The sequence below is a fragment of the Solanum stenotomum genome, chromosome 2, assembly GCF_019186545.1.
Source record: "Solanum stenotomum isolate F172 chromosome 2, ASM1918654v1, whole genome shotgun sequence".
Lineage (NCBI taxonomy): Eukaryota > Viridiplantae > Streptophyta > Magnoliopsida > Solanales > Solanaceae > Solanum > Solanum stenotomum.
Genome location: NC_064283.1, coordinates 62687574 through 62759662, shown reverse-complemented (window position 1 = coordinate 62759662; position 72089 = coordinate 62687574). Strand labels below are relative to the sequence as shown.

Here is a 72089-nt window from a genome sequence, read left to right as displayed (position 1 = left end):
ATGTAGATAGATCTTGTAACAGGGGGGTAATATCTTACAACAATCATCAGCTGAACAAAAATTGGTTTGAAAACTGAAGCGACGGACATTGTGCTTTTGTGTTGGAATAGTAGGGTGAGTTCTTTGAACATGCATAAACTTTGTCATTTCAGATTCTATCAAACATAATTCACGCAATAGATCATGCATTGCACATGCTTTTATCTCACCATTGAATATTCTCTTTCTAGCCTGTATCAAGTTCCTGCTAATAAGGTCCAAATAATCCATTGCCACTTCCTCCAAACTTTTACCATTTTCAGAAGTCCTTATGAAACCTTCTGCAATCCATAATTGGATCAATCTTCGAGTATCAACTTGAAAATCCTCTGGGAAATCACCCATAGAAAGAAAGCAAGGTTTGAGCCGATTAGGCAAGTGGTGGTAACTCAAACCGAGCACTCCTAAGTATTTATCTGGATGACTAGCAATGATTACACTTAATGTTCGGGCAACATCCTTCCAACTCTCTAATGTCCTGGCCACTTTAGAGAGATATCCCGCAATCACTAAAATCGTTAAGGGTAGTCCTTGACATTTTTCTACTAACTCCTTTCCAATTTCTTCCAATTCAGGAGGATGATCATGTTCAAACACCTTATCACAAAGTAACTTCCAACCGTTCTCTAAACTCAAATGGTTCATCTCATGAGGACAACATGTATTTGCATACATTACTACCTCGTTTTCCCTAGTAGTCAATAAGATTCGACTTCCATCGTTGTAATTAGGAAATATTCATCTTATACTATCCCAGACATCCCTACTCCAAATATCATCAACAACAACAAGGTATCTTCGACCCTTTAGGTTCTTTTGCACCAGGTCAGCTAACTCATTGTCATCCATTTTATTATAATTTTTTGAGTTCACAATATTTGTTTTCTTTGAAATGCATTGTAAAGCATCTAACAATACATTTCTACATCGAAATTCTTGAGATATTGTAACCCAAGCAAGAATGTCAAAGTGATACCTAATTGGAAGATGATCATAAGCTTTTCTAGCAAGTGTTGTTTTGCCAATGCCACTCATGCCTGATATTGTGACAATGTCTAGATCCAACGGTGGTCCTGTCAATCTTTTAACTATTATCTTCATGCCATCATCAAGTCCCTGCACAATATCATCTTCCAACTTATCTGACTACATTGGATAACTTGTAGATGAAGTGTCAATCAAGGAATCCCCAGATAATTCAAGAACTTGATCAGCATGATGTGAAACAATCTCCATCACTTGTTTCCTTGTTGTATCCATTTTTTCAACAACTGGTAGCAAATCATGGTGTTGTAAAATTCCAAATGTCCAACTTAAGCTTGTGATGATTTGAGAAATTTTCATCTCAACAACATCTTCTGCATAACTAACAGCAACTCTTATTTTTTCCTCCAAAGATTTGATCTTTTCAGTGTCAAATCTACTCTTGCTAGCATTTTCAAGAACTTTTTGGAAATATTCAGCAGTAGCACGAACAGAATCGAGCGCTTCAACAGTGTGACCATGAAAGAGTTATGGATTTCGTTGGTTAAGAGTTTGAAGAAGAGAAATTACAGCACTATAGGCTGCCATATTAAGTCAATATGGAAAGTAATTGAAACAAAATAGTTCTTCAAGGAGTAGAGAGGATGTAATTCAAGATATGAAAGTAGTACTCTTATGTATTTGTAGAAACTTGTTGTATAACATCCTACTCTCCCACTCTTTATCACTTCTCCTTTTCCTATAGTGAAAAATTAAATTCTTTAAATTTGAAAAGGTTGTACTTTAGAATTGAAATAGAAACTACCGCGCGCAAAATTGCTCCAAATTAGAAGAAATTTCAAGGAAATTAAATGGCATTGAAATAGCAACTATAGTGTAGTACCTATATCACTCTACTTATTATTGCAATAAAGATGGTTGTTGGATAGGTCAGAGTTAACAATTGCATAATGAACTTTTGAAAATATCATCCTGGCTGTTAGATGCACCGACACTATTTTTAGTGACATGACACCTTTAAATAGAAAAATCGATAATATATAAACCGAAAATATTTAAACCAAAAAGCCTTCTATTGGACCTAGGTTATCTGATCTGAACAAGTTACATAACTTTGGCTCAATTCTTATATTTATGTTAAGAAGTTTACTTAAGTTGTATAATAATGTATCCTTAATTCAATAAGCAAAACAAAGTGTGAGTCTAGAACCTTTTTTTGGGTAGTACCAACAAACGTGAATTACATGAACAACATATCATATTTAGTACTTATTATGGCAAAAAATACTTTTAACGGCAATAAATATACACGTTAACAAAGAGTGCTAAAACCTTTACCATCATTAAGTAATTGTCATTGGATTCAATGTCGCTATAGGCTTTAGGGACATTTACAAAGAGTGTTAATTGCCTCTAAAAATACATATTTAGCGGTAATTAAGCTATTGTCGTTAATTAATTGCTGCTAAAGATCATTTTTGGTGTAGTGATTGTTTCTAGCAGAGCAGTAACAAAGAGGTGAAACACTAAATTGGTTTAAATTGCAAGCAAAAACTATCATTCTTTTGTCTATTTCTTTTCAGATATGGACCTCAATTTATTTAAGATGTTAAACAAGAAAAATACAATGTAAAACAAGGAAAGGTTAAACCATGGTATTCCAGCATAATGTAGGAAACGACTTGTTACAGTGTCAATGTGCAAGCCAATTCCATCAAACCAGCTGCAACTTCTGTTGATGAAGAGACCAGCCTGTTGGTCAATTAGAACTTCTGTTGTTCTTTATGAGGGATGCCTTCTCATATTAGTTTCGAGTGAGAGATCTATTATGCATTGTCTATGGTGTGCAAGAATCCAAAGTTTCACCGGAACGTTAGATTGAGCTGATTTGTGAATCTCTTGAACTAGTTGTTGAGAAAAGCTCGAGGAACAACAAGAAGCTGTTGTGTTCTTTGTTGCTGGTAAACGTTAAAGTTTTGCTTTACTTGATTACACTGTGGGGCTGAAAGCTGTCAAAAAACAAATTAAACCTGTTGTCAAGATATGGATTCTGATTCTGCATTATATTGTTGATTAAATTCTGGTTTGAAACTCAACGTGAGATTGAATTAGTGATCAGGACAATAGTCTGGGAATACATTGAACTATACAGGATTGGTCCATTCTGTCAATTTTCTGTTGAATGCCTCTCAAAGTGAGAGTGTCTTTCCATTATATAGAGAAAATAAAGATTACGCATCCCTAAATATCCGCCATTCCTATCCCTAAAGATCAGCTATTCTATCTCTACAAATTTGCTATTCAATCCCTCTAAATCTGCCTTGCTATCCTTCCAAATCAGCTATTCTATAACAATATGTAATACTTTGATTCTACAACAAATGTATATGATCATGCTAATTTATGTCACTATATAATTACATTAATATATACAATCATTTAGTTGTCCATCATGCTAACATCGCCCCTCAAATTGATGTTGGTGGATCATGAAGCATCAATTTGCCTACTAGAAACTTATGGCGTTGCCGTGCCATGGATTTTGTAAACGCATCAGCTATTTGAAAATCATTGGACACATGTGAAAAAGTAATGACCTCCTTTATCTATAGCTTCTTGTATATAATGACAATCCACTTCGATGTGTTTGGTCCTCTCATGAAAAACTGGATTAGTATCAATCTGAATAACACTTATATTGTCAGCGTGGAGAGGAGTAGGATGAGATTGAGGAAATCCAATCTCAGCAAGTAATCCATGAAGCCATACAACCTCAGAGCAAGCAGTAGATATGGATCGATATTCAGCCTTTGTTGAATATTTTGACACACGATCTTGCTTTTTACTCTTCCAAGATATCAAAGACTCTCCTAGAAATATGCACCAACCAGAGACTGAACGATGAATATCGGGACATCCCGCCCAATCATAATCAGTAAAAGCATTAAGGCAAATAGGAGACCCACTTGGAAAGAACAATCCATGATTAGATGTTCCTAGAAGATACCGAATGATGCGACAAATAGCCACCAAGTGGAGATGACGTGGAGCTTGCATGAATTGACTAACTTGTTGAACTGCAAAAGAGATATCAGGCCGAGTAATAGTAAGGTAATTTAGACTCCTAACTAATTGTTGAAATATAGTTAGATCAGGAAGAAGATCGCCTTCCTTATGCCGATACTTCACATTCAATTCCAATGGAGTATCTACGGAGGATGAATCTTGAAGACCAACCAAAGAAATCAAATCCTGAGTATATTTGTGTTGGTTTAGAAACACACCTAAAGCAACATTATGAACTTCCAAACCCAAAAAATAAGTAAGAGTACCAAGATCTTTCATATGAAAAGAATCTTTACATTGTTGTTGGAGGCTAGTGATTAGTGAAGAATCAGTTCTTGTGATACTAATGTCATCAACATACACCAAAAAAAGAACACAACCTATAGATGTTTTTCGAAGAAACAAAGATGAGTCATATTTGCTCTACTCAAAAGAAAATTGTAGCAAAGTAGACTGGAACTTATCAAACCAGGCTCTTGGAGCTTGTTTTAATTCATACAAATACCGCTTCAACTTGCATACATCTGATGTAGGCGATGAGAACAAACTAGGTGGAGGTTTCATATAAATATCTTCTTTAAGATCACCATGGAGAAAAGCATTTTTGACATCATTTGATAAAGAGACCAGTTTTGTGAAGCAGCAATAACAATAATAGTTCTCACCGTAGTCATTTTGGCTACGGGTGCAAAAGTCTCCTCATAGTCCACCCCATACTCTTGTTTGTTACCAAGAACAACCAATCGAGCTTTGTAACGATCAAGAGTTCTATCATAATGAAGTTTGATTGAATAAACCCATTTACATCCAATAGGGCGGACATTTGAAGGACATGAAACAATGTCCCATGTGTCATTTTCTTTAAGAGCCAAAGGTTCTTCCTCCATTGCTTTCTGCCAACATTCATGCTTGGAAGCTTATGAGTAACAAGATGGAACAGATATGTTGGATAAAGTAGAGGAAAAACCATACCAATTGGGAGTACGAGATACACTGGTAGATCGCCGAGTAGGCTCAAGTGGACCAGATCTTGAAGAATTCTCAGATTCTAGTTGTGGTACAGTTTCAGGTGGCGGATCAATGTCAGAATAGGATAAAGTTGGCCGACGTCGTTCATACACAAATTCAAGTTTGAACCTCTTAAAAGAAAATGATAAATCCTCAAAAGTAGGAAGAAGAAGAGAAGCAGAAGATAAATCTACAATCGTAGGAAAGAAATACTGATTCTCAAAGAAAACAACATTTCTAGAAATACTAAATTTGTGAGAACATGGATCATAGCAAATAAAACCTTTCTATTAAGTACTATAACTCATAAAAGCACATTTAGTAGACTGTACAAAAAGTTTATTGCGCTGCGAAGGAGGCAAATGGACAAAACAAACACAACCAAATGTATGAAAATCACTATAGTTAAGATTTTGGTGATAAAGACGAAAATATGGAGACTCAAGATTTAACACTTTAGATGGCAATCTATTAATTAAATAGACATCAGTAGAAAAAGCTTCCACCCAATATTTAGATGGTACAGAGGACTCAATCAATAAAGTACTAGTGACATCTAAAAGATGGCGATTTTTTCGTTCAGCAACTCCATTTTGTTGTGGTGTATATGGGCAAGAGTGTTGTGAGACAATTCCTTTGTCAAGTAAGAATTTTTTGAATTCATAAGACATATATTCTCCACCAGAATTAGATCTTAATAATTTAATGCACGTAGAAAATTGAGTCTCAATGTAAGCCAAAAATGTTTTGAACATGGAAAATACCTTAAATTTGGATCTAAGAAAATACACCCATGTAAACCGACTATAATCATCTATGAATGCCACAAAGTATTTGAAATGAACATGAAAAATAATTGGTGATATGCCCCAAACATCACTATGAATGACATCAAAACACTTTGTAGCACGACTACCAAAACTAGGAAAAGGAAGAGTTTTACTTTTGCCTAATTTACAAGTAGAACAATCAATGGAAGCAGCTGAAAATTGATTTTTATTTCCCAGTAAACCAGAATTTGATAAATGAGACAACACAACAGAATTTGGATGGCCTAGACGTTTATGCCAAACCTCAGTCTTACTAGCAGTAGAAGTACAAGCAAAATATAGAACAGGAGGAATGGAAAAGTGTATAGGAAACAATCGTCCAACTTTAGGCCCCTGAGCGATTATCTTCCCCAACACCTGATCCTGCACAAGACAACCATTACCAGAAAAATTCACATCACAATTGTTATCTACCAATTGTCCAACTGAAATAAGACTAGTTGAGAGCTTTGGTGAAACAAAAACATACTTGAAAATTAGAGTAATGCCCCCAACCTTTGTAATGGGTAAATTACTAACATTGGCAATCTGTATTTATGATGGACCTTGATACTTACGAACATTTTTTAGAATGCTTGTTGAGTTGGTCATATGATTGGAAGCACCTGAATCAACAATCCAAAAAATTAGATGTAACATCATTACCTTGTAATCCCAATGTTGAAAAGGCTAACACGATCATTTGTTGTACCATTTCAGGAGTAAGAAATTGTCCTGAAGATGAGTTATCATTAGTGGAACCATTTATCCCATCTTGAAAAGCATTGATTCTATGATTTTGAGGGCGCGTGGGACATTTTTTGATAATGTGTCCTTGTTGTTTACAATAATTACAGAACTTCTTGCTACAATTGCTAGCAATATGACCATATTCCTTGCAACTATAGAATTGAGTTCTACTTATATCCCTACCCTTTCCTTTACCTTGAGCAGCAAATGCAACAGTGACATCATTTTCTTTCTTGAAAGCATTTTGTGTGACAAGACGCTGCTCTTCACGATGTAATTCCCTAAAGCAAACATCCAAAGAGGGAGACGAGAGACGGGTCACGTTCATCAAGTCAGAGCGAACACTCTCAAAGTCAGAGCATAATTTCATCAAAAATTGGTCTCGCTTGCTTTGCTCATGAACTACATGAATCACGATAGAGATTCAGTAGGTATTTTGGCATAAGCAATATCTATAAATTCATCCCATAAGTTCTGAAATCTAGAAAAATAATCCTGACCAGAAAGACCTCCTTGAGAGTAATTAGCAATTTCATACTCTAACTGAAAGTGTCTTGTGCTATTATTTTGGTTGTAAACCTTTTGTAAGTCATCCCACATGGACTTAGTTGTCTTGTACTGACCCTAGAATCCATGTCATCACCCGAGCATCTTTAATCTTCCATTCACCTAGCTTTGTTGCATCAGTAGGAGCAGGATCACTTCCATCTATATGGCCCCATAGTTCTTTGCCGGTGACAAACAACTGAAACTGAAACTCCCAAGAAGAATAATTTTTTCCAGTAAAACAAACACTGAAGGATTCAAAGTGATGTCAATTCATGCTTTTGAATAGCTATGAAAACTACAAAGACTCAAGAAAGCAACTAGAATGACCAAGAACAAAATTCCCAGGTGGTAGGACTGATTGTCGATGAACAGTCAACCAAAAACCAAGATTTTCAAAAAAAAATCAGAACGAACCACAGATGACTCTATGAAACAAGACAGCCAAGAGAAGGCTCTAATACCATGTCAATTTTCTGTTGAATGCCTCTCAAAGTGAGAGAGTCTTTCCAGAGAAAATAAAGATTACACATCCCTAAAGATCCGCCATTCCTATCCCTAAAGATCGGCTATTCTACAAATCTGCTATTCAATCCCTCTAAATCTGCTTTGCTATCCCTCAAATCAGCTATTCTATCACAATATTTATTCCTTTGATTCTATTGTTGACACCCAATGTTGACCTTCCCCGATAATAATTAATTTTCGAGCTTCTTAATTTTCAAACGATTTAGAATAAATATTTTTATGAAAATCCAAATATTTTTCAAGTTTATTTTAAAGCAATTTTGTCATTTTATATTTTTCAAATGATAAATGTGTTTTATATAATTTTTGTATATAATTAATATATTCTAAGTATATTCGAAGAATTGTCTCAAAAGATTTTTTTTTACTTAAATATTTTATTAAGTTAGTTTATTTTAAGTTATGATTATAATTTTGAATAAGTTATTTTATACTTAAGTTAATTATTTTATTTCGTTAAGATCAAGAAGCTCATAAATTAATTATATCTGTTGACACCCAATTTTGACCCTCCATAATATAAATTAATCATCGAACTTCTTCAATTTCAAGCGAGTTAAAATAATTAGTTTTACAAAATTTTAAGAAAAATAAATAGTTTGCAAGTTATTTTAAATAGTTTCGTCATTTTTTATAATTTTTAAATAATATATGTGTTTTATAATTAATATATTTTAAGAATATTCAAAAATCATCTCAAAAAGATTTTTGTTTTAATTAAGTATTTGTTTGATTAGTTTAAGTTATGTTTATATTTTTGAGTAAATTTGTTTACAAGTAAATTAATTGTTTTATTTCGTTAAGTTTAAGAAGCTCGTTAATTAATTTTATTTAAATTTGTGTTGATTAAGATTTGGCCGAATTTAACTAATTAGCTCAATTTGGCTACAATTTAAATTCATTTGGTCATTTGTTTAATTACCATTTTTGCCAACATCTTAAACCCATCAAAAGACTAAGTTTGGGCTCAATTTAATTTCCTCCAGCCCATTCCAACAATAGCAAATAGCAATAGGCAACCCATCCCCACATTCAGCAGTCCAGTTCCATTCCAATTCATCCAATACCCAGCCCATCAAAACAATACAGCAACAAAACGACAAGAGCAATACCAAACGACCCCTGCGTGTGCTTCTTCTTCACGCGAAAATCCCAGCAGATCAGACGAGAAGTCCGTGAAATCGTCCAGACCCTGCAACAGTCGGCCGATCCCCCTTTTCAGAAATTTTCCATCCCTTTCACTGTTGCCTTGAAAAAAAAGGGAAAGAAATTTGAATTTCAAAATTCAAAATTATACCCGTTTCCCCCTAATTTCCATCTATATATTCATCTCTTTCGATCACTATTTAAGGGAGAAGAAAAGAGAATGGGAGAAAAATAGAGTTGGAAGAAGTGGGGAAAAAGGTCTTAAGAGTAGAGAGGGATTGAAACTAAGAAAATTCATCTTAAAAATAAGAGAGAGTTTGGCCGATTCAGTACTTCTCAAGAGTGTTGGTGGAACCTCTTCGTAGCTAGCTCGTTCTCGTCTACGGACGCTGCCCGGAAAAAGGTGATTTCTTCTCCTTTCCTTCTTGTTATTTACTCGATTTATTTTGTTTTAACTTAGAATTATGTGTAAAAGTATATACTTAGTAGTCAGTAATGGAGTTTTGTTAGCTTCTCTTTATGCATATTGCAATGAAGTTTAAATATTCAGCTCATTCTTTCATCTGTTGGTACGATAGCATTTGGTTGGTTAGGCTTCAACATTTGCCATGTATATTTTATACCTTAATGTATGGTCATTTGTTCTATTAAATAGTTTTCACGCGTTTTTTTTTTGTGCTTGTATTACAGAAGGAAAAATGTTTTTCCTTATTCCTTTGAACAAATGAAAAAAAAAACTAAAATAAAATAAATAAAAAAATGGATAGCATATATATATATATATATATATATATATATATATGAATGTCTTGGCAGTAGTGTCTATCACTAAGACAATAATAATTTGGTTACTTCATCACATGAATTATTCTTTCAAGAAGGCATTTTGTTTAACTTAGATTTCAAATTACCATGTGATTTCATATTCTTTCAAGCTTCTTTAACGGGTACATGCATTGGATTGATATATATTGTTATTTGGAATCAAAACTTATGGTGCTTTTCCTCTGCATCAGTGAGCCCTTGATGACGGGAACCTTAAATAAATTTAGTTGTCTTGGATGGCTCATTTGTGGAAATTTTATCCGTTTTAACTAAGATGAATTATCTCATGTTTATCCGATTTAGACATTATGATCTATTACTTTATGACTCTTTGGTTGATTAGAATGTTTATCTTAGCATGTCACTACTCCCTTTGTTCACTAACAGTGGCCTAATCCATGTCCTAATCCTTAATCTTATTTGTCACGAAGAGTTGTTATTTCACAAATACAAGTGTTAATCTTTCATTTTGTTATCTTTGCATGTGATACCAATTCGAGTTCATTCTGGACTCCACTCTTGCATATCTTTGAGTCATTTCGAGTCATCCTCATATTTGCGGTGAAAGAGAAGCTGAAACAGGCCCCGGAAAGTCCAAAAATTGGCTGTATACCTGTCATATACAGCAGTATACACTGGTATACATGGAGAACATTGATATACAGGTCTAAAAATCAAAATACAGGTGCTGGAAGTTGAAGTGGGCTGCATACATTCGGTATACAGCCTAAGATACAGAAAATCGGCTAAAATACAGCCTGTATACATAAATATACACTCATTGTATATGCTGATTTTCAGGGGGCAGAAATGGGCCAAAGCCCATCTTTTGCATGACAGGTCCAAGAGAAAATGGGCCAGAAGGCCCACCAAATCTGGAAATTTGGGCAAAAAGGCCCACACTCTCACTTTCTTATTTTACTCTTATTATTATTTGTATTAATTTTAATCCTTTTATTTGATTTGGTTTAATTTAATTAAATTCCCCAAAAGATGAACTGTATTCTTTATGTTAATATATTTTAATATTATTCATTTTTTTATCAACTCTTTATTTTTTATTAAATATATTAAGACCGAACCTTTTACTTATTTTTCAATTAATTTAAAAATGGTTTTCTAAAATGATTCATATAATTTCTAATTAATTTAGTTAAAATCCTAATCACTTGTATTTAAATTCAGATACTTTAATTAAGGTTTCCCTTAGCAAAAAATAAAAAATGTTCATTATTTAACTATTTTCTCAAAGTTAATTGAATATTGTAAATTATTTTTATAATCATTTTTCTAAAAATATTCAAAATTTATTTAATCCAAGTCGTAGGATAACCGCATGTTAACGGACACTTCAAATACCTTAAAAACCTTCTTGAAGCGTAAATAAGAACATCTTACCCATTTTCTCTAAATTTATAAAGATTTAATCTGTTAAAATCTTTTTAAATTAATTTTTCTTAATTTATTAAAAAAATTAAGTGGCGACTCTTTTCTAAGTATTTTTTCTCAAATTGTTTTATACATAGAACATTTCAAAAGTGATTTTTCTAAAGATAGTAAAATTACGGCATAACAATATCAATCTGTCTTACTAAATTACTAGTCGAGATTATTCAATGACCGAGTTTGGCTGCATCTCTAATTCCCAATTGTCTATAATTTAAATTCATATGGCCCAAGCCTAGTTTTTGTCCTTAACCATCTTAAGGCCAAAGTTTTAGGACCCTTTGTTTGGCATTTTCAGCAGCCCAAATCCAGACCGGCCCTTTTTAATTCTAATCAGTCATTTCCTCTTCGCCAAATTTCCCGACCCAATCCAATACAACTGACCCGACCCAGTTTCCTTTTCCCCTTGACAAAAAGAACCCAGAAGCAGCAGTACAACGCCAACATCACGGCAGCAACAGCAACAACAACGCGTGAATGACACCAAGACGACCCCTACGCGCTTCATTTTTCCTCACGCGAATGCACAGAAGAAACCCAGAAACAACGTGCAGTTCCCAACGTTCACAAGCAGCAAGTAAACGTCAATATACACGGCAATCCAAGCGGCGTGAACGACGTCTTCACGGAAGCAGAAACGGCATCAATAGTACAGCTTTTGCGTCTTCCTCCTCTGTCACAGCAGCTCGCACAACTTTATATGCAACAACCGCCTGCAGCCTCGTCCTTGACTCGCGTGGATTATCGCCACGTCAAGCACAGGGACGAGTGAATCGATCCAAGCCGCCCACCTTAATCTTTTCATCCGGATTTCAAGGGATTTTGGTTGAAATCTCGTACATGCAACAACTTTTCCCCATCTTTTGGGGAAGAAAATTCAAATTGAGAGCTGAATTTCAGAATTTCGACTCTACCCTTTTCACCCTTTTTTCCCCAAAACGTGAACCCTAGAATTTCCCCTATAAATATTCGTTTCTTATTCATTGTTCAAGGTTGGAAAATTTTTAACTAAGGCAACGAAAATAGCTAAAATACATACTAAATACATTTCAAGGAAAAAACAGAGGAGATTATCGCTTTTTTTAGTGTTTGGGTTTGATATTCTTGCCCAGATTTATTGGCTATTGTTCGTGCTCGAGTTTTTCGTGGTGAAGTCATCTTCTAGCTCGCTTTGTCTCCATTTCACTGCCCAGAAAGAGGTGATAATCTCGCCCTTATCTCAGTTATAGCTTTTTCTTCTTTGTCAACCTTTGTGTGTCTGTTATGATCGTACATGAGTAGCTGTTTTTGTTAAGATTTCTATGTTGTTAGAAAATGTTCTTATTTTTTCCTTTGAATCTGACTAAGTACGAGTTGAATACCAGCATTATCTCTTTAAAATGCCAAGTCGTAGTCGTTTCTGTGATGTTTCGAATTTATTTTAATGACTTGCTTGCCATGGTTAATATCTCGAATGTTGCTCGCACTATGTTCTCGATTTGTTAGATAAATGTGGGTTGGTCTACTGTTGGCTTCGTGGTATCACTTTCGTTTTCTACAACACGATTTCGTTCTGAATGTTTTCTTTTAGCATTTGGAGGTCAGCATTTTTATTTGTTTGGCCTACATCACTGATTATTAAAGTTATCTTCAAGAAAGTGTATCTTTGTTCTAATTGAAATTTGAAGCTCCTTCTCATTTTAGTGTCATAGTTGTGGCAGTTTTTGGTTATGATTGTTTATGTATTTGATGATTAAATATTTTCGTGACTCACTTGTTCATCTTAGTTAAGAGAGCTTCTTTCTTGCATAAAGATGGCACCAGCGAACGGTGACGTTTTGTTGTATTTAGTCCAAGTGTTGTCCCATGTTTTCGATTTGAAATGGTATAGTTGTCACCTGCTTAATGGAGTATTAGTTTATCTCGAGGTCTCCTTAATATCGTATTGCTAGTTATTCTATCCTGCATCTCATAAACCGGTATTATTTGTCTTGGGTTCTTTATGGCTCTTATTTCGAATTTTTTTTGCCTTACTAGCATGCCAATCTTCATGTTTGTTGTTTGTAGCTTCTTGAGAGAATATGGAATGACTATTTTATTCTAATAAAGTGGAGTTAAAATCAGTACTCTATTTTCCAAATCTTGCTTTTGTTGGAGTCTGGTCTGCAAGATTATTTGAGACATTCTCTATTGGTGATTAATCTTTCATTATGTGACATGTCGATTCTTTAATTCCAAGGGCAATTGCCTGTGGCTCTATTTGCTGTCTACATTCTTAATAGTTTTCATTTAATATATGTCAATGAGAGTATGCATGAAACTGAAAATTGGCAGAGGCTAAAAAAATGGAATTTGTTCATAATTTATATGTCATGTGTCTACAGTGTCTAGTTTATACTTATAGTCTTAATTTCTTTGTTCCAATGACACATGTGGTATAGTTTGGTCTTTTAAAAAGTTAGTAGTATTTGTGAATGTGAATCAAAACAACTTTGGTCCATTCTTCTCATTGTAGCCAGTAACGAGTAACTGGCCAAGTCATATAGGTTATTAGATTAGTCCTTAATACTTTATTATGATTTGTCGTGCTAAGTTATTGTTCACCGTAATGTTGTTCATTTTATTTTATAGAAATGTATTAGAGTTTTCCTCATCCCGTGCTAATATGATTTTATTTGTGTTTGCATGTGAAATCTGTCCGAGTTCATCATGAACTCATCTCCTTCCCCTTGCATTTCGGGAGAGCCGTAAAGGCTCAAATCCTTTCTTTACAAGTCAGTCAGTCATTAAAATCGACGAACAGGTCCCGAAGTTGAAAGAATATGTAGCAGAACGGAGAATTGAAAAGATTGGGCCAAAGGCCCACTCTTAATACCAAAAGTTGTATTTTGTTACTTTTGGGCCTAAGCCCACTTATTTGCCATTATCTTGTTAGATTCTAGGACAGGTGGAATTGGGCCTAAAGCCCAATAAAAAATTAGATTTTCTAGGACAGGTTCCAAGTGTTTGACCAAAGGCCCAAAAACAGGATTATGCCCAAGTATTGACCTAGACAAACAGAAATCGAACTTGAGCCCACATATTAGCTCTTTTGTTATTTAATTGACTGTGCATGTTATTGTGTTTATAATTTTAAGGTTCTTCCTAATTAACTCCCCAAAAGATAACCATTTTGAATTAAATAAATATTGTTATTTATTTAATTCAAGTAGGCGTATTTTCTTAAAAAACAATTAGCCAAATATGTTAATTATCGGATAATCGCGTGTTAGCGGGATTTTCGAGTGCTTTCAAACCTTTCTCGAAATGCTAATATGAATCTCAAACCCCATTTAAATATTTTCATTAGATTTATGTTTTAATCTTTTGGAAAAAATTAGTTTTTCTTAATTTTGCTTTAAAAATTAAGTAGCGACTCTAAAATCAGTCTAATTATATTTTTTAAATAAAACATTTACAACAAATGTATATGATCATGTTAATTTATATCACTATATAATTACATTAATATATACAATCATTTAGTTGTCTATCATGCTAGCACATTCAACTAATCAACCATAGTACTTCATCAATCGAATGCAAAGAGCAATATGCAACACCATGGAGTTTTATCTTTCATACATGCCCATTATATCTATAAAGGCAACAATGATTTTAGATTACGCGTTACCGTCTATAATGCGTAACCTGCATGTAATGTGACCATCCATATTATGCTTTCTCCTTATTTATTTAGCTAAATATAAGAACCCCTTTGAAGAATAATGTGTGAAAGCACCGCCCATCAACGAAAAACACTTACATAGTTGAACAGAGGAAAACAGATTCAAAGTGTTCAAACAGCCAGTGATTCTTGTGCCCCATAGGCAATGCATAATACCTTAATCATTTCAAACTATTACACACACAAAATAGATATTACAGTACATGAATAGTTACCGTACACAAAATACGAAATCACAAGTGGGCGAGACTCATCTATTAAACATGATTATTCCTACAACATGAATTTTACAAATGATCAGAATATTAAAACGAAAGATTTTACTTTTCAAAATATAAACTAAAAGATTCTGCATTTGCAAGATAGCATTAGATGATCCCGCGAAATTAGCTTCCTGCATATGAAAGGTAAAAAGTAGAAGTCATCATCTTCATTTCAAGGAGGTAAGATTAAACAAAGCTGAGAGAATCGAAAAACTATTCAGAACTTACTGGGAATGTTATGGATGTAAACCTTAAGGAAATAATTCCCCATGTCCTCTTGTTCTTGTACAATATTTGTTGCAGAGGCCTCAGCTGTAGTGCTGCAATCGTGTAACTCAATTGATTCCAAATTACAAATCTCCCCAAAATCTGCTGGAATTTCTTGCAGGTCGCGACACTTCTACAGAACAAGGCGCTTTAGATTTGGGAAATTAGCACTGCTAGCTTCCCAATGCTCAAGACCTAAGTCACTCAGTAACAACAACTTCAAGCTTTTGAACTTGTCTTCATCACGCAATCTCCATTTATAACACAGGGCTTGGCATTGTTTAAGTTTGAGCTCTTCAAGATTTGGTAACATGATTAAAGTTGATGATATCCTTGCCCAAAGAAAATAATCACACAGAGTTAAAGACAACCTCCTAAGTGATGTTGGAAAATCAAATCTCTTGATGTTGTACCCCGATAAAAATGACCCGTAATACTTGAATGCTACGAGTTTTGTCAATCTGGACATATCCAATTGCTGACAGGAACAATCTATTTCATTATTAGGTATATAATAGAGCAATTTCTTTAGATTGGGAATGCCAGAAAAGACTTCATTTGTAAAATGACCCGAAAATTCCTGTAGATTTGGCATCCCGGTCACAGGACTATCTGCTCTAGGCCTTGGTAAATAAGTGGGTCCATCCATACGTATATACCTCAAGTTCTTCATCATCCATATCTTTACAGGTAAAGTTATATCGTAAGGATAATTACCACTAAAAATTAGAGTTTGCAAATTCTGAAGCTCTGAGATTGATTCAGGAATACCGAATATCTTCGCTGAATCGAACTTGGAGATATCTCAAATGAAACAACTTTGTAATCACAAGTGGAAATGATCTGAACTTAAAATATTTATTGTTCATGGACAACACCCTGAGAAGGTTGAAACGAGAGAAAAAATCATGTATTATTGGATCATGACAGTAGATGGGCAGACTCCTGTGAAGCTTAATACCGGGTACCTTAGTTGCGCGGACTCTTCACTTTTGATGCCGCACCCGTCTCGGATTCTTCAAAAATACACTACTTTTGGTGAATCCGACACGCACCTGTTGGCATTTTTGAAGAGTCCGAGCAACATAGCCGGGTACAATAGGTAGATTCAATCGAGAAAATAAGTAGATAGATCTTGAAACAGAAGGTAATAGCTTATAACAATCATCAACTGAATAATATTCAGTTTGAAAACTGAAGCGACGAACATTATGCATCTAAGAGTAGGGTAAGTTCTCTCAACATGCATATGCTTTGTCATTTCAGCTTCTGTCAAACAGAACTCACGTAGTAGATCATGTATTCCACATGCTTTTATATCACCGTTGAATCTCCTTTCTCTAGCCTGTATCAAGTTCCTGCTATTGCCACTTCCTCCAAACTTTTGCCATTTTCGGAACTCCTTATGAAACCTTCTGCAATCCATAATTGGATCAATATCTGAGTCTCAAACTGAAAATCCTCTGGGAAACTACTCATAGATAGAAAGCAAGTTTGAGGCGATTAGGCAAGTGGTGGTAACTCAAACCGAGCACTCCTAAGCATTTATCTGGATGACTAACAATAATTTCACTTAAGGTTCGGGCAACATCCTTCCAACCTTCGAATGTCCTGGCCACTTTAGAGAGATGTCCCGCAATCACTGAAATTGTTAAGGCTAGTCCTTGGCATTTTATTACTATTTCCTTTCCAATTCGGGAGGATGATCATGTTTTGGTCCAAACACCTTATCACAAAGTAACTTCCAACCGTTTTCTAAATCCAAAAGGTTCATCTTATGAGGGCTACAAGTACTTACATATATTGCTACCTCAGTTTCTCTAGTAGTCAATAAGATTCGACTCCCATTATTGTAATTAGGAAATATTCCTCTTATACTATCCCAAACATCCCTACTCCAAATATCATCAATAACAACAAGGTATCTTTGACCCTTAAGGTTCTTTTGCACCAGGTCAGCTAACTCATTGTCATCCATCTTATCATAATCTCTTGCATTCACAATATCTATTTTCTTTAAAATGCAATGTAAAGCTTCTAACAAAACATTTCTACATCGAAATTCTTGAGATATTGTAACCCAAGCAAGAATGTCAAAGTGATACCTGATTGTTAGATGATCATAAGCTTATCTAGCGAGTGTTGTTTTGCCAATGCCACCCATGCCTAATATTGTGACAATGTCTAGATCCGACGGTGGTCCTGTCAATCTTTTAATTATGATCTCCAAGTCATCATCAATTCCCCGTACGATACCATCTTCCAACTTATCTGACAGCATTGCATAACTTGTAGAAGAAGTGCCAATCATGGAATCCCCGGATAATTCAAGAATTTGATCAGCATCATGAGAAACAATCTCCATCACCTGTTTCTTTATTGTATCCATTTTTTCAACAAGTGGTAGCAAATCCTGGTGTTGTAAAATTCCAAACATCCAGCTTCTCCCTTTGATGATTTGACGCGTTTTCAGCTCAACAATATCTTCTGCCTCACTAGCAGCATCTCTAATTTTTTCCTCCAAAGATTTGATTTTTCCAGGTTCAAATTCATCAAGAACTTTTTGGAAATATTCAGCAATAGCACGAAGAGAATTGAGCGTTTCAGCAGTATGACCATGAAAGAGTTCATAAAAATTTCGTTCGTCAAGAGATTGAAGAAGAGAAATTANCATCTCTAATTTTTTCCTCCAAAGATTTGATTTTTCCAGGTTCAAATTCATCAAGAACTTTTTGGAAATATTCAGCAATAGCACGAAGAGAATCGAGCGTTTCAGCAGTATGACCATGAAAGAGTTCATGAAAATTTCGTTCAATTGAAGAAGAGAAATTACAGCACTATAAGCTGCCATCAAGTATTCAAGATTAATCAAAATATTGTAAATGGAATGTTTGAAGATGAACAAGCTCTGTTTGCAAGGAGAGAAATTTTTTGGTTGTAAGAAAAAACTTTGAACACAAAATTACTAATAATTGGACGGATTGAGTTATGACTCAATTTTTAACTCATTTCAGCCCAAATAACATATAAGTGGGCTGTGGGCCAATGACGCGCACATTTGTTAACTCAGCCCGTTTTGACATTCTCAAGTTTAGTCCAATCCGTACATTTGACACCCCCTAGTAATACTCTTTAATTAATTTAATTTCCAACACCATGTTAGTGTTTATGAACAAATTATTTGACTTGCTACAAAAAAAACTAAGTCAATGCCAGTTGTGTGTGTGAAATCAGATCTGTCAATTCCAGTAGGTATATAATACTAATGAATTTCCCATCCCTTTTAGAAGCACTAATTTTTTTAACTTGTTCTTGATTGAATAAAACAAGAATCTTTACAGTTGTTAATTAATGGATCAGAAAAGAAACATTAATCAAATGAACAATACTAATTGGTGCTTTTTAAATTAAGTAAAAAATAACGGTCTATAAGGCATAATACATAAACATGACACTCAAACTTGGTCTCAGGCTCCCACTTGATAAGTAAATATTCCAACTTTGAGAGTGGAAATGTAATCATCTTAACTTGATTTCAAATGCAACTAAATACTCTAACTCGTCCCTATTGTTTTTCGTGGACATATGACATATAGTTTTTGGAGGTGTCTAAATGAATTTTAATAACTGACAATATTTGATTTGAATTTGGTTCTATTAAAGAAATAACCAAAGCTAGACAAATGTATATACACTAATTTTATAAGTAATTGGATTTTAGTCTTATTATTTCACATGCATTGTAGCACTGTTAAAAATCTCCCCAATGCTTATATAACCATAACATGCTTATCTACAAGGGGCGTTATTTAGTGCACCTTCTTTTATTAAAGCTCACGCTTCAATGTTTTTTGTGATTATTAAAGCCCAAATATATTTGAAGTGTTTTTTAAAGCTTTTCGCCTTTGACAACACTGCGGATAACTCCTAATTTTGTAGCGTATGTTTTGTTTAGAGGTGTCAAAAAAGAGCTCAACTATAGGTAACCCGCTCATTTCGTCCAAAATTTTAAGAGTTGGACTCAAGATAATTTGAATTGGGTTCAATCTCAACTCATTCAAGCTTTAACTCATTTTAAGAGAACTCTCAATTGGGCCCAATTTAATCTCTAATTTCAACCCGATTTAAGACTCTTTATTTGCATTGATGTAATGTATGTTCGTATATTGAAGGTATGATTTACTATCTATTTTATATTTTTAGGATTTATCTATCCATTTGTAACTTCTTTTTTAAATTTTTCTTGAGTTGAAATTCAAATTGTGGTTATAAAAGTTAAATAACAATATGTTAAATTTTTTTAGATTAAGCAGGTCAAATTGAGCGGGTCATTGACTCAACCCGTTGTTTAGCCCATTTGAATCCAACTATTTGAGCCCAAAGTAAACTTGGGCGGGACAAGACCCAACCCAATTTCTATTTCAACTCATTTTATTATCTTCAATTTCAACTCAACCCGTCAATTTGACACCCCTAAGTTTTGTTCACTAAAATAGATCTTGATCAGTTCTTAAAAGCACAAAATGCAGTCAAGTCTCAAACTTTCACCAAGTATTTTGCTATACATGGCTTTGTTACCTTGTCAACTCATTCAAGTTAAAACTTGACCATAATAATTTGTGCAATAAGCAAATTCTCTATTAAAGAGAAGTGAAATCCATCGCTTTAGGCATACCATTATTTCGAAAAATATATAAATGAAGTTGCATCTTCGCCAAAGTTGGTTTGACTCTTTACTTTCGGTGTCACATTTGTGTCGACCTGACATGGGTGTGGGCTTGGTTGTGGAATCTGTACTGAATTTGATCAATCGATTTTGGATAATTTGACTAAAATCGATAGAGAAATTCAAGACACATATAATGATTTTTGTATAAAAACAAAAGCATAGGTGAAATCGAAGAAAATGGAATAACTTGTATATATAAATTTTTATGTCAGTCTTTTTCCCTTTATATCCTTCAAGAATTCTCCTCTTAATCAATATTTTCTCCTCAAAATACCTTGTATAATGTCTCATAATTTAGACATATAACTTTTTTTTAGATATTTGAAATATTTTTAGCCGAATCCCAACACATGTATCCTTACCTAGATTTGTACCCTTCAAACTTAAAATTTAGACCACTAAAGATCCAGCGTCTAGATTCACACTCGTATCGAGCACCTGCCGCCTATATTGACCTTAAAAACAGTCACAATTTTGATTAAGTAACTAAATAAATAAGGGATAGTCTTACAATTAGCAAAATTGTGCCTAATTAATTAGAACTTTTAGTGTAATGTGTAAATGACTAACATTTAATCCTTCTTTCTCGTCATATCTTGATATCCTATAATTGAGATGAATTTAAATGGAGTAACAGAGTCGGAGCGACCCTAACTTATTTAAGATTGAAGAGTATTAAATTGGAGTAACATGGTCAACTAAGGTTCACATAGTCAAGTCTATCTTATTTAGGATTGAAGCGTAATAATTTATTATTGTTTATGTTGTTTCAGTATATATCAATGCCTCTATTTTGATGTTGGATTCAACTCCTCTTCCCTCCCTTTTTAGCCCTTTCATGTACAATAGCTCGCAAATCATATAGGAGATCTAAATATATCGTACTAGGCAAGTCTAGTGCAATGAACTCGATTAAGAAAAAGTTGGTAGGGGAAATCAATCTCTAGCCTCCTTTATGGCATACCACCTATTACACCAACCCAGCCACCCTAATGGGTTAGTCATTTATTACTTGTTATTCTAATCTCTTACTGTAATTTGTACAATTTCCACTAGGATATGAGGCTCTTCAACAGCTTATGCTATACATATACTTTGCAGATTCTCTTTTCATTAGTTCCTCATTTAAATTATTATACCAAATATAACATATATATCTTTTCATCTGCAGAGTCGTAATATCGTATTGAATTATGCTTTTTATAATATGATATTATTTAGTAATTCATTTGTTTGTTTGCTTCTTCTTAACATTGACGTCGAATCACTTTAAAAAAAAATTGCATACGCCACTGATAAACCATGTGTTATGCGCTAGCAAAGAAACCAACTTTATCACAAGGAATGTTTAACTAAAACTATATGTCTAACTAATTTAACTAACTTGAGAATTTAATTCAAATAATTATATATGTTTAATGTTAAGAATGTTTGTTAATTTCCTATGTTTAGGTATTGGTCACTAACCTATCTAATGGGTAACTACTAATTAGGAATTTGGATCATCTCCTTGTTTCTAACCTATTTAACTTTAATTTAAAGAGCAATATTTGACCAGGCACAAATTGAAAAAAAGGGAAGAAAAAAAGACTTCTGAAAGAAAAAAAAGACTTTTGAAATATATAATTTAAAGAAGATATAGATATTCGTGTGGCTAACTATCATCATATTAAGAACAAGATAAGAAATATAAAATTATTTTTTTTCTAAATATAAAAATGAATTATTCTTTTTAATTTTTTCTCTGTTTTGTTTCATGGTATCAAAGCCAACACTGCAGGTGTATTATTGGTTCCCATGAACTCATATGTTGGTACTTTAGAACTACCTCTACGAGCATATTCCTCTTTAAGTTTGCAAATATACCTCTAAACCTTGTAAAAATGATCAAATATACTCTTGAACTTTGTAAAAATAGTCAAATATATTCTTACGTGACTTTTATTTTAATAAAAAAAATTAAAATTGATATGTTCACTTCTATTAGTCGAAAAGGGTATAACTATGTCATTTTTATAACAATAAGATATAAGTGAGTCACTTCTAATTTAACTTGGAGTATATATATCAACTCTAAATCATAAAGTTAAGAGGTATATATATATATATTAGCACCTTTCCCCTATAAGTTATGTTCGTTTGGTTTATATAATACATGAACTCGAATTTAGTTGTACCCCAATGTAATATCATAAAAATAAAAAAATATATATACAAAGATATATTCTGATACAACGATTCTTATAATATATAAGTAAGGTGAATATATAGAAATATATAGAGTGTTTAAATAAATCAACAATAAAATAAAATATTGACTCGTTCATAAATATTAGGTCCAGCTTCTCTAACGAACACATTCTAATTGGCATAATTAATATTTTATATAAAGAAACACTCAAAAAAAAAAAAAAAGATCTAAATTTTGTATTTATGCACAAGTCAAAGTGCTGACATTTTTATTTTATTTTTGGATAAAGTTAGCTTCATTTTTGCAAACTAACATCCACCAACCATGAAATTTCTTTATTTTGTAAATGCATTTAATCGCATTTTTTTTATGACTACACCACACTAGGACTTGCAAAATGGGTTTAAAAACAAGTAATCATTCAATTCGACCCGTTAGTTATGGGTCGAATAACCAATTTTTCATCCGTGTAAAAAATAAGCATCTCAGATATTTTTTCCATTTTCATTTTATTTATTTTCAATCCGTTCATATCTGATCGGATCAGTCCGCTTGTCACTCCTACATCACACCTTATCGAGTATTTTCGTAGAGTGATGCAAAAGAGATAGTAGGGGTGTACATGACCGGATTGGTTCGGATTTTTCTAATATCAAATCAAACCATTTGTGTTGGACTTTTAAATCATTAAACCAAACCAAACCAATTAAACTCGAGTTTTTCAACCTCGGGTTTTTTTGGGTTTTTCGGATTTCCGGGTTTTTCCGGTAAAGTATTCATACAAACATATAATTTTTACTTCAAATATTTCTTTAGTCCTACCAAAATACAACTATCTAAGGTGTTTCTTAAGAAAATAATACAAAATATGATATGAGTAATGACACTAAAATATCCAACAAAAAACTAATAATAATGAAATCGCGTGAAACAAATATTGCAAATTAACAAGTCCTAATGAAAATGATCATAATTTAAAAGTACTAAATTATGCTAAAATAAGTTTAATAAGTATTAGTTACATGACTAAATATTAAAAGAAATTAAAATTAGATTATGTATTTGAATTGTCTAAACCAATGTAAAACCAAAGAACAAATATTCAATATTATTGTCATTCTTAGTGTTGAATTGATTTTCTTTTTGCATTAGTATTAATTTGATTTTGATTTAAGCTTTATTATAATTACCAACATATGTGGACTATAATCTTTATTGAACCATTTAGAATTCTAAGTTTCAAACTTGAAATAATATATTAAAAGATAAAAACTATGAAAAAGTATAAGAAATATTTAAAAATTATATCAAAGTAAACATTTTTATGTATAAAATAAAATTTTAAAATTATATATATAATGTCAGGTTGGTTTTTTTTAGTTAAAACCAAACCAACCCAAATATTGTCGGGTTTTTTTTTTAATACCAAACCAAGTCAAACCAACCACTAGTCGGGTTTTTTTCTCAGTTTGACTCAATTTGCGGTTTGGTTCGATTTTCAGTTCGATTTTGTACACCCTAAGAGATACATTACAACATGTCAATGTTGAATATTTTATGTCTACAAAAGTTGAAATAATACCAATGTAAAATTTGAATTACTAGTCAAATTAAATCTTCGTTGTAATTTTTCGTATTAATGATGCATGTGTTAATTATGTGATGATTCCCGTATTATTATGTACCTAATGAACTCTCATAATTTTGAAACCCATACCATATATATCAATGTTGAAAGGAGGGTTTTTAACAGTAAAGTTGTCTTCGTGTGATTTATAAATTACGAGTTCGAGCTGTGAAAGCAACCACTAATACTTGCATTGGACTAAACTATTTGTATCACACCTATGAGGATTGCAGCATTTTCTCAAATCATGCTAACATGAAATGTTTTATACACTGATTAAATTTTTTTCCATATCATATCAAGAGTGTCATATTCATTGGAACCACCGAATTGTTCACCGTTACATATGGCATACTTTTTTAGTTTATTTAAAAAAAGATTTGAAAAGGACAACTTAATTGTTAAATGTTAAATAGTATAAGGCAGATCAACTAACTATAATGCATGCCATGTTTAATTTATCTTACAAATAAAAAATCAACAACAACAAAAAATTCAGATAGAAAATTTTGCTTCCAACTAAAACCATACTTCTTCCGTCCCAACTTATATGTAACTTTTCTCTTTTCAAGAGTCAATTTGACTGATCTTTGAAACTAAATTCGGTCAGATTAATTCAATAGTTTAAATATAAAATTTAAATATTCGAAAACTATACAAAAAGTACTGTACAATGCAGTTCTTCTCATATTAATTAATATTGTCATGAAAATTACACATCTTAAAATACTGGTCAAAGTTCATATAGTTTGAATGTTTATAAGCGAAATATGACAAATATTTTAGGTTCGAGGGAAGGTCTTTTACTTTTATTTTTTATGGTAGTTCAAAATAGGTAGTGTTCCTACTTGAAATCAGAAAAATTATTTGTAAAGAAAATTTCAAACATTAAAAAATTAGTAAGATACCTTTCACTGCTAGCTACTTTGAGAAAATGTATTATAAAAGCAAGTCTTAAATTTTATTTACACACATAATCATCCTTGTGCCATTTCACTTTGAAATCTTTCAATCTTAGCCAAAAAAAATTTTAAAAAATGGCACTAATAGGCTTAGGCTACATTGAAATTTTCCTAGGTTTGTTCTGTTTTCTTTTGTTTTATTGCTTTAGACATTCAAATTATCCAATAAATTTTCCAATTTTTGGTATGTTACCAGGGTTACTTTACAACATACAACAAATTCATGAAAGGTGCACTATGTCAATGAGAGCCTCAGGGGGCACATTTTTATTCAAAGGTCTATGGTTTGCAAATATGGACACATTAACAACAGTTGATCCAGCTAATGTTCATTATATCATGAGTGCAAATTTCATGAATTTTCCTAAAGGTCCTAAATTTAAAGAGATATTTGATGTTTTAGGTAATGGTATATTCAACGCGGATTTGGATATGTGGAAGGTTCAGAGGAAGATGACGCGTGCCCTCATAACTCATCATGAGTTCTACAAGTTTTTAGTCAAGACTAGTCGCGATAAGGTGGAGAAAGGACTAATTCCGGTTATTGATCATGTTTGTAACAAGGGTTGTGTTGTGGATTTGCAAGATTTGTTTCAAAGGTTCACTTTTGACACAACTTGTATATTGGTTACTGGATATGATCCTGGATGTGTATCGATAGATTTCCCTGATGTTCCCTTCTCGAAAGCAATGGATGATGCTGAAGAAGCTATTCTTTTTCGTCATGCATTGCCTGAGATTGTTTGGAAGTTGCAAAGATGGCTTAGAATTGGAGAAGAAAAGAAGATGATTAATGCTCAGGAGGTATTGGACTATACTATAGATAAATACATTTCCAAGAAGCGCGAAGATTTGAAGGAAGGAGACGATTTGAAAGAAAGTGAAGAGGGATTCGATCTCTTGACATTTTACCTAAAGGATGAAAAAAGTTTGGGAGTTAAATGTGATGACAAGTTCTTGAGGGACAATATATTGAATCTTATGATAGCAGGGCGCGACACGACTAGCTCTGCTCTCACATGGTTTATTTGGCTTGTGTCAACAAATCCACAAGTGGAAAAAAAGATTAGGGATGAAATCAACTTTGTTATCCCTAATGAAGAAGTTGAAAACTTTAGGCTTTTTAATGTTCAAGAATTGAACAAACTTGTTTACTTACATGGTGCATTGTGTGATTCACTAAGGCTATATCCACCGGTGCCATTCCAACACAAGGAGCCTCTTGAGGAAGACATACTCCCAAGTGGACACAACGTTCATCCAAAGTTAAAGATTATGTTTTCATTGTACGCGATGGCGAGAATGGAGTCGATTTGGGGGGAAGATTGTTTGGAATTTAAGCCAGAGAGATGGATTTCAGAACGAGGGACGATTAAACATGAGCCATCATACAAGTTTTTGGCTTTTAATGCTGGACCAAGAACTTGTCTTGGTAAAGAAGTGGCTTTCACTCAAATGAAGGCTGTGGCTGCTGCTATTATTCACAATTATCAAGTTGAACTTGTTAAAGGGCACATTGTTGAACCAAATGCTTCTATTATTCTCTACATGAGACATGGTTTTAAAGTTAGGATTAATAAGAGGTGGACTTAATTATTAAGGATAATATTGTATGTATCAAGTATAAGTATGTTTTGTTTGTTCAATTTGTTGCTATTAATTTTTTTTAATTAATTTCCTATAGGGATGTAAAATTTCCTTAATGAATTTTTGTTGTATGTTGGTTTGGTATTTGAATTTACAAGTAAGTTGTTCAATATATATGTGGATCTCCTATATGATTAAGAAGTAGCCTACTTAAAGTAGGAAGTGTAGAAAAAAGATTGAATAAATAGAGGTAAAGTATGATTGTAAATCCTCCACTAATTTGGAGTGTGGAAACTAATAAAAAAAGGTCATTCGGATGATTCAGTTGGTTTGGAAGGCCTGTGATTGATCCCACCCTTTATATATGAGTTAACGGTCAAAACACATGTAAAGTACCTCAATTTATTGAGTTCAATATTTGAATTATCAGGTTTGTGAGTTTTCTACCCTGAACCATTATCAAATGTTATCGAGACACACCTCAACTATCATGATTTGTTCACGTTTACTATCTGAAATATTACCATCATTCCAGTAGGAAAATTGAATAACTGATAGCTAAGGTGTGTTCAGATAAACATTTGGTGATAGTTCAAATATAAAACTCAAAAAGTCGAAATACTTTAGATGTGCTTTTGATCCTTTCACCCTTTATATATATATAGGGTTGTCCATAAACTGTATGAAGAAAAGCCTCAGAGAGAAAATAAACACTATGCTTAAAATGGCTCTCACTTCTCTATTGGCTTCAATAGGGTTCCTTGAAATCTTTATAGCAATATTTTTCTTTCTTGTATTCTGGTCTTTAGCAGATAACAAAATGGCCTACCAAGAAATTTCCCGATTTTCGAATGTTCCCGTGCCTTCTTATCCATATACATAGAATTCATGAAAGAAGTACAGAGGTTCTTTCAAGAACTGGAGGTACTTTCTTGCTGAAAGGCCTTTGGTTTACTAACATGGACATTCTTGGCACAGTGGATCCTGCAAATGTGCACTATATCATGAGTGCAAATTTTCCGAATTTCCCTAAAGGGCATGAACTCAAGAAAATCTTTGATGTTTTAAGCGATGGAATTTTCAATTCCGACTTGGAATTGTGGAAGAATCAGAGGAAGCTCACGAGAGAAATGATCATTCATCAGAGATTCCACAAGTGTTTGGTGAAAACCAACGTTCACAAGGTCGAAAATGGCCTGATTCCGGTTCTTGAATTTGTGGCTAAAGAAGGCAGAGTTCTTGATTTGCAAGATGTTTTCAAGAGATTAACATTTGATACAACATGTATTCTACTCACAGGCTTTGATCCTGACTGCCTCTCTCTTGAACTCGCCAACGTTCCCTTCTTGAACGCGATGGATGATGCTAAAGACGTATGAAAACATACGCCATTTGTTGCCCAAAAGTGTTTGGAAGTTGCAACAATGGCTTGGAATTGGGCCTGAAAAGAAACTGAGCAAAGCAGAGGAAATCCTTGACCAAGTCATTGGCAAGTATATATCGATGAACCATGACGAATTGAGCAATGCAACAAAATCCGAGGAAGATGAAGAGAGTTATGATTTATTAACATCATACATGGTAAATGATGCAAAAACCAAAACAGGGCTAAAGTTTGACGACAAGTTCTTGAGGGATACCATACTGAACTTCATGTTCGCGGGGCATGACACAGTCGCCTCGGGCCTTACTTGGTTCATCTGGCTAGTTGTCACACACCCCGAGATTGAGAAGAAAATAAGGGAAGAACTTAAGGCAAACGTCTTGTTGGGAGAAGGCGAAAAATGGAGGCTTTTTAAGGCGGATGAAGTGAAAAATGCAATATATTTACATGTTGCATTGTGTGAATCGTTAAGGCTATATCCCCCTATTGCAATCCAGCACAAGACTCCACTAGAACCCGATATTCTTCCAAGTGGACACCATGTTCATTCGAATATGAGAGTGATGATTCCGTTATATGCAATGGGGAGGATGGAACACATATGGGGATACGACGCCATGGGCGGAGCTACTGTAGGCTTAGGGTGTCCTATTTCATTGGAAAATAATATATAAGTAAAATGATCTTTTAAATGGTTAAATAATATATTTTGGACACCCTGAAAACAATAGAGTCTTGGCGCATTGATTTCAGTTATCCAGCGAAAGTTTAATGGCCAACGTTCACCTGGGTTCAATTCCCCTTGGCTGCACTTTTTAACACCTAATTTATTAATATAATATTATCAATTAAAATAATATTAAATTAGAGACCTACATTTGATTTTTTTTCTTTTCATTAAAATTTTTAATAAAATTTAAAAGTAATTATTTAATTTAAAGTTAATAAGTAAGTCCTATTTTTTTTTATAAAGCTATTAAAAGTGAAAAAGGCTCCATATAGAATTTCTTTTTAAAAGAAAACTCGTTCGATTCTACTATTTATTTTTCATGTCTCGTTGTTAGTCCTCAGAGATTCGTGAAATCTTTAATCATAAAAGTGATTTCATTCTAACTGAATTTTCTCTTCTTTTTTTTTTCTTTGTTCGTTCACTTCCTTTTATATAAACATGAACGTCAAAGCTAGTTATTATGTAGTTTGATTTTAAGTTTTTTGGTATATTTTTTAATTAAAATAAATTATCTTTAATGTAACGTAGTTTGATTTACAAAATTTTAGTACACTTATGCATTAAATTAATTTTATTTACCTATGCAATTCTTGGACACCCTTTGTAAAATTTCTGGTTTCGCTACTGTACGACACCTTAGAATTCAAGCCAGAGAGATGGATTTCTAAGCGTGGAACGATTAAACATGAGCCATCTTAAAAGTTCTTTTCTTTCAATGGAGGGCCAAGGACTTGCTTAGGGAAAGAAGTGGCATTTACTCAAATGAAAATTGTTGCTTCAACTATCATTCATAATTACCAAATTGAAATGGTAAAAGGCCATACTGTTTGTCCCAATATCTCTGTTATGCTCTACATGAAACATAGCTTTTAAGTTAGGATTAAGAGGAGGTGGGAATAGTACTTTATATGTGGAAGTATATATGTAGTCCACTCCATCAGTTTCATTTGTTTGTCTTACTTTCATTTTTTAGTACGTTCTAGAAATAATGTCTCTTTCCTTTTCTGACAATTCTTTTATTTGAACTTTCGACATTGCATGCTTAACTACAAGACTAAATGACATTCTGGTACATTCTGCACATTTTAAGTTAAGAACATAAGATTCAAATGTTTTCTTTACTTTCTTATACTCCATACCAAGTCTAAACACAAGACAAACAAATTAAAACGGTGAAAATAACTCTTTGTGAAAAGCAACCAGGGTGAAGTCCATTACTCACTTTTGGGCTGCCATTTAAATTATATCCAATTTTATTTTACTTTTGCAAGTTTATCTGCATTGGAAACTATTAAGAATATAATTAAATAATAAAAGTATGTTTTTTTAACAGCTTAAGCTTTTAGATGAGATGGTCACACATTTCAATATGGTATTAGAACAGGCAAAGGTCCGATCGAATCTCACCGACACCCAAGATTAAAAAGATTTTCCACGTGCTTATTCAGAAGTACGCCACTAAAGTCAAAAGTTCACATCTCATTTCAAACAATTTTGTCTAAAGTGTGGCCTTGTAAAAGCTAAACATCATATATTTTGGCTTGAAGTTTGGTAAGGTTTGCTAATAATACCAACTTTAAGCATTTTTTTATTAAAGCTATAGAATTGACAAGGTCAAATTAAACTTGAGATATTTTTTTTACTTAAGTTTAACAGGACGTGCCAAGGCTAACTCCCAAGATTTTTAAATAAAGTTAGAACCTTAACAAAGTCAAACTTCAGATATATTTTAATTTTTTTTGTATAGCTAATGTATAGTAAGGTATATTGTATAGTCAGTGTATATTTTCTATGACTTTTGGCAAGCTATATTGTATAGTCAGTGTATAGCTAATATATAAATAAACTATACTATTATATAGTCAATGTATATTTTCTATAACTTTTGACAAGTTATATTATTATATAACCGGTGTTTATTTATTATGATTTTCTTAGATATTTTTTATATGATAAAATATGTCTATATTTATAATAAACTAATTACCTTATTACATCATATCTTTTATATATATATATATATATATATATATATATATATATTATAAGTGGGAAGATCTTAACTTCAAAGTTGGATTACGATTTTATCCCTTCACTATAAATTTAAATATTATTAAAAAAACTAATTAATAAAATATTAAGTAATAATTATATGGTATTAATCCATTATATTTCTAGATAGAATTAATTCACGAAATATTTAATTTGTTTTCATTCTAAAATGGAGTTTGGTAGATTAAAGTGTTTCGTAACAATAAAAGGCAATAAACTATATCCTTTAAAAATTGAAATATTCTTTAACATTAAAGAACAAAATGTCATTTGAATTACCATACATCTTAATATGGCACACATATTTAGATTTTAGTCAGAAACTTTACATATCTCAACTTTAACCAATCTAATTCTCATATATGTTATGTATATAATCAATTTTTAAATGACTTTTATAATTCTTTACTGTTATACATTCCAAAAAATTATTTTCAAAATCACTTTATATTAATGCATATACTTTGTTATTCCAATCAGGGGCGGACCCACGTGTTGTCCAGGGGGTTCACCCGAACCCCTTCCATGAAAAATTACACTGTATATATAAGGTGAATTTTCTGGATGTATGTGGATATATATATTTTGAACGTCCTAAATGACAAGGTGAAGGAGATAGCCCAACGACAGCTCCTTCAATATTAAGCTTGACGTCCAAGGATCGAATCCCTGGCTTAGCGTTTTTTTTTTAGTTTTCTACTTTCAGTTTTTTTTTTTTTTTAGTTCCAGTTCCGATTTTCATATTTCTTTTAGTTTCTTTTTTTTTTTTTAATAAAAAGTGCTAAATTGTGGTGTTAAACCCAAAAAATTCAAGGGTCCCATACTCCCATTCCTAAAAGCTAATAACTTTTTCACTTTCCAAATCCCTAAATCACTTTCTTGTTCTTCCCCAACACTCAAAACTCAAATATTAAAATCATCTCCCATAATATTCTATTGTTGATTTGACATATTTTAAAGGGCTAACTTTTTGTTTCACTGTAATCACTTATGTTAGTTTTGGATTTCTTGTAACGAAACTAACTTTTTGTACCTATAAATTATATACTACTACTTCCTTGAATTTTTTTTTTGTTGGCTTATTTACACGTTTATACTTTTTTTTTTCGAACCCCACTAAACGAAAATCCTGGGTCCGCCACTGATTCCAATGTATAATTGTTGATGGATGATTATTGGTGGATGTAATTACATTGCTCAACACAGTCACTTTATGTTAATGCATACACTTAGTTATTCTAATGTATAATTGTTGATGGATGATTGGTGCTGGATGTAATTGCTCATCACATATGCAATAAAAAGAGGTAAATCTATTTATGCTTTTGTTAGTTATTGGGGAAGTTCTTCCATTCTTTTAAACTAGAACGGTTTCTCTCTTTAATTTTTGTTATTTAAAAGTTTTAGAATTCATTAGTTATTTTATTGCTTTTAGTCTACCCTATTTCATCTTATTTTTGAATATCTGTGGGATGAACATAATGTACATCAGAAGTTGTATAATTTATTGTGATGCTATAATAACGTAATGGATATTGACAAGTTTTTATATATTCTCTTCAAACATTATGTGAGATCTTCACAACTAATAACTCATGTGAAATTTATAATTTCTTAAAACTATTTGATATGATTGTCAAATTGTCCATTTGATGTTAAGCTTTAATTTGGTGGTACACTCTTCTCTTTTGATTAATTAATTTTATGAATAACTATTTATACATATTGTAAATGTATTTAAATCATTTACAAAAATTTATACTAAGTAGCGTGCAATACACGTAGATTTTCTATCCTGAAATTCAATTTTTAAAAACTATATAGAAATCTTATAGTAATTACGAGGGACAAACGTGCAACGCACGTTCTCAAAAACTAGTTATACTAAAAATGGGAAGCTCCAATATGCAAAGTTGAATTACCATACTATCCTCACACTAAATTAAAATATCATTAAATATCTAATTATTTAAATACTAAGTAATAATTATATCATATTATACTAAATACTAAAAAAAAGAAGGTGTAAAGTCAAACTTTGAAAGACAAAAATATTTCATAGAAAATTGTTAGAAATTATTTCATAGAAAGTTGTTAGGAATTACTTTTTTATATATATAAATGCTTTATCTAATTCTTTTAAGAATGGTTATGTTTAAATGAATTAAATTTGTTAATTAGATAAAGCGTTTATATATATAAAAAAAAAGATAATAAAAGCATTTATCCTTTATTCTTTATTCTTTCTCTATAATTACTTTGGTTAAATGGATTAAATTTGTTATCCTTTCTCTATAATTAGTGTAATTAAATGTATTAAATTATTAGTAAAAACAATCAACCTTTCCTCTCCTTCATGTCTAAGATCACTAACTTCTGAAAATTAACTTAAACAACTCTTCACCTTTTCATCTTATCCTATAAATCTTTAGCTGTATATATATATATCATGAAAAAGTAATTTTACTTTACCAATTGCCTCCTGTTGATGTGAATTATTAGGCAATTTTCAGGTTTTTTTTATTTTTTTGAAATATTAATATTTGTTTTGATCCTGGTATATTTAAACGTAGCCCGGAAGTAACAAATGAGAGTGGTTTGTAAAAGCAAATGCCAATCTTGTCCTCAATTATCATGACAAACTATTTGCATCCCTTACGCAACGGCGTCATGAGATAATACGTGGCCAGTTAAACTATTTCGATAGCTTAACCATTATTTTAACTAAGGCAATGGCAAGACTTTTTAATGACGACTAAGGGATAATATCGTGTTCGACTGATCTGACACAAATAGTAACAAAAATATAAATATATAAATCAAATATGAGTACTATATTAATGTTTAAACTTTAATTTTGTTGAAATAATTGCAACTTAAAATATGAAATTTATAATCTTAAAAACAACTTGCTAGCTGCTACAATCCATTATACAATAATGTATATATATAACTTAAACTCACACGTAATTACCTAATAAGCAACCTGTCATATAAATATTTTTTACACTGTCGGTACATATAACTTAAAACTCCAATTATATTCACATCATGACTCTATAAAATAGTAGAGTTTTTATCCATAAAACATGAAGTAAACCATGGCTTTCAATTTTCTAGTATTAGCCTCAATAGGTTACATTGAAATATTTGTAGCAATTTTTTTCTTTTTTGTGTTGGTTTTTGAAGGAAAGGGTGATTTTGGGTGGAAATGGCCATTTTTTGGAGAATTCCCAAGCCTTTTATTCCATATAAACACAATCCACCAAAGCCTTACAATATTATTTTCAAGAATTGGAGCTACTGCCTTAGTAAAAGGTCCATGTTTTGCAAATATGGACATTTTAGGGACAGTGGATCCTAAAAATGTACATTATATTATGAGTGCAAATTTCCAAAATTTTCAAAAAGGGCCAGAATTCAAGAAGATTTTTGATGTTTTAGGTGATGGAATTTTCAATGCTGACTTTGATTTGTGGAAGAATCAAAGGAAAATTGCTAAAACATTGATCACACATCATACATTTCACAATATTTTAGTGAAAACTAGCTGTGACATGGTGAAAAATGGACTTGTCCCGGTCCTCGAATTCATGGCTAAAGAAGGTAGAGTTTTCGATTTACAAGACGTTTTTCAGAGATTCACGTTTGATACGACTTGTATATTAGTGACAGGGTTCGATCCTGGCTCCCTCTCTATCGATCTTAACAACATCGCCTTCATGAAAGCAATGAATGACGCGGGAGAGGTCATGGTCATACGTAATTTGTTGCCACAATGTGTTTGGAAGTTGCAAAAATGGCTTGAAATTGGGCCTGAAAAGAAATTACGCGATGCTAGGGAAGTCATTGACCAAGTTATAGGTACGTATCTATCAATGAAACGCGATGAATTGAGAGCTAAAGAAGAAAAAATGAACGAAAAAGAAGAGGAGGAGGGTGTTGATTTATTAGCATCATACATAGCTAATGATGATGGAGAAATAAAAACAGGGCTAATGTTTGATGACAAATTTTTGAGGGATACCATATTGAACTTTATGATCGCGGGGCGTGACACAACTAGCTCAGGACTTACATGGTTCATCTGGCTAGTTGTGACACACCCCGAGATTGAGAAGAAAATAAGGGAAGAACTCAAGGCAATCATCTCGTTGGGAGAAGAAGGCGAAAAACAAAGACTTTTTAAGGGGGGCGAATTAAAAAATGCAATATATTTACACGCTGCATTGTGTGAATCGTTAAGGCTATATCCCCCCGTTCCGTTTCAACTAAAGACTCCGCAAGAACCCGATGTTCTCCCGAGTGGACACCGTGTTCATCCCAAGATGAGAGTGATGGTTATTTTGTACGTGATGGGGAGGATGGAATCGGTATGGGGAAAAGATGCATTGGAGTTCAAGCCAGAGAGATGGATTTCAGAACGAGGAACAGTGAAACATGAGCCATCTTACAAGTTCTTTTCTTTCAATGCAGGACCAAGGATTTGTTTAGGGAAAGAAGTGGCTTTCACACAAATGAAAGCTGTGGCTGCTGCTATTATCCATAATTTTCATGTTGAAATAGTGAAAGGTCATGAGGTTTGTCCTAATGTATCTGTTATCCTCTACATGAAACATGGATTTAAAGTTAGGATTAGGAATAGGTGGACAGAAACATTTTTTGGTGCTCCCTCTTTTCATTTTCTTCTAAACGAACTGTCAAAAACACATCTAAAGTATTTTGTTTTTTTTGAGTTTCATGTCTGAAGTACTTTCACTAAATATTTATCAAATTACACCAACTATAAATTATTCACTTTTCCTACCTGAACGATTATGATATTTCAAGTAGGAAAGGAGAACAACTCATAGTTAAGGTGTGTTTTGATAAATAGTTGGTGATAGTTTAGGTAGGAAACTCGCACACCTAATAGTTCGGTATGAAATTCACAAAAAAATGTGATAATATATGTGTGTTTTTTGACCATTAACTCATATTTTCCTTTTTTTGGTGTACTTGGAATCCATCGAAGATTGACATGTCGAAAACATTTTTGTCAGGATTTTTCATCGAAAATCTCTTAATGACGAACTGTCCTTCAAAAAAATTGCATTTTTTTTAAGTAGTGAGCCCTTCTTCATGAATTGGCAAGGTATAATGTTACCTATGTTTAATCATTCAGTATTCAGAGTTACTGAATCGATTAATTCAAATTCGTTACCTGTATTTTATGTTCAAATAATGAAGATGTCATTAGCCCAAAAAAGTAAAGAGCAAATGCATTGTCCCTTGTAGCAATGTGCAATAATATAATATAGTAGATCTTTCTATAGGAATTTTTTGCTCTAATAATATCTCATTATGAAGTCAAGTTTTTTTAAAACTAATTTTTATGCTATATTATAACAATATTTTATTATAACAAATAAAATGACAAAAACGACGATATTATAAAACTATTGACTGTATGAACAATTTTCGTACAAGTCAGAGACTTTTTTCTAGTGTTGTGTACTATTTCAAACTTCTTTCTTTTTCTAGTTTGTCAAAGTGTTTGGCAGCTACTGAGTTCTAGTACAGGAAAGAAGCACCAGTATTTATATGGAGGCTAATGGAGCGCGACTAGTTCTCGTATTGCTGGACCCGTTTTTGAGGGCAAACACTCACAATAAAAAATATCATTTTCAGAAGCTTAAATCTTGATTCATTCTACCACCATCCATTTCGAACTAAATTAACTTAGGGCAAACCCGTTTCTGAGGGCAAACGCTCACAATAAATCTTGATTCATTCCACCAGAAAAAAAATATTATTTATATTCATATATTTTTTTTTGAGTTATACAAAAGTGTTTTTTCTTTAAAAAAAATAAAAAATCACTCATATTAATTTCTTTATCTTTCCATTCCCCTATCCAAGAGAAAAAAAATATGAATATAAATAATAATTTTTTTCTTACTCGATACTAGTTTATTTTCACATATAAAAATAAAAATAGAATAAAAGAATCACTACGTGCCGTATTTATCAGTACAGTGTTTATTGCTTAATTATTGGAGAAATAATTAGTACGTGATAGTGTCTCCACATTGTCACACTTAATTTGTTCCCTACTAGAGCGGTCAAAAAGGGTCGGCCCAGCCCAAGCCTCACAGATCAAGGAATTTGAAGTGCTAGGGCGGGTCGGCCCTTCATTTGGAAGGACTTGAAAATATCAACCCAATTCAATCCTAGAAGGCCTGGGGCGGGCTAGCCCTTCTTTTTTCATTTTTTTTTAAACTTATAATTCTATAATATCAAAAAAATGAGAAGATTCTCAAATCAAATATGGCAAACAACTGTGATGTTTCAATAACACTAGCAAAAAATCTAGTGTAATACCAAATACGCGGGCTAGATAAGAGAGTGACAAGATAGATGAGAGGGAGGCGAGGATACGAAATTTCTCTATGTATCTTAGATAAATGCAAATTTACTTGGATAAAGTGTATCTAGAACAAATTAACCTAATTTTGAGTTCATATATTTCGAGATACATGTATCTGAACGTACCAAAATCTCTTAAGATTCATAATATTACAATATAGCATATATTTAAATAATTAGATTCTACACTAGTGAGATTATTGTAATTTACCATTAAATAAAAAGTTTTGGCCCATGGGCCGACCCCGACCCGGCCACGATGAAGCCTCAAGGGTCAAGGGCTTATATAGGCCTGACTTATAAGCCCTAATTTTAAATGGGCTTGAAAAATCTTATCCCAATCCTATCCCAATAACGATTGAATTGGACCAGTCTCATGAGCTAAGCCCGTTTTGACGACTCTGTTCCCTACAAACAAGAAAATAAAAATAGAAAAAATAGAACATCAAGAGAAATTTATTCAACAACTAGACATTCACTCTTTTTTTTTCCTTATTGCAGCTTTGACCGAAAAAAAAAATACATAATGAAAATAAATAATCCTTTCACCAAAAAAAAAATACACTTTTAAATCTTAGTAGTTCAATTGATTCACTATTTTTATTGAGGGAGTCCGAATCCCCCTCCTCTTGTTCTTCTTCAATATTGTCTCCGAGAAAAACGTGTTCAACATTATGTGACACCCGACATCGATCGGTACTAGCACCAATATACCCCTTTATTGGTATCGACTTCTTTATTTTCTATCTTTTTTATTGTAATATTTTAAAAGTGTTTCATCTTTATCGCTAGATTTATTAGAAAATAAACAAGATTTTTAAAAGAAAAAAAAATAGGTTTGTTAATGAAATTACTCAAGAAATGGATTTGAAGAGATCTCATATTCAACGATTGTCATGAATATAAATGTCTTTGAATCCCGCTTGGGACTCCATTTTATCGTGTATATCTACGCCAACACATCAAAGAAAACAAAATATCTTTCCGACCTGACATACATTTATCGTATGACATAATAAGTATTGAAAACACTCCTAAATTTGGCATGAATTGTTACTTTAGTCCTCTAACTATTGACAGTCTTAAAACCACACATCTACTTGATTAAGTGAATTTAAAAACACCCCTCTTATGCCACATGTACATATATGTAGAATTTTTTGCTGACGCCAATAGAAAAAATATTTAAAGAATATTTATATAATCAAATGTAATTTAGTAATTTAAGAAGATAATTTTTTTTTTCTTTTTAAAGATTTATTTTTTCTAATCACCCCACCCCATCCTCTACCTAGTACCCCTAGCCTCACACCTCACTACCCACCCACCCCAAAATAAGATTCTTTTAATTAAACCCTTTTTTTTTAAGGGGAGAGGGGTGGGATAAGAATAAAATATATACTTATTTTATTTTAAAAGTAATTTTTTTTGGAGGGGGAAGTGGGGTGGGGTGGGGAGGAGTCGGGGTACTCGATGGTGTTGGATAAAAAGTTTTTTTTGGGTGGGGTTGAGGTAAGTTAAGAAAAAAAATTATTTTTTTTAAAAAAATTCTTCTTTACTATTTTTTAGCATTTAATTATTTGAATGTTTTTTTCTTTTTTCTCTACTACATATATCTATGTGTACGCCATATCAGCAGAAAATTCCACATATGTGCATAGGTGGATGACATGTGGCATAAGAGGGGTGTTTTTAAATTACTTAATCAAGTAGAAATGTGTTTTTAAGGCTGTCAATAGTTGGAGGACTAAGATAATAGTTTACGTCAAGTTTAGAGGTGTTTTCAATACTTATCTCTTATCGTATTGGTTGATAAGTGAGCTAATTATTTATCAAGTGCATATTGTTTGACAACTCAAAAATTTGAATATAACAAGGAATGACATAAGTTATGTACCAAAATATTTCAAAATTAGGACCACCAAGATCATTGTTGATATACATTATGGTATTTTTGTTATCATTACATAATTTAGTTAATATGTGTAGTGCATACTTATGATAATATATAATAATTATTACTTTGACGATTTTTTAAAATTCAATCAGTTAACAAAAAAGAATAAATATATAATATTTATTAGATGACGACGATATATATACACTGTTTGATAACAATTAAGGGTATATATGCATATCAGTCTTTGAATGACCCTAAAGAATATATATTGCAAAGTTGAGGAGTATAGTTGTCCTTCTCCCCTTATAATAACTAACCAAAAAATCATTATGATATATAATCAAATATTTAAAAAATAATTATATCCAAACGGCTCTTACAAATATTTTAAAAATAATTATATCAAAACGGCTCTTACTAAAAATTTATTAATCTAAAAAACCTATATATGTAGATAGTGCGTGCAAGTAATAATTTAAAAAAGTTTCACAGCTAGCATTGAGCCTTGTAAATGCCATCATAGCCAGTGCAGCAAGAAAAGGAAACCAATTAAAAGGGCAAAAAGACATAGTAGATGGTGTGCACTCATCTTTTTATATTCAAATCTTTCTTGGTGGCAACAACACATCCAATTTGTCTCAACATTCCATACTAACTTATTTTTTTAGTATTTGATATTTATATTAAAGCTCGATAAATTAAAATTTGCATATTATATGATTCATTTTTGAGTGCTATAAATATTTTTTTTTCATTATTAAAGATTTGAATTCAATTTTTTTAATTAAGAGTCGAGGCTAGGAATTTCAAAAAGGATGAATTTACATGTTAAAAATGAGATATATGAACTTATGATTTATCTATAAGTAATATTACAATATATATATATATATATATATATATATATATATTATGTTAACACGTATGCTACGATAAGGCCAAATTGCCCATTAGTTTAATGTTGATGATGCCCACTCTATCTTTTCCTATACCAATCGTTCTTGGTGGCAACAAACATCCAATTTGTCTACATTCAATACTTCCTTCTTTTTATGTTTGATATTTATATTAGGGTCCAATTAAATTTAAATTCATTTATTATAAGGTTCATTTTAATTACGCACTTTCAATAAAATACTCTAATATATTAAGGGAGATATCAAAGATATGGTGATTGTGCCGTAAGACCTTGTTCCTTTCTACTTGACGCTCTTTATTTTCCTCGGTTTTTACCCCACGGAGCGGTAGCTCAATCTTCCCATTCAATACAAAATACAGCAAGCAAAGCACTTCTCTCCTTATTCTATAAAAACATAATCCCACACAACACAACTTCTCTCCAACAAAAAAAATTCTCCTCTTTCCCCTTATAAAATAGTTTCTTTATATTTTTTTTCCTTGTTCATACTCTTACAATGGAATATCACAAAGAGGTAATTAAGAGGCTATCTTTGTTAATTAATCCACATATTGTTGGCTGTCTTCTTTTGCATTTTGTTGCTAATTTTTTTGATAATCACAAGATTTCTTTCTTTTATTCTTTCTTCAAAAATTAAGATAAACATTAGGTTTCCTTCTTTATTTTCTTGTTCTTAAATCTTTCTTGTTATCATAGTATATATGTCTTTATTTGTGGCTTATAACTGATCAGTTTCGTCAAACTTCTAAAATTTATTTATTTTAATTGGTCAGGTCTGTGTTTTTAAAGTTACTTTTAATAAGTAGCATTTTATGTTATGATTTGACTAATATTAGAATAACAAATTGTGTTTGATAGCTTTTGCTACTGTTTAAAAGTATTTTTTTTTCTTCTAAAAACTTGGACAAACACATCAATTCTTTAAAATATACTGTATATCTCTTTTTTTTTTTTTTAAAGTATTTTTTAACTTATAAATTTGGCCAAATAAACTATTAGTCTAGCTAGTAGCACTATTAAAAAACATTGAAATTAACTATGAAATTCGTTATTTTACTGGTAGATGAAGAATTTTTTTAATTCATTGCTCAATAGGATTAGTGACGGATTGTGCAGTTTATAGCTACAAAATTTGTCCGTCGCTAAATCCAGTTTTTTTTAGTAGTGTAGGAAATTTATTGGTGGTTCAACTTTTTGAAGAAGTTATTCATCTTTTTAATTAATATTGGTTGTAGATTAATCAATTTATGACATATTTGATATTTCTAAAAATAAAAGATGTACATATTAATTTATTGATTGTAAGTTTCTCTTATTGTGCAGAAGAAGACTGGACCATGGCTATCTGTGCCACAATTTGGACATTGGGATCAAAAGGGTGTCTACCCTGACTACTCAATGGATTTCTCTAAAATAAGAGAAAATAGGAAACAAAACAAAAAGGACTTATCAAGAGCAAGTTTTGGAAATGAGAATGACCTCATTTTCTCTACCAAAAGTGATGCAAATTCAGTTTACTTTCCCAACAGTAATGATCATCATTACCATCAGAACCAATCTTCAACTGTAAGATTTTTTTTTTTCTTTTAATGCTAGNGTGTCTCCACATTGTCACACTTAATTTGTTCCCTACTAGAGCGGTCAAAAAGGGTCGGCCCAGCCCAAGCCTCACAGATCAAGGAATTTGAAGTGCTAGGGCGGGTCGGCCCTTCATTTGGAAGGACTTGAAAATATCAACCCAATTCAATCCTAGAAGGCCTGGGGCGGGCTAGCCCTTCTTTTTTCATTTTTTTTTAAACTTATAATTCTATAATATCAAAAAAATGAGAAGATTCTCAAATCAAATATGGCAAACAACTGTGATGTTTCAATAACACTAACAAAAAATCTAGTGTAATACCAGATACGCGAGCTAGATAAGAGAGTGACAAGATAGATGAGAGGGAGGCGAGGACACGAAATTTGTCTATGTATCTTAGATAAATGTGAATTTACTTGGATAAAGTGTATCTAGAACAAATTAACCTAATTTTGAGTCCATATATTTCGAGATACATGTATCTGGACGTACCAAAATCTCTTAAGATTCATAATATTACAATATAGCGTATATTTAAATAATTAGATTCTACACTAGCTAGTGAGATTATTGTAATTTACCATTAAATAAAAAGTTTTGGCCCATGGGCCGACCCCGACCCGGCCACGATGAACCCTCAGGGTCAAGGGCTTATATAGGCCTGACTTATAAGCCTTAGTTTTAAATGAACTTGAAAAATCTTACCCCAATCCTATCCCAATAACGAATTGGATTGGACTGGCCCCATGAGCTAAGCCCGTTTTGACGGCTCTGTTCCCTACAAACAAGAAAATAAAAATAGAAAAAATAGAACAGAGAAATTTATTCAACAACTAGACATTCACTTTTTTTTTTTTCCTTATTGCAGCTTTGACCGAAAAAAAAAATACATAATGAAAATAAATAATCCTTTCACCAAAAAAAAAATACACTTTTAAATCTTAGTAGTTCAATTGATTCACTATTTTTATTGAGGGAGTCCGAATCCCCCTCCTCTTGTTCTTCTTCAATATTGTCTCCGAGAAAAACGTGTTCAACATTATGTGACACCCGACATCGATCGGTACTAGCACCAATATACCCCTTTATTGGTATCGACTTCTTTATTTTCTATCTTTTTTATTGTAATATTTTAAAAGTGTTTCATCTTTATCGCTAGATTTATTAGAAAATAAACAAGATTTTTAAAAGAAAAAAAAATAGGTTTGTTAATGAAATTACTCAAGAAATGGATTTGAAGAGATCTCATATTCAACGATTGTCATGAATATAAATGTCTTTGAATCCCGCTTGGGACTCCATTTTATCGTGTATATCTACGCCAACACATCAAAGAAAACAAAATATCTTTCCGACCTGACATACATTTATCGTATGACATAATAAGTATTGAAAACACTCCTAAATTTGGCATGAATTGTTACTTTAGTCCTCTAACTATTGACAGTCTTAAAACCACACATCTACTTGATTAAGTGAATTTAAAAACACCCCTCTTATGCCACATGTACATATATGTAGAATTTTTTGCTGACGCCAATAGAAAAAATATTTAAAGAATATTTATATAATCAAATGTAATTTAGTAATTTAAGAAGATAATTTTTTTTTTCTTTTTAAAGATTTATTTTTTCTAATCACCCCACCCCATCCTCTACCTAGTACCCCTAGCCTCACACCTCACTACCCACTCACCCCAAAATAAGATTCTTTTAATTAAACCCTTTTTTTTTAAGGGGAGAGGGGTGGGATAAGAATAAAATATATACTTATTTTATTTTAAAAGTAATTTTTTTTGGAGGGGGAAGTGGGGTGGGGTGGGGAGGAGTCGGGGTACTCGATGGTGTTGGATAAAAAGTTTTTTTTGGGGTGGGGTTGGGGTTGGGGTAAGTTAAGAAAAAAAATTATTATTTTTTTAAATTCTTCTTTATTATTTTTTAGCATTTAATTATTTGAATATTTTTTTTCTTTTTTCTCTACTACATATATCTATGTGTACGCCATATCAGCAGAAAATTCCACATATGTGCATAGGTGGATGACATGTGGCATAAGAGGGGTGTTTATAAATTACTTAATCAAGTAGAAATGTGTTTTTAAGGCTGTCAATAGTTGAAGGACTAAGATAATAGTTTACGTCAAGTTTAGAGGTGTTTTCAATACTTATCTCTTATTGTATTGGTCGATAATTGAGCTAATTATTTATCAAGTGCATATTGTTTGACAACTCAAAAATTTGAATATAACAAGGAATGACATAAGTTATGTACCAAAATATTTCAAAATTAGGACCACCAAGATCATTGTTGATATACATTATGGTATTTTTGTTATCATTACATAATTTAGTTAATATGTGTAGTGCATACTTATGATAATATATAATAATTATTACTTTGACGATTTTTTAAAATTCAATCAGTTAACAAAAAAGAATAAATATTATATATTTATTAGATGTCGAGGATATATATACACTGTTTGATAACAATTAAGGGTATATATGCATATCAGTCTTTGAATGACCCTAAAGAATATATAGTGCAAAGTTGAGGAGTATAGTTGTCCTTCTCCCCTTTTAATAACTAACCAAAAAATCATTATGATATATAATCAAATATTTAAAAAATAATTATATCCAAACGGCTCTTACTAAAAATTTATTAATCTAAAAAACCTATATATGTAGATAGTGCGTGCAAGTAATAATTTAAAAAAGTTTCACAGCTAGCATTGAGCCTTTTAAATGTCATCATAGCCAGTGCAGCAAGAAATGGAAACCAATTAAAAGGGCAAAAAGACATAGTAGATGGTGTGCACTCATCTTTTTATATTCAAATCTTTCTTGGTGGCAACAACACATCCAATTTGTCTCAACATTCCATACTAACTTATTTTTTTAGTATTTGATATTTATATTAAAGCTCGATAAATTAAAATTTGCATATTATATGACCCATTTTTGAGTGCTTTAAATATATTTTTTTTCAATATTAAAGATTTGAATTCAATTTTTTTAATTAAGAGTCGAGGCTAGGAATTCCAAAAAGGGTGAATTTACATGTTAAAAATGAGATATATGAACTTATGATTTCTCTATAAGTAATATTACAATATATATATATATATATATATATATATATATTATGTTAACACGTATGCTACGATAAGGCCAAATTGCCCATTAGTTTAATGTTGATGATGCCCACTCTATCTTTTCCTATACCAATCGTTCTTGGTGGCAACAAACATCCAATTTGTCTACATTCAATACTTCCTTCTTTTTATGTTTGATATTTATATTAGGGTCCAATTAAATTTAAATTCATTTATTATAAGGTTCATTTTAATTACGCACTTTCAATAAAATACTCTAATATATTAAGGGAGATATCAAAGATATGGTGATTGTGCCGTAAGACCTTGTTCCTTTCTACTTGACGCTCTTTATTTTCCTCGGTTTTTACCCCACGGAGCGGTAGCTCAATCTTCCCATTCAATACAAAATACAGCAAGCAAAGCACTTCTCTCCTTATTCTATAAAAACATAATCCCACACAACACAACTTCTCTCCAACAAAAAAAATTCTCCTCTTTCCCCTTATAAAATAGTTTCTTTATATTTTTTTTCCTTGTTCATACTCTTACAATGGAATATCACAAAGAGGTAATTAAGAGGCTATCTTTGTTAATTAATCCACATATTGTTGGCTGTCTTCTTTTGCATTTTGTTGCTAATTTTTTTGATAATCACAAGATTTCTTTCTTTTATTCTTTCTTCAAAAATTAAGATAAACATTAGGTTTCCTTCTTTATTTTCTTGTTCTTAAATCTTTCTTGTTATCATAGTATATATGTCTTTATTTGTGGCTTATAACTGATCAGTTTCGTCAAACTTCTAAAATTTATTTATTTTAATTGGTCAGGTCTGTGTTTTTAAAGTTACTTTTAATAAGTAGCATTTTATGTTATGATTTGACTAATATTAGAATAACAAATTGTGTTTGATAGCTTTTGCTACTGTTTAAAAGTATTTTTTTTTCTTCTAAAAACTTGGACAAACACATCAATTCTTTAAAATATACTGTATATCTCTTTTTTTTTTTTTTAAAGTATTTTTTAACTTATAAATTTGGCCAAATAAACTATTAGTCTAGCTAGTAGCACTATTAAAAAACATTGAAATTAACTATGAAATTCGTTATTTTACTGGTAGATGAAGAATTTTTTTAATTCATTGCTCAATAGGATTAGTGACGGATTGTGCAGTTTATAGCTACAAAATTTGTCCGTTGCTAAATCCAGTTTGTTTTAGTAGTGTAGGAAATTTATTGGTAGTTCAACTTCTTGAAGAAGTTATTCATCTTTTTAATTAATATTGGTTGTAGATTAATCAATTTATGACATATTTGATATTTCTAAAAATAAAAGATGTACATATTAATTTATTGATTGTAAGTTTCTCTTATTGTGCAGAAGAAGACTGGACCATGGCTATCTGTGCCACAATTTGGACATTGGGATCAAAAGGGTGTCTACCCTGACTACTCAATGGATTTTTCTAAAATAAGAGAAAATAGGAAACAAAACAAAAAGGACTTATCAAGAGCAAGTTTTGGAAATGAGAATGACCTCATTTTCTCTACCAAAAGTGATGCAAATTCAGTTTACTTTCCCAACAGTAATGATCATCATTACCATCAGAACCAATCTTCAACTGTAAGATTTTTAATTTTTTTTTAATGCTAGTGCGATCTATAGGTCATGCATTCGAGTTGTGGTATCAACAACTGATATTGTGTTAGGATAAGTTGTCTACAATTCACCCCTTGGATTATGGCCGTTTCATGTACCTTGTGTGAATGCAGGATGCGTTGTGCACTAGGTTGTTGTCGTTTAGTTTGTTGTAATTTTGAAGAGGAGAACCTCAGAGCAATAGTAGAATTGTCTCTATGTGACTTATAAGTCATGGATTCGAATCGTAGAATTAACCATTGATATTATTGGAGTTCGGAGCCAAAAGGGCAAAAAAATTGTCAAAAATTCCAAAAGGGCACATCAATTTTTTTTTAAAACCAAAAGGGCAAAATCGCTCATGACGAAGCGATTTCCCTTTGACAAAATGACGAAAAATCGCTGCCCTAAATTTTGTCTAAAAGCTTTTTTTTTATTTATTTATTAAAAATTGCTACCACAACAACGATTTTAAGTCAAAAAAAAATTTTCCTTACACATCGTTGCAGGGGCAGCGTTTTTCATGCCTAGTGCTATTATTTTCATGTCTATTCATGCCTATTGTTAATTATTAATAATATAAAAATGATAAACAAGACGGACAGTATACTCAATAAAATTGTTAAAGCATGAGAAAAATTGAATTATATATCATAAATAATAATAAAAGAATATTAAATTAAAAAAAAAACTTTTTTTTAAATTCTTAACTATAGCAGTGATTTTGAAGAAAAAAAGATTTTTTTTTTTGAGAAAATCGCTGCTAAGATAGAGATTTTTATTTTTTTAACGTACGACAATTTTTGTCAAAAGAAAATCGCTCCTGAAGGAGCGATTTTGCCCTTTTGGTTAATTTTTTTTTTTTTTGATGTGCCATTTTTGGTTTTTTAAAGAAAAAAGTTGCCCTTTTGACTCCGGACTCGATATTATTGTGCAATAAACATGGAATGTGTTGTGCACTAGTCTACCTTTTAGTTTGTTGGGTTTTTACCATCTTTAAATAATGTCATTACTTATAGGGTTTTTAATTAATATTCCAAGATGTATATGTAAACAATATATGAATAAGATAAATAGTTGGCATAATTTTGGGAAAAGATATAGTGGGGTACATGTTGTAGGACCATTGTCGAGGACAATGCTTAGTTGTCCATATAGAAATGTTGACCTTGTTGATCATTAGATGGAAATGAACCAAATAGTCTTCTATAATTTGTTTGACTTAGTACTAATTATGAGCTATAACAATTGGTTTACTAATTAAAAAGAATGTATAATTGTTCTCTTAGCATCTAAGAGTGTGGCCTAACAATCAATAACATGAGTGAAAATTAAAAAAATTATGCATTTTTGAATGATTTCGATAATATTTTTAGAAAGTCTGAACGATATTGAATAGGAGGGTTACTATACTCTTCTTTGCATTTTTTAGCATAGTGAACTATAAAAGTAATTGTTAATATAATTTTTATTTTCTTTTTGACAGAGGATTAGAAGGATCTTTAGATATTTCAATTGCTGTGGAAAAGCTTGAAGTTCATGGAATTGATTTCTTCCAATTTCCTTGTAATGAAAATATAGTAATTTGTGATTTCTACCTAAGTTTTGAGTGACTTTTATAAGAAATAGGAAAATGTTATCAATTTTGGAAATTGTGGTGATTGCTTAATCTTACCATCCTTTGCTTCTCTTGTGTACATTTGAGATTTATTTATATGTAATTTGTCTAAGTATATTTAACCTTCAAATTAATATAAAGGTACAATTCTAGTCTCTTCAGCTGACGGAAGTTAAGAAATTAACGGAATCAATAAAATATCTCTCTATATATAAAACAACTTGCTTATACTCTATTATTTTTAGCCAAAACAATGAAAATTCACATTGTGTATCTCTTATATATGCATAATTTGTTCTATATAATTTTAGATGTAATGGTATTTGTGTTAGTTGTGCATTTTTTTGGGCCAAATTTGTAACAGATTTAACTAAAATTTGATCATTTTTACCAAATAAGAAAGAAAAAAAAAGATGCCTAAATAGTGGAGTTCTAAAAGTTTTCTTTAACTAAAATTTGACTTGTAAAAGATGATTTAAATGAATTTAAAAATTGGGGAAAGTGGCAAAATATTCCTTAAAGTAAATATACCCTTGTTAAAAAAGTGACACATTTTATTTTTTTAAAAAAAATTGGGGTGGTAAAAGAGAAATGGAGGAGGGGATTACAATGTGGGAATTAACCATCATCACAAAGTGAGAGTTCAGTTAATCAACCAACTTAACTACATATCTTCATCATCTAACAAATAGAGCAAATGTACTATTTCTGTTAACAAACTTATACTCCCTAAGTTTTAATTTGTTTGTCCTATTTTCCTTTTTAGTTTATTTAAAAAAGAATGTCTTTTTTCTTTTTACAATTCTTTAGTTCCAATTTTCTACATGACATGTTTAATATCATAATATTAAAGAGCATTTTAGTACATTCCACATATCTTTAATTTAAAACCAAAAATTCAAAAAAAATCTTTATTTTTTAAATTTTGTGTCATCAAAATGAAACAAATAAATTAAAAGGAAAGTAGCTAGCTAAAAAAAAATAGAAACAAGTATTACTTCTGAATTTCTGTGTGGTGGTTTGAACCAACACGCCACACCTTATCAACAGAGCTTCTAGTTATCCCAAAAAATTCCCCCAATTGTTTTTCGAGAAAAAAAATGTCAAATTCTGCATCATCTCTCTTCACTACGCCTTCTCAATTTTTAGTACAATGTAATAATCCATCAATTATTTATGGAAAATTGAGCTTCAAAATTCGAGCTTCAGCAGCTTCTTCTTCTCCTTCATCAACTGGTGTTGATTTGTCCAACCTCCAAACCGCCATTTCTAAGGTGCATTCCCTGTTTTTCAATTGAAAATTTTAATTTTGTCTCCATTTTGTGCGTATTATAATTGTCTTGTTTTTGAGGTGTGCGTCGGTAAAATAATTAAGACATAATACATGAACATGACCTTTAACTTGACACAAGTAGGGTGTGCACACGTAGATATTTAAACTGGTATAAAATTGAATAAATAGATACATTCGTTCTACATGGTATTCTACATGGCAATTTTGTGTCGTACGTGGTGACCTACGTGTATAATGTCACATAGGACAAGTGTGTCTACTTATTCAATTTTATACAAGTTTAAGTGTGTACTTGTGCACTCTCAAATTTTGGAGGGCATAGTTATCCGTTGAAGCCAAGTTAAGTGTTATGTTTATGTATTATGCTAATAATTAATGATGCTCTATTTTAGCTATGAAACTCGCAAAAAAGTAATGCTTAAATTTTTTTATTTATTTTTGGCAATTACTCTTAACTGTTTTATGTGCATATTTTCTTGATTGTAGAAAGATAGTAATGCCGTAAAAGAGGCGCTTGATCAGCTAGTTGAAATCGGTTGGTCCAAAAAGTGGGGTTCTCAACCATATGTGTCACGTCGAACGGTCAGTTTTCATTTAAAATGTGAAGGTTTTAGAAAGACAATTATGTATCTATCTGTTATCTAATTTATTTGATTAGCACACATTGTGGCAATAATTCTCTGTAATGGTCTTCAAATTTTCTGCTGCAGACATCTCTTAGAGAGCTGACAACTCTCGGAATAAAGAACGCAGAGAACCTTGCAATCCCAAGTGTCAGAAATGATGTAAGTTTCTTGATGAAATTTGTGTTGTTATTACACTGATGACAGTAGCTCTCAATTCGGATATTGTTTAGTATTCTGATTGAAGAAAACTATATGTTCACAAGAATGCGATAATTAAGGGGAACATTTGAGCCAACGTCTTGTTTTTGGCACATATATTGTTCGATCTGTTACGTTCAGTGGAACATTGGTATTTGTCGGATCATGAAATGAATTTATGACTACACATTTATTACATTTCTTTCGTAGTCCCTACAAACACATTTCATGGCTCTAATTGTTGTTACTTGAAAGTTGAAACATCAAAAGTTGTATAACAAAGAGATGATTAATGTGGTTGTCTTTTTCATTTGACTGTTTTGGACTTCGTTATTAAATCTGTTTGATACTGATTTCCTTCAGTGATGCAGGCAGCTTTTCTGTTTACGGTGGTAGGCACAACAGGGTTTTTGGGAGTTCTTGCTGGCCAACTTCCTGGTGTAAGTTCTCTTACTACCTACTTTTCTGCTGTTCATTGTGCTTTATTTCCCCCCGAAGTTTTGTATAACATCTAAATAAATAGTTCCTCTTAAGGAGCAGAGTACTTTGGTTTATATGCCTCATTCTCCCTGTTAAGTATGTGGATAATGCACTGGATATGGGGCCTGAGTCTTTCATTTGGTTCTATTGATATAGTCGATCTAGATAACTATATCTAGTTTGGTTTCGTGGGATTACAATCTCTCGATTTATTATCTGGACGTAAACCAAGTTGACAATCCTAAGAGGTGTTGGGGTTGGATTGTAGTTCAACACCCCACGCCTTTCTAACTACTGACCACTTGTTTAATAGTGTGAATCACCTCATCGAAAAGGTTAATTTGTTAAATAGATAAAACTTTTGTTTGTTCATTATAGTTCAGAACATGTTTCGCACCCAAGGGTGTAGCCTAGTGGTCAATGGATGAGTGAGTTAAGAACCATGAGGTCTCAGATTCAATTCCCAATGGAGGCAAAAAGCACTAGGTGGTTTCTTCCCATCTGTCACCTAGTCTTGTGGATAGAATATCCGGACCTGTGCTTGTAGCAGGTACCCCGTGAAATTAGCCGAGAAGATCAACATGTTCCCATATGTCTGCACCTGAACATTATTAGTGATGTATGTGGTGTTAACATAGAAATACTTTTGGAGGTAATTTGCAAAAATGTAATAACGCGCGCAATTCTTAGATTGTTGTGTTTGCCTTGGTGTTACTCCAGCACCAACATGGGCTGTGAAGTACATTGATGCTACTGTGTATCTGTATAGAAGTTGAGATATGCATACAGGTCACATTGTTGATTCCTTCTTTATGTTTTCAGGATTGGGGTTTCTTCGTTCCATACTTGATCGGAAGCATATCTTTAGTAGTTTTGGGAATCGGAAGTACTTCCCCAGCGTAAGTCAAAATTTTAGGCGTTCTTCTGATTCTAATAATTCATGATAGGCTTAAGTCATCCACAGCCACTCAAAGTTGTCCGCATATTTCATTTAGACACCTCAATCTAACGTTATACCTATTGAACACCTACACCAGCTCGAATTTGAACCATTTGAACACTTTTTTAACAAATAACTGCAAGTATAAGAGGTGTGTAATACACTCGCGCTGATGTGACAATTTGACGAATGAATAACGTACATATGGCATTTTGAGCCAAAATATTTATTAAAAATTATAATTTTTTAAAAAAACAAGAAAAGGAAAAGAAGGTCTTTGTCCACTCATGGACCTTTGTGAGGCACCATCAGGTCTCTTCGTTCAACTTTTCCTTTTCCATATTTGATTTTAAAGAAAAAAAAAATTGAAATAGCAAACTACATATCCTTGTTCGATTTCTTCATTTTTATCCTTTTAATCTTCTCAGTTTCTAAAGACAGTTCAAAGAAACCATTAAAGGTGAAATTGATATGTTTCAGTGAAGAAAATTTTCAACTCTACTAAAGAATTTCTGAAATTATTTGTTTGAAATCAACGCTTCTTCAATTTCTTCATTTTCATCTCTTTGCTCGTCTTTTTTAAGGAAAGAAATTAAATCGTTAATGAAGGAATTAAGTTGTTTTCAGAAGAAAAAAATACTTATTTCTGAAAAAGGAATTTCGAAATTACATTAGCTTAACTCACTTTCATTTGCTTCTTTTTATCTCGTTTGTGTGCTTGGTACCGGAGGAAACTCAATTTCAGGTTGAAATTTTTAATTCTTGAAAATGGTAGGGGTGCTTTCCAAATGAATATGGTAGTGGTGAAGGAGAGAATGAGGTGGTTGATGATAAGAGAGAAAGAGAAGGATGGATGGTGGCAGCAATATCGGTGGAAATGGTGGAGATGGTGGTGGAAGTAGTTACATTTAATTAAGGAAGAAAGAAGAAGAAAGATATATAAAAAAAAAGCAAAAAATGGTCTCTCACGCTCTGAATGTCTGTGTACTGCACTTCCCATGCCACATCAGCGAAAAATGTTTAATAGGTACTAGTTTTGAATAGTATAAGTGGTCAATAGGTACAGACTCTAGTAGAGGTGTTTAAGTGAAATATCCGAACAACTTTGAGTGGCTCTGGATGACTTAAGCCTTCATGATACTATATATTCAGATGAGCCTTTTCTACCGCATGCAGGTCGTTATGGCTCATTCTTTTATTCATTATGTAGGCTCCTTCAGGCCGCCATTGATGGATTTTCATCCTTTTTTCCTGATTACCAGGAGAGAATCGCCAGACATGAAGCAGCTCATTTCTTAGGTGACATCCTGTTCTAACTTTCAATATTTTATACTTTTATTTTTATTTGGCTATGATAATGACATAAGTTGAGCTTTAAATGAAACTTTGAAGATTCATATAACACGAACCTCGACTAGTTATTGTTGTTGTTATTTGGTTATGATAATGACATCGAGGCGTAGTTGTTATTGTTGTTGTGCTTCTGCGGTTCCATTAACTTTCCTCTACTAAGCTGTACAATGTCAATTTCAGTTTCCTACCTAATCGGTGTTCCGATCCTTGGATATTCACTGGATATTGGGAAAGAGCATGTCAATTTAATTGATGAAAGGTTGGAAAAGCTTATATACAGTGGGCAGCTTGACTCAAAAGAACTCGACAGGTATCGACCTCAAAAAAATCTCATCTACAATCAATTAATTACTCCTTGCGTCTTAGTTTATGTGGCACCGTTTGACTTTGCACAAAGTTTAAGAAAAGAGGAAAGACTTTTGAATCTTGTCGTCTAAACCAAACCTTAGACATTTATATGGTTGTAAATCATTTTATTAAGGATAAAAAAAAATTTAAACGTTAAGTTGTTTCTAATTATAAAAAGAAATGACATTCTTTTTTGGGACAGACTAAAAAAGAATGCGTGTCACATAAATTGGGACACAGGGAGTACTTGCTTTGAAAGGCGAGAATGGAATGATTTAACTACGGGTCTGGTCCGTTGGAACCCTCTAATATGTCACCAATAAGTACAAATAATTGATTTCGAAGAGAGTAAATCAAATAATTTGTGGTAGAATTTCTACCTCGAACCATGATGTTCAAATCCTGTATCTGCCTCTGCTTGCTATATGTAGGTACTTTGTCAGATATCTGCAGCAGGTTATATTTTCACATGAAGTATCATTGCTTCTAAAATTTTCACCGGAAACAAAAATTTATTTACGAGTAGCTGCATTTCTCAGGTTAGCAGTGGTAGCGATGGCCGGGCTAGCAGCAGAAGGGCTAAAGTATGATAAAGTTGTTGGTCAATCAGCTGACCTTTTCACTCTTCAGGTTTAGAAAACACTATCTTGGAGTTAAATTGCCCTTTTTCTGGAACTTTAATTAAAAAAAAAAAATGTTGCTCTTTGTCTTCACAGAGATTTCTAAACAGGAGCAAGCCGTCGCTTAGCAAAGATCAGCAACAGAACCTTACAAGATGGGCGGTGAGTCTAAAACCGAACACATACTGTAATAAATATACACAAACTATTGAAATATATAACATAATTAAGTAATTGAAAGTGTGTTCGTCTCTAGTAGTTTAAGCTTTCATATGAAATCATCACACACTTCAACATGGTATCAGAGCACATCATAGGGCATGGTGAGACATAATATAACTACGTAAGCAATTTCAGAAAGCACTACAATTGAAATAGGTAGTCCGTATTGGTATTAGATCTATTCCCATGTTCCGATCTTTTCATTTTTAAAAGTTTGTTCTCTCTAATAGATTAAGCTTCTAGATGAGATAGTCACATACTTCAACACAAACATATACAAAATTCACGACACATACACACACATAGATTGTTGGCTTTGCCACTTCTAAGGTACCCGAAGATATCTTAGAAGTGGGGGAGGGGATTATAATATGGGGAACCGAACCCTCACCAACAAGGTGAGAGTTCAGGCTACGTGAAGATATCGATTATAATGTTGCAAGTAAATCCAGGCATGACCATTATATATTCTGATTAAATTTTTGCAGGTTTTATTTGCGGCTTCACTACTGAAAAATAATAGCAAGCTTCATGAAGCCCTAATAGCGGCAATGACAAACAAGGCATCGGTCGTAGAATGCATAGAAGCAATTGAGAAAGCAGCTTGATCTTACTCCAGAAATGTGACTAAACACTTGTACATGAAAAACATGTGTTTTTTTCTCATAAATTTGAAAATATATCGAGGAACAGAAAGAAGTATATATATAAACATGCTTAATAGAGAATGTATTCTATTTTTTTGACATTGATGTTGAACATCTGAAATGTCACCAGAAATGTGAAATATTACATGTACGAGTTGTAGAATTTTCGAGTTTCCAACCTGAAATATCACCAGCTATTTATGTGAAGATAGAATAACTAAGTGGTTTATAATATGATATGAAGAAAACATATTCAAGTGTACATATACCCCATAGCCAATGCATAATAGAAACCTTAATCATTTTGAACTATCCCATAACACAAAATAAATACTCCTATTACAGTACATCAATAGTTATTGTTTACAAAAGTAGGTGACTGTCAATAATGTATGAAAAGAAAAACTAATAATGACAAAATTCCACATATTGATGGTGACTGTCAACAATGTAGTATTATATTTCTTCTCTTTTGAATAATATTTATGTCACGATCCAGATGTTGTGATTGACATCCACACTAACAATTCGGTGGGAAAATCACTACTACAACCCAAACCAAGCAATCAATCTAAAAACTAAGGCAAGAAAGTAGAGTTTCCATAAACTTTAACAAAAGTTCAACAAACCTAGAACCTGAAAGTCAATGTACCAAAACTCTACTAATGACAAGTCTAAGAACAAGGGATACAACTTCGAAACTAAACAACACCTTAAACAAAAGTCTGAGTCTGAAAAGAGTGGACTTAAACAAGGGAGATCCATGGCAGTCGGAAAGAACTAGCTCACCCTTGAATCCGGTCACGCTCATAGTCACCTAACTGAGGTCTATTAATAGCCACCTGAAGATGCCTTGTACTAAACAAAGAAAGAGCAAGTGCAGTATCAGTACACAACCACCGTGTACTGATAGGATCACACGCCTATCCCACTAAGTGTAACATACATTAGTCAATACAACAATATAATCACTTGCACATATAGAACAATGAACAACTTCATCAACATATACAAACAATGAACAACTTCACGATTCTCACATATCACAGTTATATCAATTTAGAGCAACATACCGTCTTTCAATATCAATCATCATTAGATATGAACGAACTCATCACAAGAAGATACACAACACAATTCAATGGTCCTCTCACGGAACCCAATTCAATGGTCCTCTCACGGAATCCAATTCAATGGTCCTCTCATGGAACCCAAACCCAAACAGTTAGCATGCCGAAACGTGGATATCCGATCCCATATTTATGTCGGAATGTGGCAATCCGATCCAAGTTAGTTATGCCGAAACGTGGCAGACGATCCCATATTTATGTCGGAACGTGGCAACCGATCCCAGTTAGTGTGTCGGATCGTGACACCCGCCTATTCAACAAACCACAATCACAATCACAATGTATATTCTCACAATCATACAACAAGAGGTGATTCATGGCATACAATTATTCAATTATCCTCATTTACAACAAGTGTGATCAAAATGCAACATTCGCATACATACATGTATCATAATGAAGCAAGAACAAACATACATCACACAATCATAGAGTCACAACCATCACCTACCTCGAATCCAAGCTTGAATCCCCTAAGGCACTTGAATCTTCCCTTTCCGGATTCTTTCCGCTTGTTCTAGGTCTATAAACAACAATTTATATGCAAGGATCAACAATCAAATGTCTAATTATCCGGATTATAACAAACCCAAGATCCTAATACCCAATTTAGGGCTTTTTCCACCATAAATTCTAGATCAAAACCCTCTTTCATCGATAATGACCCACTAGATTACGTTCCATGGATCGAAAAATGGATTCGGGGAGTTAAAACCTTACCTTTAGCCTCAAGAATGGTGAAAAACGGTCAAGAAGTCGCCTGGGGTCGTCTCCTTAGCTCTACAAATTGAAAAGTGCCAAATAAGGTCATTTAGGGGTTTATTAACGACTTTAAGTCGCGTCTGGCCCGCCACGGCGGACCCATCCCGCTACAGCGGCCCTGCTCTGGCGGCTCCAATCCCGCTCTGGCGGCCTACACGGAGACAAAATGTTACCTGTTCACACTAAGATCATTTTTGGGAGTTCTACCCGTCCAAATTCGATTCCGTAAAGTCGTACGGGTTCCTTAACGTCTTAGCTATCTACTCATGTGGTCAAATCATAATTAGATCTCTCATTAATTACTAGATTTCCCTACACCTTAATGACTCCGATTTCGTCCAAATTTGGACTAAGTTGGGAAATTTCAAGTTACTACGAAAAAGTTTTCTGGCCCTAATTCTTTCTTCATTGACTTTTCCCTAATGACGGAATCAGGTCGTTACAATTTAATATCTTCAATTAAATTCTATCCACTCCATACATATCCATTTCTTAATAGTCCAAACTTTTCTTGTTCAACATTTTTTAGATTAATTTGATGGCAGCTTATAGTGCTGTAATTTCTCTTCTTCAAACTCTTGTTAATCAACGAAATATTCGAGAACTCTTTCATGATCACACTGCCAAAACACTCGATTCTCTTCATGCTACTGCTCAATATTTTCAACATGTCCTTGAAAATATTAGCAAGCATTGAAGATTTGACCATGAAAAGATCAAATCTTTGGAGGAAAAAATAAGAGTTGCTGTTAGTTATGCAGAAGATGTTGTTGAGATGAAAATTTCTCAAATCATCAAAGGCTCAAGCTGGACATTTGGAATTTTACAACACCATGATTTGCTACCACTTGTTGAAAAAATGGATACAACAAAGAAACAAGTGATGGACATTCTTTCTCATGATGCTGATCAAGTTCTTGAATTATCTGGGGATTCCTTGATTGCCACTTCTTCTACAAGTTATCCAATGATGAAAGATGATATTGTGTACGGACTTGATGATGACTTGGAGATCATAATTAATAGGTTGAAAGGACGAGTACGGGATCTAGATGTTGTCACAATATTAGGCATGGGTGGCATTGGTAAAACAACACTAGCTAAACCAGCTTATGATCATCTTTCAATCAGGTATCACTTTGACATTCTTGCTTGGGTTACAATATCTCAAGAATTTAGACGTAGAAGTGTATTGTTAGAAGCTTTACATTGCATTTCAAAGTCAACAGTTAGTTTTAACACAAAAGATTATGATACGATGGATGACAATGAGTTAGCTGACCTAGTGCAGAAAAAAACTAAAGGGTCCAAGATACCTTGTTGTTGATATTTGGAGTAGGGATTTTTGGGATAGTATAAGAAGAATATTTCCTAATTACAACAATGGAAGTCGAATCTTATTGACTACTAGGGGAACTGAGGTAGCGATGTACGCAAGTACTTGTAGCCCTCATTAGATGAGTCTTTTGAGTTTAGAAAACGGTTGGAAGTTACTTCGTGATAAAGTGTTTGGAACCGAACTTGATCATCCTCCTGAATTGGAAGAAATTGGAAAGAATCATATTATCATCATATCATATATATATAGGGCGGATCTATTAAGGGGTGTGGGGTGCCACGCCATCCCAGAACTTCGGCGGAAACTCTATATATNTATATATATATATATATAATATTTATATAAATATAAAGTGTGCCACCTAGAGAACAAAATTGGCTTGTGGTGCCATGGTAGGAGGGCAACTTTAGAAGGCTGATGTTGCGGGTTCGAATCCCATTAGTACCTATTTTTTTGAGAAATTTGTTGCAGACGTTTTTTTAAGAAAAAGGAAATTGCTGCACACGTTCTTTTAAGAAAAATAGAGAACTAAAATTAATTTATATCGAAAAGACGAATAATTTAATCAAATATAAAATGATTTAATCGATAAGTCTATTTGGCACCCACAGACTCTAAATCTTGGATCCGTCACTATATATATATATATATATATATATTATTAAAAGTGGGAAGCTTTTAACTTCAAAGTTGGATTACCATTTTACCCCTAAGTTAAAATGTTATAAAATATTTAATTAGTCAAATATTAGAATTCTCAATAAGTTTTCTCTAATAAATATTATATATTAAATCAAACATTTAATTAAATATCTAATTAAAAATTATTATTTTGCGCACCTTAAGTAAAAGTTAAATAAAATTCAATTAATTAATTTTTCAATTACATAAATTGAACGGGATTTGGAAGTGAAAAAGTGGTACTTTAATGCTCAGACAAACGTATCCAAGGAATTCACATAATACATGATTAATTACTTTAAATTAACGCATCATGTATTACTTTACCTAACTTTTACAATTCCTATAATTTGTCTTTTCATTTTCTTTAACTTGACTTATCAAATTCTAACACTTTTAAATTAGTAACCAATCTTTGTTAATATAACAATCAGTAGAATTTGAATAGTTCATTAAGTATTTAAGTGTAGGTTAATAAATACATATTATGTTAAAAGGAATTTCAAAGAACATAAAAAAAAACACTATATAAAGGTAACAAATGATTTCCATTTCCTTCAAGTTTTGTTTCTTTAGTTGAGCAAAAAAAAATCTGGCCTTCCTTCTCATTTTCTTTCTTTTCCTTTAAATTTTTCCTTTTGCATGAAATAAAGAAAATGGGAGATGGAGAAACATGTAGAGTTGATACATGTTGATGTTGGAATTGAATAATTGTCATATCAATTTACATGCAACTTTCAACATTCATTGGATGATATATGAAGACCACTATCTCCGTATGGAGTGCTAGCAAAAATTAATGAGCTATGAAAAGGAGGAAGTTGGTTTCTTTGGAAGACTGATTTTAGAATTTTCATTAATTGATTTACTCTTATAATGTACTGTAATTATAATTGTTTACGGCTATAGATAAATGTGACGTTATTTGTGTATTTAGAGGGAGTTATAAAATGATATCTTGTAGTATTTTACTATAAAAGTGGGAACTACCAAGTTAAAAGTTTGGGAACTATCAAGTTAAAAGTTTATATCTCTGACATTCATCTTAATTTGTTTGTTATTGTTGATATAGTAATTGGATATCACAGGTTATATGCCTTCATGGCATCATGTGATTGGTATTGACTACATATGATATTTGTATTCATATGTATCATTTTACAGAAAGAATTAGGAGTATTCGCGTCATATATAAATATAGTATCAAACTTTAAAAGGAATTTTTTTTTTTATTTTGATATGATATCATTGAATAAAAACTATTTTAGCTACCACAAAATATAGGTATCTTCTCTTAAATAGTCGGGTAGATTTACTATTACTTTTTCTAGCCGGCATACATATATATTATATATTGATTACACATGATCGTACACATTACAAATGAAGTATCCATATATAATATATTATATACTCATCTATTTTTTTTTTATATAGTTTAATCAATTGGATGAACAATTATTTATGTTAATTCTTCAAAAATAATCTTAATTGCAAAATTTTGCTACATTTATTTTCAAAACTAAATATGTATGTATTTTTTAAAATATCATTAATATGGGAAACACGCGTAACGCGCGTGCACGGAAACTAGTATTATTAAAAGTGGGAACCTCTCATCTTCAAAGTTGGATTACCATTTTGCCCTTACAACAAATTAATTAAAATGTAATTAAATAAAATTATTGAACTACGTTTTCTGTAAATTAATTTGAAAGTTAAAAAGACTTTATGACTTAATTGGGAAATTTGAAGGGGTGCATGAAAAATGAAAAGACTATTGTATCAGTTATGTGTGAAATAATTTTGAAGGGTTACATCACAATAAATAGGCTTATATGATATCCTCCATTGTATGAAATTCAAATAGGTACATCAGACCCATACAATCATATTTTATTGAGAAAATGACACTTGTAATAAGGGGAAATTATTTAGCTAGAGGAATTGAAAAGAAACTGTTGAGCATGACCGTGGCACCAGAGAGGGGTACGCATATGAGAATTGTGCCCAAGTGTTAAAGAATGAAAAAAATCTCACATCGATGGTTAATGAGATGAGTGGACTCCTTATAAGGTTTGGGCAATCCTCCTCCCTTTGAGCTAGTTTTTGGGGTGTGAGTTAGGCCCAAAACCTAATTTAACATGGTATCAGAGCAGGGTCTGTCTCACCCGATGTTGGGACCCCCAAAATCAAAATTGTCAATGCACCAGATGCTAAGCACTGGGCGTGAGGTGGGATGTTAAAGAATGACAAAAGTCTCACATCGGTGGTTAATTAGATGGGTGGACTCCTTATAAGGTTTTGGCAATCCTCCTCCCTTTGAGCTAGCTTTTGGGGTGTGAGTTAGACCCAAGACCTAATTTAACACCAAGAAGTTAGCTGCTTTGTTATGACATGATAGATTGGGTAGGCAATTTTTTGTTATAGAATCCTCTTATTCTGATTATTGACACCTAATTTTAGACCTCCACAATATAAATTAATCATCGAGCTTCTTAAATTTCAAACGATTTTAAATAATTAGTTTTAAGAAATAATAAATAATAATAAATAAAATAGAATAGAATATTTTCAAGTCATTTTAAATAGTTTATCACTTATTTATAATTTTTAAATAATATATGTGTTACGTATGTAATTGGTACCTTTTTTTTTTAAATATTCGAAAATGGTCTCAAAAAGATTTTAGTTTTACTTAAATCAATTTTGTCTAAATTAGTAGTTTATATTTTGAGTCATTAGTCCAATTATTTTGTTTCGTTAAAATTAAGAAGCTCGTTAATTAGTTATATTTATTCATTTCATTTAGACTCTAGCCGAATTAACTAATTACCTCAATGTGATCAAAATTGCAATTAATGTGGCTATGTGCTTAAGTAAAAAATTGACCAACATCTTTGCCCATTTTTCCAATTTTCACTCACCTTTCCAACAACCCAACACCTCAAACACATTTCAAGATTACACAGCCCACTCCAATAATTTCCCAGCCGACCCCAATCCATTTTCCCTACCCGGCCCATTTTTTTTTCTACACAAAAGAAACCCATTCCAGGAACCCACCAAACAATACAATATACGTACAACAGCCCCAAATACAGTAAGCAAATTGCCATGACCCGACCCCACAATATCCTCTTCTTCATCGTGAAACCAAGTAACGAAAAAAAATAAAATTTCAGCAAGTCGTGAAGCCCAGAATCGAACCCAGCGAAATCCACCAGCCCTCAAAGCATGACCCGAGTCCAGCAAGCCTTGTACGCGCCTCATCTCCTTCACGCAAGAGCGAATTCACGGAACCAACAACTCCTACAGCTTTCTCTGCAATAGCCGCCCACTTTGACATCTTCATCCGGATATCCTGGGATTTTGGGGAAAATCTCACACAAACGAACAACTTTCCCATTCCTTGGAGGAAAAAATTTCAAATTGTGGTCGAACTCGAATTTTGATTTTACCCTTTTTCCCCTAAAAAGTCTAAACCCCAATCCTCTTTCTATAAATACCCTCTGCTTGTTCTTGATTACGGGGGAGAACATATTAAGAGTTAGCTAAGTGTTGAGAGGAAGAAATATATCTAAACGAAAAATCTTTGAAGTTGTTCGGATCAGTCTTGGCTCTCGCTCGTTTTTGTCTTGTTCGTTCGAGTTTCTTCGAGTTGCGTTTCGGTGGAAGAACCACTGCCCATCTTAGCTCGTAGTCTTAGTTCACTGCTCCGAAACAAGTAAGCCCTTCCCCTTTCAGTTTTCTCTTTACAAATTTTCAAGCTTCATCTGTATATGTTTGAAGATTTTCTCTGCAATTTATTGTCTTAAGATTGGTTCTATTAGTCGTTCCTTTTTTTTTTCTTTCTTAGATTCAAAATCTTAAATTTTAAAATAAGGATGCAGTTGTTGGATGTTTTATTTTTCCAACAGTAGATTATTATCTTACTGAGTTGATTTCCACATAATTTCTCACATCTTAAAGGTATTGTGATTGAGGTTTTGTTAATATATATTTTTTCCTAAAATATATGATCTAAATATGTACCGTTATGATATCGTCTCTGTCTTGAGTGGTTATCTTGAATGAATTTTATTAGTCCTCTATCAGCTATGGAGACTAAATGTTTGTTGTTATTACGAAATATATTGAACAATAGTATTATATTTGTTGGTTCTAGCACCTCAATGACGACGCCCCTGATTGTTGATTTGTTTAGAGAGATGTAACTTACTCATGTTGCAGTGACAAGTTAAGCTTCGCTAAATCCTTTTTTACATATACACAGTGCTAAGGTTGCTTAATTGTCATCTTCTCGATAGTTTCGTTTCAATTGTCATGTTGATTTGCTTCTTGTTTAAGTTTTCCTAGATTCGTAGCATGTCTCAATCTCTATAGTTTTGTCAAAGAATGTCTCTATCTTCATTTAACTTTTCGAAATTTCGAAATGATAGGTACGATAAAAGTTTGAAAGTGCTTAACTGTGCCTTGCTGCTAGAATAGATATGTAAGTGCTGAAAAAATTGTGAATCATGTTTTGTTTAAATGATAAATATTTCACTTTCATGAGAGCATGACCTGCACTTTTTTTTTTCAAATTTCTCAAAGCTTAGTAGCTTTACTATTAGTTAGCATTTTTATTTGGAGTATAAGTTCATGATCTTTATACTTGAGTCACCTCAAGCTTAGGTAATTTCTTGAATCCTATGTCTTGCATTTTTTTTTTTGAAATTCTCAAGTGTTGGTACATTTCTTCATACTTAAAATTTGCAAGAGTTGTTTAAACTAGTTATAATGAATTCGTATGTAATTATGAAATGATTAACATCCCTCTGTTTCAACTCTCAATATGGCTAATCATGATTTGTTTTGTTAGTTTATCAAGTTAAGGTTATTAAGAAAATATATAGGTACCATGTTTAAGGCATTAATTTCATTTTAGATAATTACATATTCTTTTTAATGTTGTATGGTAATCTATGGGAGACTTCAGCAAATCATTTAGTGATTATTTTCATTTAAAATCGTGATTGTATCTTTGAATAATTTCTTGTTAATCCTTATCATCTTGTTTTATGCATGACTCCCCTCATGAGTCCATCAAGACTCCTTCTTCATTTCGTTTGGATCGAAATCCAACACTCCTCTTTTTATTGAGTCGGTTGTCATCATGTTCGAGTTTTGAAAGCAGATGGACAGGGGTACAAGGCTGTAGTCGAAATACAAGCCTCTAAAAGTCCTAAGATGGACAGTATACATTCAATATACACTGTATACATTCAGTATACATCAATATATAGGTCAAAAATATGGGAATACAGGGCTGAGGTGAAATACAAGTGTTCGGAAGTAAGAGATACATGAAAAGAGCCTATACACATGTTGATATACACTTATATACATCAGGTGTATACAAAAAACGGGTTTAGTATTTCAGCAAAATTGGCCCAAAAAGGGTGCCCAAATTCATTTCTCCTTTACCTTTAGTTTATTAAATTGTCTTTATTTGTTGTTTGTTTGTTTTTTATCATTAATTCTAACTTTAGAATTGTTAATTAACTTAATCGAATTCCCCAAAAGACAAACTATTTCTCTGTGTTGTTTTATTTCTAACAAATCTCATTTTATCAACTCTTGCATTATCATTTATAATCTTTAGTCAAAAACTTTTTTTATTTAGTTTAAAATAGTTTTTTTCATAAACTAAAATATGACTCAAATAGAAACCAATTAATTTAGTTTCTTTAAAATTCTAATTACTTGTCTCTAATTCAAATGTTTAAATTAAGGTCCCATTTTCTTAAAAAATAAAAATTGTTATTTGTTTAACTACTTTCTCAAAGTTAATCTAATAATGTTAATTATTATTATAAAATACTTACTTAGTCATTTTCTCAAGAAGGTTAGCCAAAACTTTTATTCTTCAATTAATTTAAAATGATTTTCATACTTTAATGTATTAAATTGATTTAAGTTATTTTAAAATGAATTGAATAAATTTTAATTAATCTAGTTTTATTAATATGCTAATTACTTATATTTCAAGTCAAATATTTCATTTTGGATCTCTTTTCTCTAAAAATAAAAATAAAATAAAATGTATCATTTATTTGACTTTTCTTTTTAGGTTAACCAAATATTGTAAGTTATTTTTCTTATGTTAAATCACCTTTTCTAAAAATTAGTCAAAAATATATTTTAGTCAAATCACAGGTCAACTGCATGTTAGCGGACAGTTCAAATGCTTAAACCCTTCTTGAAGTGTAAATTGAACCCCGAATCTTCTTTGGTATTTTCAAATGATTTTTTTTTTCTGTTTAAATCTTTGAAAATTATAAGTTTTCTTACTTTCTTTAAAAAATTGAGTGACGACTCTTTCTAAGTATTTCTCAAATTGTTTTATACTTAGAACATTTCAAAAAAGTGATTTTTCTAAATATAGGACATTTACGGTCCAACAGAAATGACGACTCTGCTGGGGACTTAATTAGGTTCTAACAATAAGATTTGACTATTTGACTAATTGTTATTAATTGCTAAATTGTTTATTTGTGCTAATGTGTTTTAATTGCTATAAATTGTTGCATTCATGGCATAACATATTCCGTCAAATGATGCTTATTTTTTATTTTCCACTTAAAGGACGATTATGCGGGCCGCAATTGTTCGTTAATCAAATTGTTCTCGGGGCACCTTGACGAATGTAGTTGGCTACTGGATAGTCAACGGTTATTAATTTTCCCAGCCTAAGTAATCCGCTTGGGTCACCAATCCACTTTAAAGGAAACTCACTCTTAGTTATACTAGGATAGAGCAAGACCAAATCCCAAAATTTAGCGCATTGGCTTAAGATGACCCAACACCCAAGGTGTGTTGGGCCTATTAGAAAGACCACCTTGAGTCCAAAGGGCCCACGGCCCGAACGGACGCTCATACTTACGTGTTTGAAGGATGTATGCGCTATTTGACAAAATGTTGTGTCTTGGGTTTGGGGGGTATCTAATTATTTGTATGTTTTTGTAGATAACTAAGCAACACTTGAGTTTCAAAAAGGTACGAGACGCCAAACCTCCTCCGTGTATGGTGGTACAATCTCAATGCATATCAGAACTTTCCATTCACTTAGGTCACCTCCCGTTAATAATGAATCTTAGAGTATGGCCTAAGTTCATTGAGGTGGTCACTCGATTTTGGGATGATGAGAGGATGGTGTTTCACTTCGGAGATGTTGAAATGACACCAATTGTTGAAGAAATCAAAAATTGCCTAGACAACGTCGAAACGTGCCAGAAAAGGAAAAAACATCCGGATCATCACATTTTGCTACCAGATAAGCCAAGCAACACAGAACTGAAAAACATGTTGTTATTACTAAATGCAGACTGGCTAGACACCCCGAGTATTCCATTTGTGAAATTCTATGAACGATGGGGTCACGAGAGTTATTATAAGAATTTTCCAAATGAGTTTCACAGTCACAGTAGTTGGAGTCAAACTCAAACTCTAGCATTTGTCGTATGCCTCTCAGGGACGATGGTATTCCCTCAAGGCGAAGGGAATGAAATTGATACTCGGGTTGTCATGGTTACACACGCCATCTTCGAGGGCGTTGGTAAGAAAGGACAAGTTAAGAAATACTTCAACCTAGCCCCGATCATTCTGGCCGACATCTACCGATCTTTGGATCAATGCAAAAATGGGTTTCTATTTTTTCAAGGTTGTAATATTTTGCTACAGTAGTGGATGTCTAAACATCTAGTGAAGACATACGAGACTCAAAAATAGAAATTGGCCAAACCACAAAAAGAAAGTCACCTCGACCATTACGAGTTTCATTTGAGCATCAACAGGTTCAAGATCCACAGCACTAGGGAAACATGGGCCAAAGTATTCCACGACATAAAAGATGGAAATGTACAATGGATGTTTCAAGATTTTATGTCAGAAAAATTAGCTATTCAAGGGGCTAAGTGTCCTTTCCTAATCCTTCTTGGCATTAGAGGGGTACGACCTTACAATCCTAGCAGGGTAATGCGGCAATTCGGCAGAAGATAGATTCTACCTTTCAAAGGAGACACTAGCTGCTACGTCTTTGACTACGACAGGTGCGATAAGATACTTTACGCCAAGGATATTTGTCAAGAATGGGCTGGACAGGTCAACCTAAAAGAGAGCATGGTAGAAAATAAATATGAAGCCGGGTATGTGGATGAATACAAAAAATGGTTGCAGGATGATCTGCGTGGTACACTTGACCCGACGCCACGCACGGGCCAACAGATTGAAGATGTCTAGGTAAGGCTCCAAATCCAGGCCTATCATTTTCAGCAGGAATGGGACCGAAGAGAGCAAGAGTTTCAACTAGGGAGCAAGAATACCTGCGTAGGGAACAAGAGTTCCAGCATCGAGAATATGAAAGCCAAATAGCATTAGCCTTTGCCACGCAAGAGTTAGCTAACGCGAGAGCCTGCTTGATACGTTTGGACTTAAACTTGGATGATTAGCTTAACACCCTCTAGGGCATGTTGATGTCTTCCAAAGCTGTGTTCGCTGAGCCGCGTGTGATAACCAGCAAGTTCCTCATTCGTGAAGAAATGGAAAAAACGAGAGGAGGAGTAGGTCATTCAGCACTTTAGTTATCTTATTCCCCTGCGTGGGACTGATGTTCTTGTATTTGCAGTTTATCCCTTCCCTAAAAGATGTATCCCTTTGCTTAACTTTGTAACGAATTCTCTATTGTTTATGAATCATATTTTGGGGGATGCAACAATTTGTTTTAAAAAGCACAATACATCCTTCAAATCGCTAGGCCTACCCTGGGCATAAAAGGGTCACATGCATGTTTAGGACGCGATATTTGTGTGACTTAACTGTTTATGTGATATGTTGCTTTGAATGAGGACATTTTTAGCCCACTCCTTTTCAAAAATTTCTGAAAATCTCCACAAATACAAGTCACTACCAAAATGTCCGACCAAAATTCCACGAGTTTTGAGTTTCTCAACCAAAAACAAATCCTACTCTATCATCTCATGAAAGGTAAAATTGCAGCTAAGATGGAAAAGGCAAGAGTATCGACATAGAGCTGATCGAAGAAGATTTGAGGATGAAATTGTAGCGGCTCAGACAAGAGATCCAAGAAACCAGAGAAAGAAGAATAGAAGTGGAGTTTGCCACCGCAATCGTACGAATATCAAATGCGGCACTAGACGCGGAATTAGCAGCAAAGATGACAAAATGTGTTGTTATAGATGAAGAGAAAGTTGTTGTGCGGAAGAAGAGCGATGCCCTCAAAGATATAACCGTGATGCTTCAGAAGCCACGTGGAAACCACTCTTTCTTCAACCAAAAGGCCACCAATAGTGATCCCAAATGCGCTAGACCTAAAGCTATTGAAGAAGATACTGGGGAGGAAATTTTCTACATGCCTCCTCTTCAAGGACGATGGAAGGAAGGGAATGAGAAAACCACCCTTGAAGCATATGAGTTTACTCCTCATAATTAGTGCGACAATCAGAAGAAGAATAACTTGGATGTACGCACATTTTATCTTTCAGGAGCTTTATTGTCTGTTTTTACTTTCCTTGTAATCTTCAAGAAATGAATGAATAAAAATCAGAATTTCCTTTATTATTCGAACTACGTAGGGCCTGAATTCTTCTTGGGAGATACGTAGACAGTCTTTCAACGCCCGACCCCTATCTTTTAAAATTTTCTTTTCCCCTTCATTCTACAAGGAAACATTGAGTTCAGATCAACAAATGCCCAGAGATGCAGCAAGAAGACTTTACCTCAACGCAATTTAATCTTTCTGAGTCACCAACTTCAACATAAAACGAGCAAACTCCTGCTTGTTCAAAAGTCAGTCCCCATTATTCGTGGGTTAGAATGTTCTCAAACAAAACAATTTTTTTGTGTTTATCTACTTTCTATGTGATATTGTTGCATTATTTGTGCTGAATCAAAACTAACAGATTTGCCTTTGAGTTGTTTGTCTCAACAGGTAGTTAGAACTGGTCTGTGTCGATAAGCTGACTGATCATCCTTATTGCACTGGATCTAAAGGTCCTACAGATTCCTTCCCCAATCAAAGTTCACAAAAGGGAAAAGAAGTAATGGGTGATAACAACGAAGAAACCAGCCTTACTGATGTCGTGATGACTCAGCCCGCCCTTGTTGATTAGAATGAACTGATCTTGCAGCTGATGCAACAAATTGCTGAGATGAGGGTTGAGATGCAGAGAAAACACGATTTGCCTCCTCTAATTTTGCTGTCAACGCTCAACCAGATGAAAGACCTCCAGCTCAAATTCCCCCTCCTAACGTGGAACAAGCTCAGAACCCGCCTTTAAGCCCTGCTCGTAATCCTTTCATTATTGACTTTACCACCCAAAACCCCCATTACGCCTCAGCCTCTTATCAAACACCACCCCCTCCTCAAAATACCAACATACAAGCACCACTCCCTCCCCCAATGCAAACCACCAAATTGGCCTACCCACTCACAGCCAAAACGCTAATAACCCACGCACTTCCCTCCTTCACCAAAACCAATATACCAGCCCCCAGACTTTTCCCCAAAACTATCATGCCCCTTTAAATGACCAGAGTCCCTCTATTGCTCCACCACTACCACAAAATGCCACTTTCCAAATACTGGTGCCCAATGAGCATGACACCCATGGTTCGGAGCTCGACCACTATGAGGAGAGGGAGAGAGAATGGAAGTCAAAGGAAGAGACCGCCAAGATAGATATGAATGAGGAAATTAGAAAAGTCATGAAGGAGTTGAACTGCATTCCTGAGGTCGCCGGGTTGAGTTACGAAGACCTGTGCATTCATCCGAATTTGGACCTCCCGGAAGGGTTCAAGGTGCCGAAATTCGACATCTTCGGAGGAACGGGGAACCCCTTAGCACACCTGAGGGCCTACTGTGACCAACTCGTGGGATTTGGGAGAGACAAAGCTTTGTTAATATGGCTTTTTAGACGAAGTCTGAGCGGAGAGGCTCTAGAATGGTTTACGTCTCATGAAACGAGACAGTGGTCTAATTGGAACGCTCTTGCTAAGGAATTCATTGAACGATTCGCCTACAATATGGAGATCGTTCCTGATCGTTACTCCTTGGAGAAGATGAAGCAGAAGCTAATCGAAAGTTACAAAGAATTTGCATATAGATGGCGGAAGGGGGCAGCTAGAGTTAGACCTCCTATGTCAGAAAAGGAAATCGTCAAAGTGTTTGTGCGGGTGCAAGAGCCCGAATATTATGACATAATCATGTTGCTCATTGGAGCAAAATTTGCTAAGATAGTCAAGGTAGGTAAGACTATCAAAGATGGATTGAGAATCAGAAAGATTGCCCGTGTTGCTGCCTTGTCCGAATCTTCGGGTTTGTTGAAGAAGAAAAGAGAGGATGTGTCTTCTATCTCCTATGATGGGAAGAAGACCCCAAGGAAAACCTCATCATACCAAGGTCGTTCTCGACCTTCACAGAGTTCGTACCCGGCTTGTTATACACAGGCTGATTACCAAAATAATCCTCCCCCCAGTTATCAAAATACCCCTCCTCCCATTTACCAAACTCTCCTTACTATTTACCAAACTCCCCCTTCAATTTACCAAACTCCACCTCATCACTACCGGAACGTCGCCCCCAACTGTGCCAATGTTCAGACAAATTACCAAACTCCTCCCTCGAAGTACCAAATTCCAGCTCCATTTTACCAAAATACCCCCCAAACTACCAAGCTCTACAACCAAATTACCAAACCAACTCATATCCCAGTTATCAAGCCCCCCGTCCAAACGCTTCAAATTATCGCCAGATACCTCCTTCGCAACAAGGAATTTACTATTCCCCCCGTCCTATATTTGAGAAGAAGCCTGCTAGAATTTTCACGCCGCTCATTGAAAGCCGAACAAAGTTGTTCGAGCGATTAACCGCGGCAGGATATATTCATCCAGTGGGGCCCAAATCGGTTGATACTAGCTCAAAGTTTTACATACCAGACCAGAGGTGCACGTATCACTCCAACAGTGTTGGACATGATACCGAGGACTGTATCAACCTGAAACATAAAATCCAAGATCTGATCAATCAGAACGTGGTCTCTCTTCAGACGGTCGCGCCCAATGTCAATAGTAATCCTCTGCCGAATAATGGAGGTGTCTCTATCAATATGATAGAGACAGATGATGATTGATGCATGTCAAAGGCAATAGTTCCGATTTCTCCTGATGATTTGGAAAGGGTTATAGCTTCGTTGAGCATCAGAGAGAAGAAAAAGTTTGTGATTTTGACACCCGAGAAGGCTGTTGCCTTAGTGCCGAGAGAAACTCTTGCCCGACCAAAGTTCGTAAGTGAAACGGCTGTTACCCAGGGTATGACCAGATCTGGCAGGTGTTACACGCCAGAAGACCTGATCCAGGGTGTGCAAAAGAAGGATCAGACTAAAAGGTCGATTAGTGAAGCTGAAGCCGAAGAGTTCTGGAGGAAAATGCAGCCGAAAGATTATTCAATTGTGAAGCATTTAGAGAAGACACCAACTCAGATTTCTGTGTGGGTTTTATTGATGAGTTCACAGTTGCATAGACAAGCTTTGATGAGAGCTTTGGATGACACTTATGTGCCTGTGGATACTAACAGCGACAATCTAGCAGCCATGATAAACTAGGTCATTCGAGGACATCGAATCAACTTTTGTGACGAAGAGTTGCCTTTTGAAGGCAAGGTGCACAACAATGCTCTGCATGTCACCATCAAATGTCGAGATAAAATGATAAATCGTGTATTGGTGGATGATGGGTCCGGTCTCAACATCTGCCCGCTTTCAACTTTGAGGCAGCTGAAATTCGATTTGGGAAAGCTCCACCAGAATCAAGTCAAGGTGAGGGCCTTTGTTGGAGAGAAAAGAGACGCATTGAGTGCGGTAAACTTGGATATTCAGGTGGGTCCTGTAGAGCTTAATGTGGAGTTCCAGGTGTTGGATATCAACATTAGTTACAATCTGTTTCTGGGAAGACCGTTTATCCATATGGCCGGGGCTGTGCCGTCTACCCTTCACCAACTGTTGAAATTTGTTTGGAAGGACCAGGAATTGGTTATTTATGGTGAAGGGAGCCATTCCAATGGGTATGCACCGATCGTTGATGATATCTCTCGAGGTTGTGATTTCTACACGGTGGAGCTGGTAAATGCCACAGGTGATGACTTGGCTCCACACCTCCCTATGCATGTTGTATACAAGATGGTTGCTACTGTCATGCTCCAGAATGGTTTTGAACCAGGTTTCGGGTTGGGAAAACATTGTCAAGGAATTGTCAATCCTATTCAGATCCCCACTAAAGGAGCAAAGTTTGGTTTGGAGTATGTCCCCATAGAGGCTGATGGAGCAGGGGTGAAGAGCAAAAATGTTGATCAAGCATTGGCCAGACCAATTCCTCATCTGTACCAGTTGTTCCCAGTGCGGGAGTATGCCATCGACAACGGTTTGGGGGAAGGAATCTAGGGCCTTTTTGAGGAGATCGATGCGGTCATCGAAGAAGAGGCTGGGATATCAGGCATCCGGGACGCAGAACCTGAGGAGCAATTGCAAAATTGGACTTCTGCACCACTCCTGATTTCCCGCTCATCTGGGTAGAAAGGACATGTGTTTTGT

The 72089-nt window shown here is 33.3% G+C and overlaps 4 protein-coding genes and 3 pseudogenes across 6 annotated transcripts; 5 read left to right on the top strand and 2 right to left on the bottom strand.

Annotated features, from left to right (window-relative positions):
* Nucleotides 1-1733, bottom strand: part of LOC125856184 (putative late blight resistance protein homolog R1A-3) — an 8344-nt pseudogene extending 6611 nt beyond the window's left edge.
* Nucleotides 1734-15333: 13600 nt separating this feature from the next.
* On the bottom strand, nucleotides 15334-18249 carry LOC125856183 (putative late blight resistance protein homolog R1A-10; annotated as a pseudogene).
* A 6718-nt stretch (nucleotides 18250-24967) lies between these two features.
* On the top strand, nucleotides 24968-26518 carry LOC125854656 (alkane hydroxylase MAH1-like). Its single transcript, XM_049534241.1, has one exon. It carries the CDS (start codon nucleotides 24968-24970, stop codon nucleotides 26483-26485), a length of 1518 nt encoding a protein of 505 aa, XP_049390198.1. The 3' UTR covers nucleotides 26486-26518.
* Nucleotides 26519-27203: 685 nt separating this feature from the next.
* On the top strand, nucleotides 27204-29493 carry LOC125856182 (alkane hydroxylase MAH1-like; annotated as a pseudogene).
* A 4253-nt stretch (nucleotides 29494-33746) lies between these two features.
* LOC125856181 (alkane hydroxylase MAH1-like) lies at nucleotides 33747-35393 on the top strand. The gene has a single exon (XM_049535733.1). The coding sequence runs from the start codon at nucleotides 33747-33749 to the stop codon at nucleotides 35391-35393; it is 1647 nt and encodes a 548-aa protein (XP_049391690.1).
* A 4818-nt stretch (nucleotides 35394-40211) lies between these two features.
* Nucleotides 40212-47881, top strand: LOC125854679 (uncharacterized). Of its 3 annotated transcripts, none has more exons than XM_049534269.1 (3): nucleotides 40212-40386; nucleotides 41196-41438; nucleotides 47672-47881. In XM_049534269.1, exons 1-3 carry the CDS (start codon nucleotides 40369-40371, stop codon nucleotides 47717-47719), a joined length of 309 nt encoding a protein of 102 aa, XP_049390226.1. In that variant the 5' UTR covers nucleotides 40212-40368; the 3' UTR covers nucleotides 47720-47881. The 3 variants fall into 3 exon arrangements, with proteins under 3 accessions (XP_049390226.1, XP_049390225.1, XP_049390224.1); XM_049534268.1 differs by lacking the exon at nucleotides 41196-41438 and adding an exon at nucleotides 45928-46170 and having other exon boundaries at nucleotides 40220-40386; XM_049534267.1 differs by lacking the exons at nucleotides 40212-40386; nucleotides 41196-41438 and adding exons at nucleotides 44963-45118; nucleotides 45928-46170.
* Nucleotides 47882-48858: 977 nt separating this feature from the next.
* LOC125856751 (uncharacterized) lies at nucleotides 48859-54707 on the top strand. Its single transcript, XM_049536373.1, has 10 exons — nucleotides 48859-49077; nucleotides 49584-49679; nucleotides 49808-49882; nucleotides 50293-50361; nucleotides 51224-51300; nucleotides 52552-52640; nucleotides 52875-53004; nucleotides 53582-53672; nucleotides 53759-53824; nucleotides 54373-54707. Exons 1-10 carry the CDS (start codon nucleotides 48904-48906, stop codon nucleotides 54490-54492), a joined length of 987 nt encoding a protein of 328 aa, XP_049392330.1. The 5' UTR covers nucleotides 48859-48903; the 3' UTR covers nucleotides 54493-54707.
* Nucleotides 54708-72089: the final 17382 nt, after the last annotated feature.

What these genes read in the sequence shown, in the direction of transcription:
- LOC125854656 (XM_049534241.1), top strand. Translation starts at nt 24,968, where the DNA reads ATGGCACTAATAGGCTTAGGCTACATTGAAATTTTCCTAGGTTTGTTC.
- LOC125856181 (XM_049535733.1), top strand. Translation starts at nt 33,747, where the DNA reads ATGGCTTTCAATTTTCTAGTATTAGCCTCAATAGGTTACATTGAAATA.
- LOC125854679 (XM_049534269.1), top strand. An exon ending in ATCAGAACCAATCTTCAACT is followed by an intron (nt 41,439 to 47,671) that starts GTAAGATTTTTT and finishes TCTTTTTGACAG; the next exon opens with AGGATTAGAAGGATCTTTAG.
- LOC125856751 (XM_049536373.1), top strand. Translation starts at nt 48,904, where the DNA reads ATGTCAAATTCTGCATCATCTCTCTTCACTACGCCTTCTCAATTTTTA. An exon ending in TGAAGCAGCTCATTTCTTAG is followed by an intron (nt 52,641 to 52,874) that starts GTGACATCCTGT and finishes TGTCAATTTCAG; the next exon opens with TTTCCTACCTAATCGGTGTT. An exon ending in AGAACCTTACAAGATGGGCG is followed by an intron (nt 53,825 to 54,372) that starts GTGAGTCTAAAA and finishes AAATTTTTGCAG; the next exon opens with GTTTTATTTGCGGCTTCACT.